We start from the raw sequence: 64162 nt of genomic DNA on the forward strand, positions 1-64162 counted from the left end.
AGGCTAGAATCGCTAAACACCAATTGATGGGCTCAGCGCCCCATTGTTGATAACTAAGGCCACTGCTTCAAATTGTCATTGTAGAGGGAAACAAAATCCCAATTACAAGGTAAAGCTTCTATAAGTTTAGCTGATGTTGACAGACTGTGGAAGTAAGGAAGTGTTTCTGTGGATGAATTGCAAATGAAGGCAGCTGCACCCTGAGAAAAACTGAAACATTTTACCCTAAAAAAAGAGAAAGGAATGTGTCTTCCGGAAATAGTGTAGCTATTTGAGCATTGTGACCCGGAACATGATAGCTCCACCACAGCACCAACTAGCGAGTGCCAAGTAAAAGTAAAATCTAAGGAGACTGGGTGGCCAGGAGGAGGGCATAGAAGCTCCAGGATGTCACCAGAGATGACAAAGGGAGGTGGAAATCATAGTTTTAGCTCCATTTTATAGTTGTAGGTAGAAGCGAATATTGCCACCCTCTCTGTGCTCTGTTGCCTTCACAAAAAAGAAAGATTGTTCAGAGGAAATTATGAGAAAATTCACTGAGTTTGTTGAAAATGTGTAGCTACTGAGGGTGCAAGTAACTAGGATTGTAGTGGGCATGTTTCCTTCACAGGATGCTTTACAAAATCTTGGGCGTCTGATATGAACATTTCTGTACAACTTAGTATATGTCCAGTCCTTCAAGTGCCTAGCCAAGGACAATGCAGTGTATTCAATTATGAGTGAGGTTTAAGAAAACAAAAAGGAAAAGACACGCAGTTTCAACACAAAGAAGCTATTTAAATCATGTGAAACAGAGCACCAGAACTTACCAACAAATGAAAAATGTGAATTATTTACCATTAAATTAAAATAATGTATGGAGGGGCTGGGTGCGGTGGCTCACGCCTGTAATCCCAGCATTTTGGGAGGCCAAGGCAGGTGGATCACCTGAGGTCAGGAGTTTGAGACCAGCCTTACCAACATGGTGAAACCCGTCTCTACTGAAAATACAAAAATTAGCTGGGCACGGTGCTGCATGCCTGTAATCCCGACTACTCAGGAGGCTGAGCCAGGAGAAACCCTTGAACCCAGGAGACAGAGATTGCAGTGAGCCAAAATTGTGCCATTGCACTCCAGCCTGGGCAGCAAGAGTGAAACTTCATCTCAAAATAAATAAAATAAAATATTGCAGGGAGCAAACAAAAAATGTGACCAAACACCATAAATTCAGAAAATTTATGGAAGCAATTGACACATTTGGAAAAATCACAGTTGGCAAAGTCATATAAACAGGTCTCATTTCCAGCAGATAATTAACAGTATAAAAGTAAACAGTAAGGGAGAGAATATTACTAACTAAAAATTTGATTGGTGGATAATAATAATAATAACATTAATATTATTTTTGAAACCGAGTCTTGCTGTGTTGCCCAGGCTGGAGTAGAGTGGCATAATCACAGCTCACTGCAGCTGTAGCTGGGACTACAGGTGCATGCCACCACACCCAGCAAAAAAAAAATTTTTTTTTTTTGATAGTAACAGGTTCTCGCTATGTTGCCCAGGCTGGTCTCAAACTCCTGACCTCGAGTGATCCTCCCACCTTGACCTCCCAAAGTGCTGGGATTACAGGCATGAGCTACTATGCCTGATCAGATAATATTATTAATGAAAAATTTCTCATAGCAGGGAACTAGTATATACCATATGAAGAAATACAGGGAATAGGGTATTATATAAAGTGATAATTATGAAGATATTTTCTAGACCAGAAATATAAACCTTTCTGAATTTTATAAGAACATCACAGAAAGTACAAAATAAGAAAAACAAATGACTTAGTGAAAGATTTTAAAAAACTGTAAAAATAGAAAATAAATCAAAATGATACAATCAGCCTAAGAAGCAACATATTGGGCACATCAGTCAATGCAAATGGGCTGACTCACTTTTTAAAAGAGTGTTAAATTAGATGAAAAAGCATATCCCAATTCCACGCTATCTATAAAAGACGTACCTAAAATGTGTGATTCAGAAAGGTTGAAAAATAAGAGAATTAGCATAGATATTCCAGGAAAATACAAACAAAAATCAAGGTCACAAACTCGATATGAGATGTGATGAAATTCAGATGAAATGTATTACATAGGAACCAAAAAAAAGCAATTTATGATACTCCAAGGAGTATAATTCACAATTTAGATATAACAGTTATGAATACCTAAGTACCAATAATATTCATAAAGCTGAAATTACAGGCATTACAAGAAGGTAAGGAAGAAATAACACTACTCATAGCAGACTTCAATTCACTTCTTTCAGCCCATGGCAGATCATGTAGAAAAAAATAAATGTAAGTATACAGAATATTTCTGTAAACTCTGTAATCTGAAGACATAAGTCTTTCTTCAAATGTTCATGAAATGGCAATAAAAATAACCACTTATTAGACCACAAAAAAATCCAGTAAGTCCCAAAATGTAGGAAAAAAGACAAATATGATTTTCTGATCACAATATCAATAAACTAGTAATGAGTAGGAAAACCAGACATTTAAAAATACTCTTTTAACTAGACATTTTTAAAGCTCTCTTAAATCATTCTCCATTAAAAAAGAAATAGAATCCATAATTGCAGAATTCTGAGAAACCAACAAAATGAGAATGCTACTTATTGGAGTCTACAGGATTGAACTGAAGCAGAATCCAGAATAAAATTCTAACTTTAATAATAATATAAATCTAAACAAGGGAAAGAAAGAAAGTACTCAAATGTTTAAGAGACAGCGAGAAAAGGAAAGCAAAAACAAAAAACAAAACAAAACAATAACAACAACCAAAAAAAGAAAAAAAAACAGAACGTGACAAGCCCTAAGGATTAAAAATAGAAACTAAAGTTTTTTTTTTGACTAGGGCAGTAATAAAGAAGTAAATGAATTTCAAAGTAGAAAAACTCTAAAACTAATAATACATAAAACCAGAAGTTGATCCTTTTAGATAAACCAACAAAATAGACAAACCATTAACTAACCCCCCAAAAAAGAGGAAGGAATAAAAGAAGAAAGGGGAAAATAATAAACAAATCAGAAAACATGATGTCAAAACCTGAAAATAATGCACAAAAGAGAAAAGTCAGACACACTTCTCACTTATAAATACTGACTTTAAATTTTGAAAATAAGAACCTACTAGAAAAATCTAGTACCACATTAAAAGAGTAACATAACACAACTGGTTGGGCTTTATTTCAGCATTGAAGGTTGAATGTTAGAAATATTTTAATGTAATACACTAATTTATCATATATTTACCTTAATGAATTCTGAAAATGATTTTGAAATAACCAGTATTTCTTATTTTAAAAATAATAAAACATAAATAGATATTTTCTTTTTTTTTTTTTTTTGAGTCAGAGTGTTGCTCTGTCGCCCAGGCTGGAGTGCACTGGTGCAATCTCTGCTCACTGCAAGTTCTGCCTCCCAGGTTCATGCCATTCTCCTGCCTCAGCCTCCCAAGTAGCTGGGACTACAAGCGCCTGCCACCACACCTGGCTAATTTTTTGTGTTTTTAGTAGAGACGAGGTTTCACCATGTTAGCCAGGATGGTCTCGATCTCCTGACCTCATGATCCACCTGCCTCAGCCTCCCAAAGTGCTGGGATTACAGGCGTGAGCCACCACGCCTGGCCGTAGATATTTTCTTAATATGATAAAGGATATTTCTATCTTAGCTTAAACAATAGCACCAGGATTTCTGGAGACACACTAGTGATATCCTAACCAATTTCAGAATAAATCATGGATGCCCAAACTTACCACTGTTATTACTGGAAATCTTAGTGCATTTAGACAAGAGAAAGAAATCAGATATATATACATTGTAAAGATGATGTATTAGTCCCTTTTGTACTGTTAGAACAGAATACCACAGATTAGATAGCTTATAAACAATAAAAAATTATTTTTCACGGTTCTTGAGGCTGGAAAGTCCAAGATCAAGAGAACTGCATTGGTGGGGGCCTTCTTGCTGTGTCATCCCATAGCAAAAGGTAAAAGGACAAAGGAGGGCAAAAGAGAGTGCAAGAAAAGGTTGAACTCATCCTTTTATAAGGAACCCAACCTATAGTAATGAACCCACTCCTGTGACAACATCATTAATTCATTCATAAGGGCAGTGCTCCATGACCCAAACACCTCCCATTAGGCCTCACTGCCCAACACTGCCACATTAGGGATCAAGGTTCCAATGCATGAACTGTGGGGGACACATTCAAGCTATAGCAGATGGTAAAAATATGACAGTTGGAAGATGATATAATTATATCCCAAGAGAATCAATTTTTAAGCTATTAGAAACAAGGAAATTCAGGAAATAATAATGTAAACAATTACTATACAAAGAGGGAGGCTGGGCACGGTGGCTCACATCTGTAATCCCAGCACTTTGGGAGGCTGAGCAGGCAGATCACTTAAGATTGGGAGTTCGAGACCAGCCTGGCCAATATGGTGAAGCCCTGTCTCTACTAAAAATACAAAAATTAGCCAGGTGTGGTGGCAGGTGCCTGTAGTCACAGCTACTTGGGAGACTGAGGCAGGAGAATAGGTTGAACCTGGGAAGCAGAGGTTGCAGTGAGCCAAGATTGCGCCATTGCACTCCAGCCTAGTCATCACAGTGAGACTCTGTCTCAAAAACAAAAAAAAGCAGGGAGACATTTTTGGTGATGCAGGTATGAAGAGGATGACAATTCTTTCCACAGACAATGACGAAAACAGAGCAAAGTTATTAAAAGGCAACAATTTGCAAGCCCTGAAAAATGACCAAAGATAGACAAAGGCTTGAGAAGAGTTTACAATAACTGAAATAAAAGACCACCATGTGAGCTCAATGGCAGAATGTAGAAGACAGAAAAATCAGCCAGTGAACTTGAAGATAGAGCTATAGAAGTTATTCAACTAAAAAATAAAGAATAAAATATTGAAAAAAATGAGCAATGCCAAGAGACCCGAGGAGCAATATCAAGCAGTCCAACATACCCGTAAACTGGAATCACAGAGAGGAAAGAGAAAGAGAGAGAGAATATTTGAAGAAATAATAATAAAAAGAGATCTCAAATTTGATTCATAAAAATCAACAAAACTCAATCAAAACACATTTGGATACATCATATCTAAGCTACAAAAAGTCAGAAATAAAGAAAAAATGTTGAAAGCAACAAAATAAAAATTACATGGAATGGAGAAAGGAAATGACGACTGACTTCCCATCAGACAATGGATGCCAGAAGACACTGGTGTTTATGTTCAAACTACTGAAAGAAAAAACATGTCAAAAAAGAATTTTAGGCCAGGCACAGTGGTTCACACCTGTAACCCTAGCATTTTGAGAGGCCAAGGTGGGAGGATCACTGGAGCTCAGGAGTTTGAGACCTGGGTAGGCAACATGGTGAAACCCTGTCTCTACAAAAAATACAAAAATTAGCCAGGTGTGGTGGTGCACACCTGCAGTCCCAGCTACTTCAGAGACTGAGGTGAGAGGATTGCTTGAACCCAGGAGGTTGAGGCTGTAGTGAGCCATGGTCATACCACTGCATTCAAGCCTGGGCAACAGAGTGAGACCCTGTCTCAAAAGAATTTTAAATCCTAGAAGACTATACCTCAAGTATATAGGTAAATTAAGGACATTTTCAGATAAAATAAAACAGAAATTGTGGTATAAGAGACTTGTACAATTGATAATTGAACAACACAGGGGTTGGGGACACCAACCCCTGCCCCACAGCAGTTGAAAATAAGTGTATAACTTTTGACTCCCTAGAAACTTAACTCCTAATAGCTTGCTTTTGACTGGAAACCCTACTGATAACATAAACGATTGATGAACACATATATTATACATTGTATGTGTTATATACTGTATTCTTACAATAAAGTAAGCGAGGGAAAATGTTATTAAGAAAATCATAAAGAAGAGAAAATGTATTTACTATTCACTGAGTAGACATGGATCATCATAAAGGTCTTCATCTTCATTGTCTTCACCTCGAATAGTCTGAGGAGGAGAAGGAGGGGCTGGTCTTGCTGTCTCAGGAGTGGGAGAGGTGGAAGAAAATCTACATATAAGTGGGTCTCCACAGTTCAAGGCCGTGTTGTTCAAGGATCAACTGTACTATTACAAATTCCAAAGGAAGTCCTCAGGCTAAAGGAGAATGATACCAGGTGGTAACTCAGATATATAGGAAGAAATGAAGAGCACCAAAAATGTAGGTAAATGAAGAGCACCAAAAATGTAGGTAAATGTGTGTAGGTAAGACTTTACACACATACACACAACTAGATAAAACGTAAATTAGAACACTGTGTTGTCAGGTTAATAAACTGTACAGGAGTAATATGTGTGACAACAGTAGCACAAAGGCTTGGTAGTAAATAGAACTACACTGTTGCAAGATTCCTGTGTATTAACAGAAGTAATTCCACATTCACTTTAAGTAAAGTCTGATCAGTTAAAGATGCATATTGTAATCCTAGGACAACTGCCAAAAAACTAATGAAAAGAAATTAACTAAAAATCCAATAGGTTAATTAAATAGTACACTAAAATATATCTGTTTAACACATGAAAGGCAGGAAAAAAGAACTAAAGTGTTTTTTTTTTGGAGACACAGTCTCGCTCTGTTGCCCAGGCTGGAGGGCAGTGGTGTGATCTTGGCTCACTGCAACCTCTGTCTCCCAGGTTCAAGCAATTCTGCTGCTTCAGCCTCCTGAGTAGCTGGGACTACAGGTGTGCACCACCACACCCAGCTAATTTTTGTATTTTTAGTGGAGATGGGGTTTTACCATGTTGGTCAGGCTGGTCTTGAACTCCTGACCTCAAGTGATCCACCTGCCTCGGCCTCCCAAAGTGTTGGGATTACAGGTGTGAGCCATTGCACCTGGCTAGAGTGATTTTTTTTTTAAGATATGACAAATAATGAACGAAGAGTAAAAAGTCTGACTTAACAGAAATCAAATCAATAATTTAATATAAATGGACTAAACGCTTCAACCAAAAGACAGAGATTGGCAGCTGAAATACAAGAGCAAGACCCACCTATGTGTTGTCTACAAAATATGCTGTTTAAATGCAAAGATGCAAATGAGTTGAAAGTAAAAGAATTGAGAAAGACATACCATGGACACATAAGAAAGCATGAGAAAGCTGGAGTAGCTACATGATCACAGACACAAAGATTTTATGAAAGAAGTAGTGCTAGAGATAAATGGCAACTTCATAATAATACAAACCGAAAGTAACTACAAGGAAAGAAATAATAAGGATATCAGTGAAAATCAATGAACTAGAAAATGGACAAACTGAAGAGAAAATCAGTGAAATAAAAAACTTGCCCTCTGAAAATATCAACTAATTTGATAAATCTGTAGCTGAACTGGTCAATTAAAAATGCACAAATTATCAATATCAGAAATGGAAGAGAATTATCAATATGGTTCTTGTAGTCATTAAAATAATAATAAAAAAATTGTGAACATTATGACAAAAAATTTGAGGATTTAGATGAAATAGATGTCAAAAACAGACTCAAGAAAAACAGAAGACCTAAAATGTCCTATAACATATAAAAATTATTTTTTAATTAAAAACCTTCCTACAGAGATAACACCAGTCCCAGATGACTTCATGGTGAATTCTATCAAACATTTAAGTTTTGTTTTTTTTTCTTTTTTAAATTTAAGATGGAGTCTCATTCCATCTGGGTGACAACCCAGGCTGGAGTGCAGTGGCGCGATCTCAGCTCACTGCAACCTCCGCCTCCCAGGTTCACGGAATTCTCCTGCCTCAGCCTCCCAAGTAGCTGGGATTACAGGCACACACCACCACGCCTGGCTAATTTTTTTTTGTATTTTTAGTAGAGACGGGGTTTCACTATATTGGCCAGACTGGTCTCAAACTCCTGACCTCGTGATCCTCCCGCCTCAGCCTCCCAAAGTGCCAGGATTACAGGCGTGAGCCACCACGCCTGGCCCAAATATTTAAGTTTTAACATTAAGTTAAAATCTCTCCCAAACTATGTCAGGAAAAAGGAGTTGGAATACTGCTCTATTCATATTATTAGGCCTGCATTACCCTCATTTAATACCTGACAAAGACATAACAAGAAAACCATAGACCAATATACCTCATGGACATACATGCAAAAATGTTTAAGAAAATATTAGGAAATCTAGTAATATAATAAAAGAATCATGTATCATGATCAAATGGTGTTTATGTAAGAAATGCAATATTGCTTTAATGTATGAAAACCAATTAACGTAATTCACCATATGAATAGAATAGAGGAGAAAAAACGTGATCGTCTCGACAGATGCAGAATAAACTATTTGACAAACTTCAACACCTATTCATGATAAAACTTTGAGGAAGTTCAGAATAGAATGAAATTTCTGCAACCTGATAAAAGACATCTATAAAAAACTCAGAGCTAACATCGTACTAAATTGTGAAAAACCAAGTGCTTTCAACCTTAGAACAGAAACAAGACAAAGATATTCACTCTTATAAAGATAGTTCAATAAGACAAAAAAAAAAGCATAGAGTTTGTAAAAGAAGAAATAAAACTGTCTTTATTTGCAGTCAATATAAGTACATATATAAAACAATCCTAAGGGAATATACAAAGTCTACTGAAACTAATAAGTGATCAAAGCAAGATCACAGGATAAAAGATCAATATGCAATCATCACTTTTGTTTCTATATATAAACAGCAAGCAATTAAAAAGGACATTTAAAATACAAATATGTTCACAATAACATAACAAAATTATGAATAAATTCAGCAAAAGGTGTGGAAGATCTATACCCTGATAAATAATGCTGTTAAAATAAATTAAAGAAAGCCTAAATAAATGGAAAGATAGGTAATGTTCATGAACTGGAAGACTCAATATTGTTATGGTATCAATAGATTCAGTGTAATTTTAATCGGAATTACAGCAAGCATTTTCTTTTAGAAATTGACAAGTGGATTATAAAATTGATATAAAGATGAGATGCATCTAAAGTAGCTGAACAATTTTAAAAAGAAGAGAAAAGTTGGCCAGGCACAGTGGCTCACTCCTATAATCCCAGCACTTTGGGAGGCTGAAGCAGACGGATCATGAGGTCAGGAGTTCGAGACCAGCCTGGCCAATATGGTGAAACCCCGTCTCTACTAATAATACAAAAAAAATAGCTGGGTGTAGTGGTGCACACCTGTAGTCCCAGCTACTTGGGAGGCTGAGGCGGGAGAATCGCTTGAACCAGGAAGGTGGAGATTGCAGTGAGCTGAGTTCGCACCACTGCACTCCAACTTGGGTGACACAGCGAGACTCCGTCTCAAAAAAAAAAAAAAAAAAAAAAATAAATAAATAAATAAATAAAAGAAGAGAAAAGTCAAAGGACTTAAACTACCTGATATGAAGACTGACTATAACACTGCAGTAACCAAGAGAGTGTGGTATGGGGATAAGGAAAGGCACACCAACCCCTGGGACAGAGTCCAGTCCAGAAGTAGACTGACGTATGTATAGTCAACTGATCTTTATCAAAGTGCCAAACTAATTAAGTAATGAAAGGATGGTGTTTTCAATAAACAGCACTAGAATAGTTTCCATATTGTTGGGGGAAAGGGTCTGGACCCTTTTCTTTTATTGTATACCAAAATTAACTCAAAATGGGTCATAGACCTACATTTAAGAGCTAAAATCTTAAAACTTCAAGCAGGAGAAAAATAGAAGGATTGATTTGTGATATTAGGTTAGACAAAAGAAAAATATTAGCAAATTAAATTTCATTAAAATGAAAAATATTTGTTCTTCAAAGGACCCACTTCAGAAAACAAAATTGGAAAAAAAAATTTGTAAAACACGTATCCAACAAAGGCCGTGTGTCCTGCATATATAAAAAACTTACTAATAAGAAGACAAACAATTCAATCAAAAAATGGACAAAAGATTTAAACAGACACTTCACAAAAGAATATATGTAAATAGCCAATAAGTCATTTAAAAGATGCTCAACATCACTGTCAAACAAACCAAAGAAATGCAAATTAAAACAACAAGGAGAGACCAGTATACAAGGAGAGACACTGGGATGGCAGAAATTTGAAAAGCCTGACAACACCAAGCACTGATTGGTATCTACATGAAGGTGGAATAATTGGAACACTCATAATTGCCAGTGGTTAGTTACACTGTTTTCCATATCCATTTTGAAAAAGAAGTTGCAAGTTTCTTATCACATGAAACACACACCACATGTGACTCAGCAATTCCACTTCTAGTTATATAACCAAGAATACATACATACATATATATATATCTCCACGCAAAGACATTGGAGGCCAAAGTTCATAGCAACATTATTCTTCATGGCTCCAAGCTGGAAATAACCCAAATATTTATAAACTAGTGAAAAGATGAACCAGTTGTTGTGTATCTGGACAATGGAATACCGCTCAGCAAAAAGACGGAATGAACTGTTGATACCTGCAACACGGATGAAACTAAAATATCACACAAAGTGAAAGAAGCCAGACATGGAAGACAACATATTATTCCATTTACACAAAATTCTGGAAAAGGCAAAATTATCGTGAAAAAAAGATCAGTTGTCTTAGGCCTGAGTTGGAGAGAAAAGATCGGGTATAGGGGAGCACAGAGGAATTTTGATGTTGGTAGGACCTTGCATATTTGTATGTATTTGCCAAACTTATTGTACTATACTCTTTTTCTTTTCCTTTTTTTTTTTTTTTTTTTTTGAGACGGAATCTCGCTCTGTCCCCCAGGCTGGAATGCAGTGACGCAGTCTCGGCTCACTGCAAGCTCCGCCTCCCGGGTTCACGCCATTCTCCTGCCTCAGCCACCCGAGTAGCTGGGACTACAGGCGCCCACCACCACGCCCAGCTAATTTTTTGTATTTTTAGTAGAGACGGGGTTTCACCGTGTTAGCCAGGATGGTTTCGAGCTCCTGACCTTGTGATCTGCCCGCCTCGGCCTTTCAAAGTGCTGGGATTACAGGCATGAGCCACCGTGCCAGGCCAATTGTACTATACTCTTAAAATCTGTGAATTTAATTGAATGAAAGTTGTGCCTCAAAAATGCAAAAAAAAAAAAAAAAGTAAAAATCAGTACCTTACAAATATAAAAAATAACTGCCAGTAGAAGTTTCAGTGGGAGAAAGGACACAGCGTTCGGTGTCCTCTGTTTGCCTCCAGATTCACTCTCATCGTACTCCCTCCTGCTCTCCCCCCAGCAAGGCTTGACAGTGTTGGTTTTATCAACGGACTCTCTTGCCCTCTTGCCTCTGGTTGCCTTTGGCCACTGGGAATTTTTAGCAGGAGATCTAAGGAATGGAGGAGAGTTGGGGAGCATACTTATTTCCTCTTTTACTCCTATTCTGTCTGGAGGGATCACAGTGGGCTAGGACAAGGTTATAGCTCCTATGAGATGGCCTCTCCAATAAGAGTGCTGTCTCTGGATTTCAGCAACTACTCCTTCAAACCCTTCATGCCTATGTGTGAAAATGAGGGACCTAGGACCTCTATTACTAGCCCAAAGGTACCACTCTGTCCCTTTGGTTTTTCTGTACTTTGTTCACAATGCTAATATCCCCTGTATCTCCTCTAGTTAACCAATTTAAATAGAGTCATTTGTTTCCTATTGGAACTCCTACTGATACAGAGCCCACTTACCACAATAGCAGCAACAAAAAAATTCATTGGAATTGGTAAGTGAGAAATCACAGGAGCTATATAAAGAACATCAAAATCAACATAAAAAGACATAAACAAATGCAAAGACATTCATATACTTGTACAGGAAGTTTCAACATCCCAAAGATGGCAATTCTTCCTTAGCTCATTCACAAATCAAATACCAACAGATATTTTATTGTTTTGTTGCTGCTGTTGTTCTTGCATTATTAAACAAACCAGTTTTAACATTCACGTTGAAAATGAAACAAACAAGAATAGTTAGAAAAACTCTGAAAAAGAAGAGTAAATATTAAAACAAAATTGCAATAATTTTGAATTGAAGGAAAGACATGTTATCAAACAAAAAGCCTGGAAATATATCCAAATACTCACAAAAGTTTTCAACAAAAATTACATCTGAAATCAGTGGGGGGAAAGATAGACTAATAAATGGTTTAGGGACAACAGGTAGCATTCTAGAAATAAAAATACAATTGAATGTGTATCTTATTCAACAGGAAAATGTCAAAACAAATCAAAGATTTAAATGTCAAAAATGGAATCAAAAGTATTAGAAGTAAACACCAGATAATTTTTTGTAATTTTAGAATGGTGTCTTTGTTTTGTGCTGTTATAACAGAATGCCTGGGACTGAGTAATTTATAATAGACAGAAATGTATTTGGCTCATGCTTCTGAAAGCTGAGAAGTCTGGGATCAGGGAGCTGCATCTGGCTAGGGCCTTCTTACTGTGTCATCCCATGGTGGAAGGACAGAAGGGCCCAAGAGCACACATGAGACAGCAAGAGGAGAAGGAGGCTGAACTCATCTATTTATCAAGAATTCAATCCCCAAAACAGCATTAATTCATTCATGAGGGCAGAGTCATCATGGCCTAATCACCTCTTAAAGGTCCCACCTCTCAACACCATTGCATTGGGGATTAAGTTTCCAACACATAAACTTGGAGGGATACATTCAAACTATAGCAAGCAGTAAAAGCCTTTCTAATTACAGTTGTTCTTCTGTATACTTGGGGGATTTATTCCAAGACCTCCCTCAGATATCAAAGCCCATGAATGCTCAAGTCTGTTATATAAAATGGTGTATTATTTGCATATAACCTATGCACATTCTCCTGTATACTTTAAATCATCCTTATGCTTATAAGGATTACTTATAACACCTAATACAATGTAAATACTATGTAAATAGTGGTCATATTTTTAAAAATTTGTATTATATTTATTATTGTATTGTTATTTTTTATTCTTTTTTTCTTAACATTTTCAATCCATGGTTTGGGTGCAGAACTCACAGATACTGACAGCCAACTGCATAACACAAAATCCAGAAGTTATTACAAAAATTTAAAACCTATCTGACAAAAATAACATTATAAATAACGTCAAAAGATGAACTGTGAATAAAATAATGTGCTCCCAGAAATCCATAAGAAAAAAACCAACAATCCAATAGAAAAATGACCAGAACAGACAATTAGCAGAAAAAGAAATACAAAAGACTTTAAGCGTAAGAAAAGATGCTCAACTTTTCTCATAATAAGAGAAAAGCAAATTAAAACAACACTGAGAAATTACTACTCACTTCTCAAGTAGGAAAACTGAAAAATATGATAAAGTATTTCTGGCAAGGCTGCGGGAAAATAGGTTCTAGCATACACAGCTCTTAGAAGTGTAAATTAGTACCAGCTCTAAGGAGGGCTGTTGACAACATTTATTAGAATTTCAAATGTGTTTACTTTTTGATCTAGCTTTCTATTCCTAGATATTTACTCTGCAGAAATATTTGCACAGTTGCAAAACTACATCTATACAAGCTGTGAGAATTGCAGATACCAGGATGAAATCACTCTTGTCAGACCCTGACAAACTAGGGCTGGGAATGCAGAAAGGAGGGGGTTCATGCTAGCATGTCTGAGATAAGAACTGTTTCAAAGGACTTTCTAAAAATCTGACAAGAAATCCTTTCACATCCTTTGCACATCTTCTGCCTTGCAAAGCTTGCACATTTCACCCGTATACATGTATTTCTATGACAAGATGCATCACCAGATATTCTTTAGGACTGCAACAATCCATATAAGATGCTCTGAAAAGAACACTTGCCCAGTAACAGCATCTCCATCAATAAACTGATGACAGTTCTGACTTTGAGCCACTGGAGCCAATGAATTCTGCTTCTAAATAGCTTATGTTGAACCTCTCTTTTTGCCAGTAAAAGCTTTCCTTTACCCTTCTCTCACTTGTGGTTTGCCATTCCATGAATCCCAGATTATAATTCCCTTTTTCCATTCCAGAATAAATTCAATATATTTCGGGATAGTTTTCTCTAATGTCTTTTCTTTGGGTTGACGTAATCTGGTGTCAGAAGTGGGATGAAACAATTACCTTTGGAAGGGATCAGCGACCTTTGGGACAAGGCGAGGTACACACAATTGGGCCTTTTGTGCACTCCACCTCCACAGATTGCCTTTTTATTTTTCCTATCCAGATACAGCTTCTCTCAGGTCAAGCTCCCTTCCTTTGGTAGCAGTTGTCTGTTGACCTTATTCAGGATCTGGTTGGGTTAAGGGACCTTAGTAAAGGCTCCTGCTTCTGGGAATATTAAAGACTTTTTGTCTTTTCTGCCAAATCTTTTCTGGTACAAAGACAGTTTGTCTTTCTGGTTCTGGTAATGCACTTTTGGTTTCTGAGTATTTGCATACATTTACAGTTTTGTTTGCTGCTTGATTTTTTCCTTCTGTTTCCAAACATCTTTTGAGAACAAAATTTACTTTCTAAAAAGGTGGGTACAGTTGACCCTTTAAAAGCCATTAGGGCATTTGCCACCATTCTGCCAGGGATAGCAGTCTCCAAAGAGAAGTCTCTCGCGTCAGGATAAACCGGGACACAGACAGAGAAGATTACCACTAGGGGGCCTGCCAGTTTCAAGAAAAGATGTGTGCATCTAGAGAAAACTTGGTCACAGGTGGGGCGATTAGTGTACAGGCTCCAGCCATGTCAAACAAAACCCTGGGCCAGGCACACTAAAACAAACCCCTAAAATTCCCCGACAGGGCTTACAGATTTTTCTTTTGTTCTCAAGAGATTAATAAGAAGCAGAATGGGGTCCCAAAATTCCAAAGGAGACAATAACGGTTCCCCTTCTGAGAACGCTGCAGGCCATATGTCAAAAAATTATCCTCCCAATGGAAAGAGTACACCAAAACTAATTTGGAGCTTCAGTAACCATCATGAGGGTCTTTTGAGTTCCTCCAAACTTGTCTTTCTTAGGACAAAATTAGAAGACTCTGGTCCTAAAATTAAACAATCCAAATGGGAGGCCTACTTCAACTGGCACCTAAAAGGTTCTAAGCACATTCAGGATTCTAACATTGCCTCCCTGCAAGACACTGTCCCCAAATTAACTGAGAAAAACAGTTAGGGAAAGATGACAAAGCCTTGGAGGCCCAGACTTTTTCCTCCCTGAAGGGGACCTCCCTTCTCTCTCCTCTGTCCCCTCTCTCCATCCTCCTTTGGCTGAAATGCCTTTCCCTCTATTCCTCAGCTCCTACTACCCTGAACCTGATCCTGTTAAAACCTGTCCTTCTAAAGCTAAGCTCACTAATGATTCCTCTAACCCCCACGTTTCTCACGTTCCTTGGTGCAAGGCTGAACTACAAGTCGCTGCAAAGAATCCCCAAAGTCTCTGAGGACCCTCACCAGCTTGCTGATGAATTCAACGTGGTAATTCAAGTGGATTAACCAGGAATTGTCATCTAGGCCAGAGGTTCACATGCCTGTTGGTGAAGGTCAGGCCCAATGCTGGATGGCCTAGGCTCGTTGACATGGCCCTGAGAAGGATTTAGATAAATATACATCCGAAGACTGTGAAAAAACCCAAAGCATGGCAAAAAAAGAATCTCCACAAGGCTATTCTGGAGGCTTTTCCTAAAACCTTAGGCTGAAATAAAATCCAGGCCTGTACCCAAGATCATAATGAGCCAGTTTATAATTACTATAGTCAGCCTTAGGTTGCATTTTTTAAAAATTCTGAATTACCTGTAGATGTAGATTCTACTCAAGTAGTCTTTCATTTTGTGTTGTGAAGGCCTTTTCTTAAGAACTTCCCCAGCTTGTTGAAAAAGCCCATGTAGGACTGGGCACAGTGGCTCATGCCTGTAATTCCAGCACTTTGAGAGGCTAAGATGAGAGGATTGCTTAAGACCAGGATTTGAAACCAGCCTGGGCAACATAGTGAGACCCCATCTCTACAAAAAAAATTTTTAAATTAGCTGGATATGGTGGTGCACACCTGTAGTCCCAGCTACTCGGGAGGCTGAAGTTGGAGGGTCACTGGAGCCTGGGAGTTGGAGGCTCCGGTAAGCTGTGATCAGGCCACTGTAATCCAGCCTGAGCAACAGAGTGAGACCCTGTCACACACACAAAAAAAGGGGAAAGAGCCCACATAAAATAGAAAACTATGCTCACTTCTGGTAGAGCTAATTTGACAAATCAGCTTGCCCACACACTTCAGGACGTTAATAAAAACAAAACCAATAAAGTTCTTTTGTTTTAAAACTTTTATTTTAGGTTCAGGGTACATGTGCAGGTTTGTTATATAGTAAACTCATGTCACAGGGGTTGGTTGTACAGATTATTTTGTCACCAGGTACTAAGCCTAGTACCCAATAGTTATTTTTTCTGATCCTCTCCCTCTGCCACCCTCCAGCCTCAAGAAGGATCCAGTATCTGTCACTCCCCTCTTGTGTCCATGTGTTCTCATCATTTATCTCCCACTTACAAGTGAGAACATGTGGTATTTGGTTTTCTGTTCCTGCTTTAGTTTGCTAAGGATGATGGCATCCAGCTCCATCCATGTTCCTGCAGAAGATATGATCTTGTTCTTTTTTATGGTTACATGATATTTCGTGGTGTATGTGTGCTGCAGTTTCTTTATCCAGTCTGCCATTGATGGACATTTAGCTTGATTCCATGTCTTTGCTATTGTGAATAGTGCTACAGTGAACATATGCATGCATGTGTCTTTATGGTAGAATGACTTATATTCCTTTGGGTATATACCCAGTAATGGGATAGCTGGGTTGAATGGTAGTTCTGTTTTTAGCTCTTTGAGGAATCTTCACACTGCTTTCCACAATGGTTGGACTAATTTACACTCCCACCAACAGTGTATAAGCATTCCCTTTTCTCCACAACCTTGCCAGCACCTGTTATTTTTTGACTTTTTAGTAATAGCCATTCTGACTGGTGTGAGATGATATCTCACTGTGGTTTTGATTTGCATTTCTTTAATGATCAAAATGACTAAAATTCCTAATCTCCAATTACAACAGGTAGAGGCTCCCAGACGTAACACTAGGTGGAGACCCCCTGAGCTGGGCCATTTCTGTAAGAAGCCAGGCCACTGGAAAGAGATGGGTGCAAAAGAAAAATGGAATCTCTTTCTCAACTCCTCCTCCTCCACCACCTACACTTAGGGACCGCTCTCAATGAAGGGGCTTCAAGAACTCATAGGGACTTTTTCCAGTTCTTACTTCTTCATCTGCGTGAAATGATCCTTCAAGGTGGGAGTGAGATACAGGACTAACACTATCAGTCCTTCACCCCACCAGCCTCAGTCAGCTCTTGCCTGGGAGTAATAGGAAGACAAACGGTGGGGCTTTCCCAGGAGGCTTTACCTGCTTTGTTTAGCAGCCCATTCCAGTCTGCCTTGGCCCTCTCCAGGACACCTATCCCTCTCCAGGACACCCATCCCATTTTGCTTGTTCATTCTGCCCCTGTCCACCTCTTTAGATGTGATTTTCTGAAAAGATCACCACACTATTTTTTTTTTCCTGAAAGGGGAAAACTGTTTTAGAATTTGACACACCAAACTGTACTGACTCAGCCTGGCAGTCTTCTGCCTCCCTGACTTCTCTCACGTGTTATATTGTTCAGAAAACAAAACTAATGTCACCCCTTCACTGCTGGACCAAATACCTGGCTCTTTATGGGCAAAATAACTGACGTTGGCACAATTCATAGTGCCCTTCCTCTGAAAATCCAGATTGATCCATCCAAACCCCTGCCTAACATTAAACAATATCCACTCAACCAGATGGTTCCAAACCTATTATAGAATAATCCAAAAAAGGGCTCGTTTTTCTATGAACTGGTCCTGGTAATACCCCAATTCTACCTAATAAAAAATTCTACCTAATAAAAAAACAAAACAACTGTGGGTAGAGGTTTGCTGAGGGCCTCTGAGGAACAAACCCATTGTTGTTCCAAGGCATACAGTGGTTTCAGCCACCACACTGTACTAAACCCAGCACTCACTGACAGCAGAACTTTCACCATCGTTGATCCGTGAAGTGCATGTGCAGTGTTATGCTGGATCTGGCCAGCTGAGAGCTTTTTCCTTTTACCTGGGAAGGCCAACAATTCACCAGGACAGGAAGGCCCCAGGATTTTACTGAAAGCCCTTCCTATTTTTCTCAAATATGAAAGGCGGACTTGGAGGATGTGGGTTTTCCCCAAGGCTCGACTTTACCACCATATGCAGATGACGTCCTTCTTTGCTCGCCTTCAGAGGTAGCCTGTGAGAAAGACTGCACATCTGTCAAAGCATCTGGCTGCCAAAGGACAAAAAGCCTCTCAAGAAACCTGAAGCTTGGCCAGGTGTGGTGGCTCATGCCTGCAACCCGAGCACTTTGGGAGGCCAAGGTGGGAGGACTGCTTGAGGCCAGAAGTTCAAAAACAGCCTGGTTAACATAGCGAGAGCCTGTCTCTATAATTTAACAATTTAAAAATTAGCCAGGTGTGGTGGTGCACTTGTAGTCCCAGCTACTTGAGAGGCCAAGGTAGGAGAATCACTTGAGCCCAGGGGGCTGAGGCTGCAGTGAGCAGTGATTGAACCTCTGCCCTCCAGCCTGGGTGACAGAGGGAGACCCTTTCTTAAAACAAACAAAAACTGCAGTTAGTAAAAACTTGGGTGAAATATTTGGGCTGTTCAATTTCAGAGAATGGATTTTAGATTCATTTAGATCCTGAGTTCAAGATGTTTTGCAATTTCCTCAGCAAAAGCCAAATGCCAACTCTGTGGTTTCTTGGACTTGCTGGTTACTGTCGTAGCTGAGTCCCTGGCTTTTCTTTCCTGGTCCAATTGCTGTATGCTTTACATAAGTTACCAAACCTGCCCCCATTACTGGGACAGGATCTGAAGAGCAAGTTTCCAACAAACTAAAGGAGAAGTTGGCAAATCTTCCAGCTCTGGTTCATCCTAATTAGAAATTCCCCTTTTCCCTCTTTGTGTATGAAAAGGAAGGCAGCGCTTTGGGGATCTTAAGCCACAAGCATGGAGGCCAATGCCACCTTCTGGGACACTGTAGTCAACACCTCGATCCCGTTGCCGGTGGAGTCCCTTCTGTCTGAGAGCAGTCCCCGCTGCAGCGCTGTTAGTCAAGGCAACTGAGGGATAGCTGTGGGACCCCCAAGTGTATGTGAGCCTCGAGCTGTGGATACTCTCACACCTGCACCAGGCCTGGCAGCTTCCTGCCTACTCCCTCACTCCCTGCGGCCTCTGCGGCTCCTGCTCCTCCCACTCTCGCACCTGTAGTAACCTTACTCATGCAACTCTCCTGCCCTCTCCTTCAGGCCAGACTCTGCACACCTGCCTGACTCTGAGACCTCTTATCCCCTTGGTAGGGTCTGCAAGAGGCTCCCCTGGACAATGCTGAGCTGTCCTGGTTTACAGATGGCTCACATTTAAAGATCAGCTCTGGTTGGTATTACGCAGGCCATGCAATCACTACTGCCTTTGAAGTCATGGAAGTGGCTGGTTTGTCTGTAGCCACTTCAGCCTGGCAGGCAAAGCTCTTTGACCTCCCCAAGGCTGTCTCCTTGCTGAGGAAAGACTGCTAAGGCTTGTACAGACAGCAGGGATGCTCTTGGAGTTGCTTGTGATTTTAGAATGTTCTGGAAGCAAGGAGACTTCCTCGCTTCCAACAGAGACAAAATAAAGAATGGGTCTTATGTACAAAAATTATTAAATACAACACAGCTACCTGCTGCCCTAGCCATTATCAAAGCTCCGGGCCATTCAAAATTAGACTCTGGGCCAGGTGCGGTGACTCATGCCTGTAATTCCAGCACTTTAGGAGGCCGAGGCTGGGTGGATCACCTGAGGTCAGGAGTTTGAGACCAGCCTGGCCAACATGGTGAAACCCCATCTCTACTAAAAAATACAAAAATTAGCTGGGCGTGGTGGCGGATGCCTGTAATCCCAGGTACTCAGGAGGCTGAGGCAGCAGAATCACTTGAACCTGGGAGGCAGAGGTTGCAGTGAGCTGAGATCATGCCACTGTACTCCAGCTTGGGTGACTGAGGGAGATTTGGTCTCAAAACAAAACAAAACAATACAAAACTACACTCGGTGGGAATAATGGACACTGGAGACTACAAAAGGTGGAAGGGTGGGAGGGAGGTAAAGGTTGAAAAATTACCTATTGGGTACAATGTTCGCCATTCTGGTGTTGGGTACACTTAAAGGTCTGGACTTTACCACTACACAATATGTGCATGTAAGAAACCTGCACTTGTACCTCCTGAATATGTTGAAATAAAAATTAATTTTTTAAAAAAGAAACTAGGCTCCTTGGAAGCTAGAGGAAATCACATTGCTGGTCACCCAGCAAAGGATGCTGCCCTTAAAGGGCGTATTGACAAATCTCCGTCATGGCCCAGCTGAAAAGGTTCCTGAAAGATAATCTCAAAACAATTACTAAAGATGCACAGAATCAGGCACCAGAGGCCAAAAAATAAAACTGGGAAAATAATGTCTGCTGGTTCAATGATCAAGAGGAACTCTGGTTTTAGGCAAATGAAAATCCTGTCCCACACAACACTCGATGAGATTTCCATTATTAACTACTGTACATGATTTAAGTCATTGGCTACAGAAAGATGATGATCTTTATGAGACAATACTGGTAGAGTAATATCAATGAAGTGGCCAAGGCCAAGTGCAGTGGCTCACACTTGTAATGCCAACACTTTGGGAGGCTGAGGCGGGCAGATCACCTGAGGTCAGGAGTTTGAGACCAGCTGGCCAACATGGCGAAACCCCGTCTCTACTAAAAATACAAAAATTAGCTGGGCATGGTGGGTGCCTGTGATCCCAGCTACTCAGGAGGCTGAGGCAGGAGAATCGCTTGAACCCAGGAGGTGGAGGTTGCAGTGAGCTGAGATCATGACATTGCACTTCAGCCTGGGCAACAGAGTGAAACAAACAAACAAACAAAAAAATGAAGTGGCCAAAAATGCTTAGTTGGCCTGCCCCACTCATCCCAAGCTCAATCTTGGAAAGCCAGTGCACACAACCCCTGCCATTTTCACCACCCTCAGAGCTCCACAGAGCTCCACAGCCACCAAGGAACTGTAACTGTATCCCCTGTTCAAAAATTTAAAAACATAAAAATACATGAAAAGCAAGAAAAAATACATGTTTAAAACAAAAACCCAGAGTGGTGAATATTAGTGTGTTACCTGAGAAATACTCCCTATCTTAGAATGAGTTCCTCACGCCCATTAACACCCATGTTGTAAGGTGAACATTTGCTAGCCTCATCCAGACAGAATGGACCAAGAGCAGGCGTGTGTCTTTGTTGGCCAGCTTGGTTAATGAGATGAGATTAGACATGCTCCTTCTTCACCTCTTCACCAGACTCACAGACTCTGACCAGTGAAAATGGTCTTAATTATGATTTTCTTTCTATTCATTGTCTTTTGGGTTCCTACCTATGCTGATTTTCACAGTCTTGAAAGTGTGTATTTTTTTAAAAACATTTTTTTAATTTCCAACTTTTATTTCAAGTTCAGGGGTACATGTGCAGGATGTGCAGGCTTGTTACATAGGTAAACGTGTGTCATAGTAGTTTGCTGCAAAGATCATCCCATCACCCAGGTATTAAGCCAGCATCCATTAGCAATTCTTCCTGATGCTCTCCCTCCTCCCCCTGCACCCTCCAGCAGACTCCAGTGTGCGTTGTTCTCCCCCTGCATGTTCATGTGTTCTCGTCATTTAGCTACCACTTACAAGTGAGAGCATGTGGTATTTGGTTTTCTGTTCCTGCGTTAGTTTGCTAAGGATAATGGTCTCCACCTTCATCCATGTCCCCATAAAGAACATGATCTCGTTTCTTTCTATGGCTGTATAGTATTCCATGGTATATATGTATCACATTTTCTTTATCCAGTCTATCATTGATGGGGATTTATGTTGATTCCATGTCTTTGCTATTGTGAACAGTGCTGCAATGAACATATGCATGCATGTATCTTTTAATAGAATGATTATATTCCTTTGGGTATATACCCAGTAATGGGATTGCTGGGTCAAATGGTATTTCTGCCTCCAGATCTTTGAGGAATCACCACACTGTCTTCCACAATGGTTGAACTAATTTACACTCCCACCAACAGTGTAAAAGTGTTTGTTTTGCTCCACAACCTCACCAGCATCTGTTGTTTTTTGATTTTTAGTAATAGTCAGTCTGACTGATGTGAGATGGTACCTCATTCTGGTTTTGATTTGCGTTTCTATAGTGATCAGTGATGTTGAGCTTTTTTTCATGTTCATTGGTCACATGTATGTCTTCTTTTGAGAAGTGTCTATTCATGTTCTTTGCCCAAAAGTGTGTATTTTTGTACTTCTCTATTTGGACAAGTACAAAAGTGTCACTTTGTATGTTTCTATTTGGACAATATGTGTAGGTGCAACATTTACAACCCCACTGTACAATCTGACACCATTGTCCACAATAATATGTCAACAGGGTAGCCTGACAGCCCATATTTGAGGCTTTCCACTTTTAATTCTTTTTTAAACATAAGAATCGACTTTATTCTGCCTTATTTGTGCATAAGACTACCTTCAGTATTATCTGACGACAAACCAAAGACTAGATGTTTTCTACAGATAACCAACTCTCCAGAAGAGAAGCAGTCAAACTTATAATTGCTAAAAATCATGAAATGAAAAGGAAGCTCCACAAAAGGGAAGAGGGAAAGTGTAGGAATTAGACATGGGGATTTCCATTCCCTGTTACTCTGGAAACCATGGTGACTGAGAGCTGTGATTAAACCATATAATATGCCGATATAAACTTAGAAGATTCTGGGAAAGAATAAATTTCTCTGGCCAGGTGTGGTGGCTCATGCCTGCAATCCCAGCACTTCGGGAAGCCGAGGTGGGTGGATTGCTTGAGCTCAGGAGTTGGAGAGCTCAGGAGTTCCAGACCAGCCTGGGCAATACGGCAAAACCCCATCTCTACCAAAAATACAAAAATTAGCTGGGTGTGGTGGCATGTGCCTCTAGTCCCAGCTACTTGGGAGGCTGAGGTGGGAGGATCTCTTACGCCTGGGAGGTGAAGGCTGCAGTGAGCTGCGGCCACTGCACTCCAGCCTGGGCAACAGAGTGAGGCCCTGTCTTCAAAATAAAAAAATAATAATAAAAAATAAATCCCTTCTATCTATTCAGTTCCTTTTCCTTCCAGACAAAATTTTTCCACACAAATCAATTTGTTTGCTAACTGCATCAGGATTTTCTCTAAACCGTAATACAAGCAGCAGATTAGTTGTCCAGTGGAAATAACCTTCTCCTGTATGGTCTAGGCTTGTTTTAAATGCTCTACCATCACTGGGCTTGGGATTGCAATCCTCAAAACTTCTGGGAAATCTGAAAATGAAGTTACAAATTAAATCATAGGTCTCCAAGAAGCCTGGAATTTTGATACATTCATCCCGGTTTTCTTCCACCCAAGTGTATATTCCGTGGGCTGCATCTGTCGGGAATCTGCTTTCCTGCCCATGAACACACCGAAATGGTTCTGCAAAGATGCCTCTCTCTGGAAGAGTATTTTGCTTTTGTTAATGAGGCAGAAAATCGATCTCATATTGTTGAGTAATCACACCCTTCCTAGCACTTGGTTTTTACAAGACCACATTGTTGAAATTATGGACGTGCTCCTAAAAAGCTGTGTATCAACTTCATTTTTAAACTTTTAATTGAATATTATATTAGTGGCAACCACTATTTAAAGAAACCCTCTACTCTAGGCTAGGCGCGGCGGCTCACGCCTGTAATCCCAGAGCTTTGGGAGGCGGAGGTGTGCGGATCACCTGAGGTCAGGAATTCTAGACCAGCCTAGCCAACAAGGCGAAACCCCGTTTCTACTAAAAACAATACAAAAATTAGCCAGGCGTGGTAGTGCCTGCCTGTAATCCCAGCTATTCGGGAGGCTGAGGCGCCAGAATCCCTTGAACCCGGGAGGTAGAGGTTATGGTGAACCAAGATCGCACCACTGCACTACAGCCTGGGTGACAGAACGAGACTCTATCTAAACAAACAAACAAACAAACAAAAAACCCTAAAAGAAATTATTTGTAACATGAACAGAATGAACAGATCCTCCCCCCAACTGATATTTTTTGTGGGACTGGACCTTTCTTAAAGGATTTTCTTAAATAGAATTATTTCAGATCATCACTTACTTAGATGTGTAGCTATATTAGGTCACAAGATTGTGTACTTATAATCATAAAACGTATACTTAATAATGAATCCCAACCTGACCTCAAAAGACTATATCATATAATACTATATTAACATTACATATTTATTGGTCGGGCACGGTGGCTCACGCCTGTAATCCCAGCACTTTGGGAGGCCAAGGTGGGTGGATCACGAGGTCAGGAGTTCAAGATCAGCCTGGCCAAGATGGTGAAACCCCGTCTCTACTAAAAATACAAAAAATTAGCCAGGCTTGGTGGTGGGTGCCTGTAATCCCAGCTACTTGAGAAGCTGAGGCAGGAGAATCGCTTGAACCTGGGAGGTGGAGGTTGCAGTGAGCCGAGATCGCACCACTGCACTCCAGCCTGGGCAACAGAGCAAAACTCCGTCTCAAAAATAAATAAATAAAATAAAAATAAATAAATGAAAAATAAAATTACATATTTATTATGTTTTATATTGTTATATAATATAAAAAGTCGGTTTTTCGGGGGGTTTTGTTTGTTTGTTTGTTTGAGATAGTCTCGCTCTGTCACCCAGACTAGAGGGCAGTGGCGCGATCTCTGCTCACTGCAACCTCCACCTCCCGGGTTCAAGCGATTCTCGTGCCTAGGCCTCCCGAGTAGCTGGGATTACAGGTGAGCACATCAAGCCCAGCTAATTTTTTGTAATTTTAGTAGAGACGAGGTAAAAAGTAGAAAATATTTTATAAAAATATATTTGTGTAAAGTAGAACATATATAAAAACATAGTAAAGGAGAAAGGAGAAAAAAATTCATTTATTTTTTTCCTAGGCATTTTAAATTTGGATTATAAAAATCATCTTAGAAAAATCATTAATGCTCTTTTACAAAATAACCCGGTGAAGCAGCTGAGCCCGAGCCGCCCGCCAGCGGCCCCGCAGCAGCTCCAAGAAGGAACTAAGACACCAAGGCCTTCCTGCTGCCCGGACCCGACACCGCTACCCTGGCTCCCCGCCGGCAGCCGGCAGCCAGCGGCAGCGGATCGACCCCGTTCTGCGGCCGTTGAGTAGTTTTCGATTTCGGTTGATTTTTGTCCCTCTGCGCTTGCCCCCGCTCCCCTCCCTCCGGCTACGGCCCCCGGCCCCGGCACGCGCTCTACTCCTGTAACGGAAAGGTCGCGGCTTGTGTCCCTGCGGGCAGCCGTGCCGAGAATGAACCCCAGCACCCCCAGCTACCCAACGGCCTCGCTGTACGTGGGGGACCTCCACCCCGACGTGACTGAGGCGATGCTCTACGAGAAGTTCAGCCCGGCCGGGCCCATCCTCTCCATCCGGGTCTGCAGGGACTTGATCACCCGCGGCTCCTCCAACTACGCGTATGTGAACTTCCAGCATCCGAAGGACGCGGAGCATGCTCTGGACACCATGAATTTTGATGTTATAAAGGGCAAGCCACTACGCATCATGTGGTCTCAGCGTGATCCATCACTTCGAAAAAGTGGAATGGGCAACATATTCGTTAAAAATCTGGATAAATCCATTAATAATAAAGCACTGTATGATACAGTTTCTGCTTTTGGTAACATCCTTTCGTGTAACGTGGTTTGTGATGAAAATGGTTCCAAGGGTTATGGATTTGTACACTTTGAGACACACGAAGCAGCTGAAAGAGCTATTGAAAAAATGAACGGAATGCTCCTAAATGGTCGCAAAGTATTTGTTGGACAATTTAAGTCTCGTAAAGAACGAGAAGCTGAACTTGGAGCTAGGGCAAAAGAGTTCCCCAATGTTTACATCAAGAATTTTGGAGAAGACATGGATGATGAGCGCCTTAAGGATCTCTTTGGCAAGTTCGGGCCCGCCTTAAGTGTGAAAGTAATGACCGATGAAAGTGGAAAATCCAAAGGATTTGGATTTGTAAGCTTTGAAAGGCATGAAGATGCACAGAAAGCTGTAGATGAGATGAATGGAAAGGAGCTCAATGGAAAACAAATTTACGTTGGTCGAGCTCAGAAAAAAGTGGAACGGCAGACGGAACTTAAGCGCACATTTGAACAGATGAAGCAAGATAGGATCACCAGATACCAGGTTGTTAATCTTTATGTGAAAAATCTTGATGATGATATTGATGATGAACGTCTCCGGAAAGCGTTTTCTCCATTTGGTACAATCACTAGTGCAAAGGTTATGATGGAAGGTGGTCGCAGCAAAGGGTTTGGTTTTGTATGTTTCTCCTCCCCAGAAGAAGCCACTAAAGCAGTTACAGAAATGAACGGTAGAATTGTGGCCACAAAGCCATTGTATGTAGCTTTAGCTCAGCGCAAAGAAGAGCGCCAGGCTTACCTCACTAACGAGTATATGCAGAGAATGGCAAGTGTACGAGCTGTGCCCAACCAGCGAGCACCTCCTTCAGGTTACTTCATGACAGCTGTCCCACAGACTCAGAACCATGCTGCATACTATCCTCCTAGCCAAATTACTCAACTAAGACCAAGTCCTCGCTGGACTGCTCAGGGTGCCAGACCTCATCCATTCCAAAATAAGCCCAGTGCTATCCGCCCAGGTGCTCCTAGAGTACCATTTAGTACTATGAGGCCAGCTTCTTCACAGATTCCACGAGTCATGTCAACGCAGCGTGTTGCTAACACATCAACACAGACAGTGGGTCCACGTCCTGCAGCTGCTGCTGCTGCTGCTGCTGCAGCTACCCCTGCTGTGCGCACGGTTGCACGGTATAAATATGCTGCGGGAGTTCGCAATCCTCAGCAACATCTTAATGCACAGCCACAAGTTACAATGCAACAGCCTGCTGTTCATGTACAAGGTCAGGAAACTTTGACTGCCTCCAGGTTGGCATCTGCCCCTCCTCAAAAGCAAAAGCAAATGTTAGGTGAACGGCTCTTTCCTCTTATTCAAGCCATGCACCCTACTCTTGCTGGGAAAATCACTGGCATGTTGTTGGAGATTGATAATTCAGAACTTCTTTATATGCTCGAGTCTCCAGAGTCACTCCGTTCTAAGGTTGATGAAGCTGTAGCTGTACTACAAGCCCACCAAGCTAAAGAGGCTACCCAGAAAGCAGTTAACAGTGCTACCGGTGTTCCAACTGTTTAAAATTGATCAGAGACCATGAAAAGAAATTTGTGCTTCACCGAAGAAAAATATCTAAACATCGAGAAACTATGGGAAAAAAAAATTGCAAAATCTAAAATAAAAAATGCAAAATCTAAAATAAAAAATGGAAAGGAAACTTTGAATCTTATGTACCGAGCAAATGCAAGGTCTAGCAAATATAATGCTAGTCCTAGATTACTTATTGATTTAAAAACAAAAAAAAAGATTACTTAATTGATTTAAAAACAAAAAAATAGTAAAATATAAAAACAAGTTAATGTTTTGTAGACCCTGGGAAAAGAATTTTCAGCAAAGTACAAAAATTTAAAGCATTCCTTTAATTTTTTAATTCTTTACCGTGGAATAGCTCAAAATGTCCATTCTGTTTTAAGTAACAGAATTGATAACTGAGCAAGGAAACATGGTTTGGATTATAAAATTCTTGCTTTAATAAAAATTTCTTAAACAGTGAAAAAAAGAAAAATCATCAATTTTACTAATAGTCTTTCTTTACATTTTCTATTATTCTATCTCCCACTATATTTCAAATATGAAAATCACTTTTTCACCAAAATTTTAGGTCTTTACATAATAGTGTTTATTTTTAATATTCATAAATGAAAATATGCAATGACAATAGTAGTTATAAATTCAGTAACATTTGTTCAAAATTGTAAGACAATTATTAATTTATACTGCATTATTTTTAAATAAAAAATAAATACATAGTTTTAAAAATCTAATTGAACAGGAGGCTAAACATGGTTCTGATCACAGAGATAATCACTTTTAATCATTTGGTTTTAGTGTTTCTGGCAGTTGATTTTCTTCAATAATAATTGTACGTAGTTATTTCTTGGTTTATCAATTTTGTAATTTAACTATTGACTTCCTGCTGTAACAAATAAGGATATGTTTCATCTACCTCTGCCCACCATCCCTCCTCCTCCTCCCAATATAATTTATCACTACTTGTAGCTCCTTTATTGGTAATATTAATTAATATAAATATTTATAATTAATGTTACACCTAGTGAATTGTATAAAAGGACAGCCCATTTGAGCATTCTCCTTTAAGATGAGTAGAGGCTGTGACATTGCACTACATAGAAATATAATTATACCATATTACTTTGCAATAAACTATGTATTATAGAGAGATGGTCACTATATAATGTGGGTATAGCTATACACACACATACACACAAACATATAAATAATGTGTGTGCATATATATAATATACACACATGTATGTTATACACACACACATATGTGTATATATATACATATATTATATATATATAAAAAATACATGCTGTTTATTCATCCCCATTTTGGGGGCCTGTAGGTAAATTATGGAGAAATCCCTTATGGTTAAAGTTAAATGATTTTCATAACTCATAAAATTAGAATGTTCATATTTGAAAAAAATATAAAGATGTTTTGAGGTATATTATTTACTCACTGACAATGTCTGATGTATACGTGGTCCATACAGCAGGGCTTCAGTCCTCAGATGTTGCCAGTTTCCAGGTTGTTAAATACAAGTTTGCTGAAGGTCTTGTCATAAGTACCCCAATAGTTTAAATAGTGTCTTCTTCTTTTTTGTTTTATTTACTTTATTTAGAGACAGGTCTCACTGTCACCCACACTGGAGTGCAGAGGTGCGATCTTGGCTCACTGCAATCTCTGCCTCCTGGGCTCAAGCAATTCTCCCACCTCAGCCTCACAAGTAGCTGGGACTACAGGCGTGCGTCAACACACCAGGCTAATTTTTTGTATTTTTTGTAGAGACAGGGTTTTGCCATGTTGCCCAGGCTGGTTTCGAACTCCTGAGCTCGAGGGATCCACCCACCTTTGCCTTCCAAAGTGCTGGGATTACAGGTGTGAGCCACCACGCCCGGCCTTCTTTTTTAAAATGGGTTATTCTCAGTTTAGCAATCTTTCTTTTTTTTTTTTTTTTTGAGACGGAGTCTCTCCCTGTCGCCCAGGCTGGAGTGTGGTGGCGCGATCTCGTCTCTCTGCAAGCTCCGCCTCCTGGGCTCAAGCCATTCTCCTGTCTCAGCCTCCCAAGTAGCTAGGACTACAGGCGCCTGCCGCTACACCTGGCTAATTTTTTTTTTTTTTGTATTTTTTTTTGTATTTTTAGTAGAGATGGGTTTGCACCGTGTTAGCCAGGATGGTCTTGAACTCCTGACCTTGTGACCTGCCCGCCTTGGCCTCCCAAAGTGCTGGGATTACAGGCGTGAGCCACCATGCCTGGCCAGCAATCTTACAATTTAACTTTCTATTGACTTCCTGCCAAATTAGATTATAAGCTTCCTAAATACAGAAACTGGGTTTGCATAGCAGACAATTAAATGCTTGTTGATTGGTCAACATCATATGTCCTGAGGAATTTCATATACTTAACAATCAAGTGCTTAAATTCTCATAACATTTCTCAGAATAGCTGAGGGAATATTGGTGTGAGTGTGCAGTGCTATTCTAGATGATGTGGGACAAACAGAAAGAAATGATCTCCAGTCCACACTCTTGAGAAGTGCCCCCTATCCTGGAGGACACACACGTCCACAAGTAGCTCCCGGCCATATGGAGGGATGAGCAAAGTATAGGGGGAAGCACAATGTACCCCAGCAGAGAGATCTGGGAAGACCTTGTGCATAAGATGGCTTGTGAGCCGAGCTTTCAAAGATGAGTGGGATTTTGAGGATAGTCAAGGAGAGAAGAGGAGTCCGAGGCCAAGGGAATTTGACTAAAGGCAGATGTTTCACCAGATTTGACAATGCGTTCCATGGAGTAGTGTTGTCTCTGAGAAGCAGCTGCTTGTTTAGAGGCTGTGTGTCCCAGCTCCTTTCTGCATCAGGACAGGGCATGTCACTAGCCCTTACCCAGGGGATGTTAGTGGGAGTGATGCATGTCTTTCAAGGCAAGGCAGTTAAGAAACTGATGGGCTCTCCGATGTCACTTTCCCCATCCACTGGGTGAAGAACATTGCAATTCCTTGAGAGAGGAGCCACAGGACAGAGGGAGTGTGTGTGTGTGTGTGTGTGTGTGTGTGTACGTATATATATATACACACACACACATATATATATAGAGAGAGAGAGAGACGGTCTTGTTTTGTCTTCCATAATGGAGTGCAGAGGTGGGATCATAGCTCACTGTAGTCTTGAACTCCTAGGCTCAAGCAATCTTCCCACCTCAGCCTCCCAAGTAGCTAGGAGTAAAAGCACACACCACCATGCCTGGCTAATTTATTTTATTTAGTTAGTTTGTAGAGACAGGAGCCTTGCTATGTTGCCTAGGCTGTTCTTGAACTCCTGGCCTTAAGCAATCCTTCTGCCTCAAGCCTCCCAAAGCACTAGGATTACAGGTGTGAGTCATCACACCCAGCCTAGGTATATTTTATTTTACATAAAATTACAATGTTTTATATAAAATATGTACATTACTGTATTTGACTTGAATGTTATTACAGTCCATTATTCAAACTTGAATTAAGTCCAACTGCCTGATCAGTGATACATTAAAATATCATAATATTTACTTATCCAGCAATCTCAACTCTTTTAGTCCCTTCAGGCTGTTATAATAAAATACCATAAACTGCGTGGCTTGTAAACAACAGAAATTTATTTCTCACTGTTCTGGAGATCGGGAAGTCCAAGATCAAGGTGCCAGCAGATTCAGTATCTGGTGCCTGGTAAGGATCTGCTTTCTGGTTCATAGAGTCTGTCTTTTCACTGTATCCCCACATAGGAGGAATCAGCCCTACTGGGCCTCTTCTATAAGGGTATTAATCTTTTCCCTGAGGGTTTCACTCTCATGACCTGATGACTACCCAAAAACGCCACCTCTTATCATCGTATTGGGGGTTAGGACTCAGCATAAGAGCTTCTAGGGAACATAAAGATTCAGTCCGCTGCATCGACTACCTAATACAGAATGGAAAACATATACGCAAACAGGGCCTTTAGCCAGCCGCAATTAGTAATACAAAGAGCACACATTTTCTTCTTCCTGGAACATCCAAAATGCCCTCACTCACAAACAAGCTACTCTTATTTTATATAACTTTAAATGTGTATATATATATGTTAATATATATAAATCTAACACTGATAGTTATTTCCTTCTTACTAGAAAATCAAATTGAGAGAGAACAGAAATAAATGCACTAAAAGCAGCAAGAAGTAATACTTGGTACTCAAATATCAAGAAACAGGAAAAAAGTAATATAAGTACTCAACAATAATAGCATCAGCAGGCCAGGCAAGATGGCTCACACCAGTAATCCTAGCACTTTGAGAGGTTGAGGCAGGCAGATCCCTTGAGCCCAGGAGTTCGAGATCAGCCTGGCCAACATGGTGAAACCCTGTCTCTACCAAAAAATATATATATACAAAAATGGAACAAATGTCAGTGACAATGGTAACTGTGAGTCCACAGGAGAAAGCAGGATTCTCCTCAGTTTATTGTCACTAAAAAGGCATGTAAGCAGGCAAAACCATGTAGACATATCCTTCCCCAAAGAAAAGTTTTAAAGAAGAGTTTTCTCCTTAAGACGATAATAAACTTTCTTGGCCGGGCGCGGTGGCTCACGCCTGTAATCCCCGCACTCTAGAAGGCCGAGGCGGGCAGATCACCTGAGGTCAGAAGTTCAAGACCAGCCTGGCCATGGGGAAACCCTGTCTCTACTAAAAATTAAAAAAATGAGCCAGGTGCGGTGGTGCGCACCTGTAATCCCAGCTACTCAGGAGGCTGAGGCAGGAGAATCGCTTGAACCCGAGAGGCGGAGGTTGCAGTCAGCCGAGATCGCACCATTGCACTCCAGCCTGGGCAACAAGAGCAAAACTCTATCTCAAAAAAAAAAAAAAAAAGATGATAATAAAGTTTTTTTATGTGGAAACCTTCTTTTCCTAGGAATGCTGTCAACATGAAACATTACTGGGGTTTACTCCAGAAATGCAAAGTTAGTTAACATTTAAAAATCAATCAATGTAATTTATCATATTAATCGAATAAAAGAGAAAACCCATATGGTCATCTCAGTAATATTAAAAAACTTTTATAAAATTTGAGGTCTAGTCATAAAATGCAAAAGCTCAGTAAACTAGGAATAGATAAGCTCAGTAAACTAGGAATAAAGTATATTTACAAAACATCTAGAATAACATCATGTTGTTCTAATGGTGAAATATTGAATGTGTTCCCTGTCAAGGAATAAGAAAAGAAAATCCATGATCAACATTTCTATTCAACATTGGACTAAAAAACCTAACCAGTACAATAGGCAAGAAAGACAAATTAAAGCATAAAGATAGGAAAGAAAAAGTAAGCTGTCATTATTCATAAATGACATGAGTGCATACATAGAAAAGCCCAAAGAATCTATTAATAAATTGAAAGGATGAGTAAACTTAATAGGTCACTGGATTCAAGGTCAATATACTGGAAATCAATTGTATTTCTACATACTCACACAAACCAATTTAAATATAAAATTTAAAAACCAATATCAATACAATCCCCTTGGAAAATAGTTTAGCACTTTCTTAAAAAGTTAAACCTATACCTACCAGAAGATCCAGGTATTTTGCTCTTGGTATTTTACCCAAGAGAAAAAAAAAACATATGTTTATATAAAGATTTGTACAAATGTTCACAGCAGCTTCATTTGTAATATCCCCAAACTGAAAACAACCCAAGGGCCCATCGAAAGGCTAAACAAATGGTGATATAGTTATACAATAGAACACTACCAGGCTATGGAAAGACTGAACTAGTGATATGTACAAAAACACAGAGAAATCTCAGAATAATTATGCTGAGTGGGAAAAAAAACCAAGCCAAAGAAAAGAATACATAAAAATTCTAGAAAAGTTCAAACTGATCTATAATGTTAGAAAGGAGATCAGTGGTTGCTGAGGGTGGGAAGGTCAGGTCAGCCAGAGAGCAGCCACAAGGGAGGATTCCACAGGGGCAGGAGAAAACTTTTGAAAGTGATATGTTTGTTTGTTTATTTATTTATTTTGAGACAGAGTCTCACTCTGTCGCCCAGGCTGGAATGCAGTGGTGTAATCTCAGCTCACTGCAACCTCCACCTCCTGGGTTCAAGCGATTCTCCTGCCTCAGCCTCCTGAGTGGCTGGGACTACAGGTGCCCGCCACCACGCCTGGTTAATTTTTGTATTTTTAGTAGAGATGGGATTTCATCATGTTGGCCAAGCTGGTCTCGAACTGACCTCAGGTGATCTGCCCACCTCGGCCTCTCAAAACGATATGTTTGTTATCTTAATTGTGGTGATGGTTTGATGGTGTGTACATTTGTCAAAACCTATCAAATTTTACACTTAAATAAGTGCAATATATAACATATCAATAAAGCTCTTTAATTTTTTAAAATAAAGAAATGAATGGATTGTGCAGAAAAAAATATAGTTTCTGACAGCATAAACAACCCCCATTTCATCAAGTATCTAGGAATGCATCTAACAAGAGATGTGCAAAATTGCTACATTGTAAGTTACAAAACACTGTAGCAAGAAATCTGAACCTAAATAAATGGAGGGATATGCCATGCTCGTGGACTGGAAAACTCACTATGACAAGATGGCAGTTCCTTTCAAATTTTTCTACAGATTCAATGAAATCCCAAATAAAATCTCAGCAGTATTTTCAATGAACAAACCGAATGTAAAATTTATCTGAAAATACAAAGAACCGGCTTGGCACAGTGGCTCATGCCTGTAATCCCAGCATTTTGGAAGGCCGAGGCAGGCAGATCACCTGAGGTCAGGAGTTTGAGACCAGCCTGGTCAACCTGGTGAAACCCTGTCTCTACTAAAAATACAAAAATTTGCCAGGCGTGGTAGTGGGTGCCTGTAATCCCAGCTACACAGGAGGCTGAGGCAGGAGAATCGCTTGAACGCGGGAGGTGGAGGTTGCAGTGAGCAGAGATGGTGCCACTGTACTCCAGCCTGGGCAGCATAGCAAGAATCCATCTCAAAAAAAAAGAAAAGAAAAATACAAAGAACCTAAAATAGCCAAACAATCTTGAAAAAAAAAACAAAGTTGGAGAGTGACACTGCTAGATATCAAGATTTACTGTGAAGCTACAGCAATAATTAAGACTATGGTATTTGCGCAAGGATAAACAAATAGAATAATAAGCAAATTAGAGTATCCGGAACAGACACACATAGAGTCACTTGATTTACAATAAAGTAAGACACTGGCTCAATTGGACATCCAATGACCTTGACCTCCACCTCACAGCATACACAAAACATAATCTGAGATAGACCATTGACTCAAAAGTGTAAGATAAGACAATAAACTTCTAGAAAAAATATAGAATACTTTAAAAGCCACGTGTAGGCACACATTTTTTAAACAGGACACAAAAGCAGTAGCCATAATAGAAAAGATTGATAAATTGGTCTTTATTAAAATTAAGAACTTTTGTTCAATAAAAGACAACATGGAAAGTAAAAAAGCAAGCCACGGACTGGGAGAAGACATTTGCCATCCCCACGTCTGGCAAAGGACTCATTCTGAATATTCAAAGAACTCCGACAAAACACCACCACCCAGTGCAACTTGAATTTATCTATTATTTTTTACTAAATGAGAAAAAGACTCAAATGGACAATGAACAAATTAAAATACCCAAATAGCCAGTAAGTATTTAAAAAGATGTTCAGCAGGATTCACTACCTGTACAGTACAAATTAAAACCACAATGAGGCCGGGCCCGGTCACTCACACCTGTAATCCCGGCTTTTTGGGAGGCAAGGCAGGTGGGTCACTTGAGGTCAGGAGTTCAAGACCAGCCTGGCCAACATGGCAAAACCCCGTCTCTACTAAAAATAGAAAAATTAGCCAGGTGTGGTACCGGGTGCCTGTAATCCCAGCTACTCGGGAGGCTGAGGCAGGAGAATCACTTGAACCTGGGAGGTGGAGGTTGCAATGAGCAGAGATCATGCTACTGCACTCCGGCTTGGGTGACAGAGTGAGACTCCATCTCAAAAAAAAAAAGAAAAGAAAAAGAAAAAAACACAACAAAACAGTGAGCTATTACTACACGGCCACCAGGATGGCTAAAATTAAGACTAACAATACCAAGTGATGGAGAGGACATGAAACAACCGAAACTTGCATATATTGCCCGTGGGATGTAAATGGTTCCTTTGGAAAACTGGCATTCTACAAAAATGGAATGTACATACATCCTAAGATTTTCACTCATAGGTATATATTCAACAGAAATGAGGCCTTAACAGAAAAACATGTACAAGAATGCTCACAGCACCTTTATTCATAATACCCCCAAACTAGAAAATCTAAATGTCTATGAACTAAAGAACAGAAAAATGGATACATATGGAAATATTAAAGAAAGGAGCACTACACTGCAACGAGAAAGAGCAAACTACTGAAGAACGTGCTGCATGGATGACTCGCAGACATTATGATAAACAAAAGGAAAGGGACCTGACAGGGCACATGCTGACTGACCCATTTTATATGAAGATCAACGACAGACAACGCTAATCATGATGGTAGAAAAAGAACAGGTGCTCGACTTTGCCGGTGGTGGGGGCATTGACTGGAAAGAGGCAAGAAGGAACCATTTGGGGTGCTGGTAACTTTCTATACCTTCACCTGGGTGGTTGGTAAATGAGTTTATTCATGTGCGAAAACTCACCAACCTGCACAGTTATAGATGAACTTTTAAAAATTAAAGAAGGTGGAAGAGAAGCTGAAGCAACACATTCCCCTGAGAGATGCTAAACAAAGTTCCTGCCCTAGTGTCAGAATGGTATTGAGGTAAACACAGGAAACTTTCTTAGTAAGGAGAAAGTCACACTCCGTAGACAGCATTCCTAATTAATTGCCTCCATGGGTGAGGACACACTGCTAATTAAGCTTTTGATTGAAATTTTCAGAAAACTCAACTCAAACTGGTTGAAAGAAATGTATGACTACGCTAAAGGGAAGTCTAGAGATTCGTGGTTGGTTGACCCAACTGCTCAGTCCCAGCTCTGACAGCTCCGCTGTCTGTCTCACTCCTCTACTGTACACAGTGTGGGTTTCAGCTTCAGCTGGATCCCTTTGTTGGAGGACCAGGGAGACCACTGCAGTCCAGGCTACATCCGTCTTCATTTTTGCCTGGAGAATTAGATCTCCCCGGAGAGTGAGGAAGGATGTCCCCAGAACCTCTAGCAAACCACTTCTTATGTGTCATTGGCCCAAATTTAGTCACAGTTTTGTCTAAATCTATCACTGGCAGTGAGAACACAAAGATTGGTTTAGTCTAATGAGGGCGACCCTAGGGCTGATAATAGGGTGCATACTGGAACAAAATCAGGGTTCTGTTTAGAACGAGGAAGCGGGGGCTGGGAAATTGATGCTGGGTTGGCAACTAACAATATCCAACACAATTTCCTCAAGAAGATTGAAAGCACCTGGGTGGCAGGGACTGTGTTTTAGACCTCTCCCTTATCTTCACAACCTGTTACTGTCTGGGGGCTATGAGATTAGGGGGTCCCGCTAGGGACTGGGGAATGTGTAGGACCCCAGAGTCACATACATTAGAGGAATAGTGGCTGATGCCACTAAGTGGTTAACCACTCAAAAATGTGGCTAAGCTTCTCAAGGACCCTCAATGTTTAGAAAACTTTGGAAGAGATGAACTCCTACTTGGTAGAAACTTTTGTGGCCACTACCTGTCTATATTAAGCCTGTACAGACAATGAGCTAGAACAAAAGTCATGGCCAATCAAGGAGCACACGGCCAACTGCAAGGGACAGTCAAGGGAGAAGGCAGCTGTCTTTTGTTCCCTCTCTTCTCCCTCCCCTCACAGCAAAGAACATGGAACAGGGTAGAAGGAGAAAACATAAGTCTAGTAGGGGTATTGGAGTAGAGATAGGAATTGAACATGAGGTTGAAGCTTAGAAATGAACAAATCGATTGATTACATAGGTGTATACATTTTTATAACAGCTCTATTGAGATATAATCACATACTGTGCCATAAACTTCACTCTTTTCAAAAAGTATACAATTCAGTAATTTGTAATCTATTCCAAGAGTTGCGCAACCACCATCACAATCTAATTCCTGAACCCTTTTGTCACTGCAGAAAGAAATCCCATACTCATTAGCTGCCACTCCTCCCCTGCCCCTCAGGCCCTGGCAATCACTCATCTACTTTCTGTCTCTATAGATTTGCCTATTCTAGACCATTTGTAAATGGAATCAAAATATGAGGCCTTTGTTTGTTTGCTTGGGTTTTTAATTTTTTTATTTTTGTGGGTACGTAGTAGGTGTATATATGTATGGGGTACATAAGATATTTTGATACAGAAGTAAATGCATAATAATTACATCAGAGTAAATGGGGTATCCATCACCTCAAGCATTTATCTTTTCTGTTTTACAAACAATCCCATTGTACTCTTTTAGTTATTTTTAAATATACAATAAATTACTGCTGACTGTAGTTACCCTGTTATGCTGTCAAATACTAGGTTTTATTGATTCTACCTTATTATAAGTTTTGTACCGATTAACAATCACCACTCCCCCCTCCACTACCCTTCCCAGCCTCTGCTATCCATCATTCTACTCTCTATCTCCATGAGTTCAATTGTTTTAATTTTTAGCTCCCACAAATAAATGAGAACATGTGAAGTTTGTCTTTCTGTGCCTGGCTTATTTCACTTAACATAATGACCTCCAGTTCCATCCATGTTTTTGCAAATGACAAAATCTCATTCTTTTTTATGGCTGAATAGCACTCCATTGTGTATATATACCACATTTTCTTTATCCTTTTGTCTGTTGATGGACACTTAGGTTGCTTCCAAATCTTGGCTACTGTGAATAGTGCTGCAGTAAACATGGGAGTGCAGGTACTTCTTCAATATACTAATCTTTTGGGTATATACCCAGCAATGGGATTGCTGGATCATAAGTTGGCCCTATTTTTAGTTTTTTAAGAAACCTCCATATTGTTCTCCATAGTGGCTGTACTAATTTACATTCCCACGAACAGTGTATGAAGATTCCCTTTACTCCACATACTTGCAAGCATTTGTTACTGCCTGTCTTTTGGATAAAAGCCGTTTTACCTGGGGTGAGATGATATATCATTGCAGTTTTCACCTGCATTTCTCTGATGATCAGTGATGTTGTGTACCTTTTCGTATACCTATTTGCCATTTGTATGTCTGTTTTGAGAAATGCTTATTCAGATCTTTTGCCCATTTAAAAAATCAGATTATGACTTTTTTTCATATAGAGTTGTTTGAACTCCTTACATAGTCTGGTTATGAATCACTTATCAGATGGATAGTTTGCAAATATTTTCTCCCATTCTGTGGGTTTTCTCTTCACTTTGTTGAGGCCTTTTGTGATGCGCCTCTTTCACCTAGCATGATGTTTTCAAGATTTATGCATGTTGTAGCAAGAATCAGTACTTCAGTCCTCCTTATGCTGAAGAATGTTCCATTGTGTAGATACACCGCATTTTAAAAACCCATTCATCAGTTGATGAACAATTGGGTTGTTTCCACTTTTTGACTATCTGGAACAATGCTGCTATGAACATTTATATACTGGTTATTGTATAGATATATGTTTTCAGTGCTCTAGGAGTAGAATGGCTGGGTTATATGGTAACTATATGTTTAGCTATTTGAGGAACTGACAAATGGCTGCACCATTTGAAAATTCCACTAGCAATGTACAGGGACTGTAGTTTCTCCATATTCTCATCAACACTTGTTATTGTCTCTTTTTTATATTAATTACTCCAGTGTGTGAGAAGTGGTGCTTCGTTACGATTTTGATTTGGATTTCCTTAATGACTTAATGATGTTGAGTATCTTTTCATGTATTTATTGTTCATTCATACAATTTTTTAGAAATATCTACTCAAATTTTATTGTTGAGTTGTAAAAGAGTCTATATATTTTGGCACAAATCTCTTATCAGATATAATTTGCTAATATTTTTACCATTTTATTTATTATCTTTTCACCTTTTTGATGGTATTCTTTAAAGCACAAACATTTTTGCTTTTGATGAAACCCAATTCATCTATTTTTCTCTTTTGAAGTTTGTGCTTTTTTGTGTCATATATAAGAAATCATTGCCTAATTCAAGGTAGATATTATTTTACTTTGAATTAGGCAATGGTTTCTTAGATATGGCACAAAAAAGCAAAAAAGTTTTCTTGTAAGAGTTTTCTTCTAAGACTTCTAGTTCTTACATGTAGGTCTATGACCCATTTTGAGTTGGTTTTTGTATATGGTGTGAGATAAAGATCAAACTTTATTTTTTTGTGTGTGTGGATATCCAGTTGTCCCACTACCATTTGTTGAAAAGACTATTCTTTCCACATTGACTGATGTTGGCAACCTTGTCAAAAATCAACTGATCATAAATGTAAGGCTTCATTTCCAGACTCTGAATTCACTTCCATTAATCTATGTCTATCCTCATGTCAACCCTGTAGTACCTTGATTTCTGGAGCTTTGACATATATTTTAAAATTGGGAGGTAAATGTCCTCCATCTTTATTCTTCTTTTTCAAGATTGTTTGGCTATTGTTAGTTTTATAAATTTCCATATGAATTTTAGAACAGCTTGTCAAGCTCTGCAAAAGAAAGGCAGCCTGGATTTTAACAGAGGTCATATTAAATCTGTGGATCAATTTGGGGAGTATTACTATCTTAACAATATGAAGTCTTCCAATCCATGAACATGAATGTATTTCCTTTTATTTATGTCTTTATATTCTTTCAACAAGGTTTTATAGTTTTCAATATATACCTCAATTAAAAAATGAATGTCTTTCTTTAAAAAAATGAACAGGAGTAGTTATTTTTAGAATGAGAATGTTCTAATAACTGAAAATACTAAGGTTTATATGATTGGACTGATATGTCATTAAGCAAGATTCCTCTCTGAGAGAATGGAGTGGTGGTGTTTAACAGAGTGCAGCTAATGGTTGTTAATGGGAAAATAAAGCCCTTCAATATTGATGCTCTGAAGAGTTAAGATGACTCACTAAAAGTAACTATGGTGATAGAGAATAGAATAGGCTATAACTTGCATTACACTGACATTTACTTTGTCAGAGCAATCTTACAAATGAAAAGGCATTTGTTTTTCTTTAAAAAAAATACTGTGCTTTTGTCAAATGTTTATTGAATTTGCATCTGTCATAATCAATGAGCACCTGTCTTAGGATCCTGGTGCTCAGCACTGCTCCCTGTCTGGTTCACATCTGCAGGCACCTGAGAATGACTAGAGCTCCTCTGCTCTCTCGTTAGCCCCATCCCAAAGGCTGAGCCTCTACTGTTTGGGAACTATCAAGAGAAGACACAGCTATCAAGCCAGGAGGTAAGTCTCTGTTTGTGCAGAGCTTCTTGTGAAACTGTAGCAACCACTAGCAAGTTTTCCCAACTACAAAGACAGGTGGGCCCATCCCTTGCAGGAGAAAAACACATTCTACTTCTAGAGAGAAGAGATTTTGTACCTGAACTTAAGGGAAAACAGACCAGAAAAGATGCAATGGGCTACCCGAGCCAAGTTCATTTTCTTACTAACAGGATGATTCATCTTCAAAGGTCTCAGCCGACCCTAGTCTAAGAAAACCCTGAGTGAAACTAGCCAACAATCTGCTTATCATAATCTCTTCATATGAGCTGTTATCATGCAAATAATCTAGATGTTCCTGAGATGACTACAAATAATCACCCTTCAAGTACATGTTGTAAAAAATGGTATTAACATTCGCTGAGTGACTGTGCCCCATGCGTTGATCTGGTGCTTTTATATGTAATTCTCGGTTTAATGAAATTTGATAAATATGATTTAAAAATCACTACCTTCCAAATCAATTCAACAAGCTTGTGTTCACTAAACAGACAAGTAAAACATCATCCGTGTGTGTATATATATATATCCATATATATTTTTTCTTAATATTTTCAGAACCACTATTTTTTTCTTAATATTGTTTTGATCATTCTCTTTCCAAAAATTTGATCTTTCTCTTTCCAAAATTACTATAAGACCAGCAAAAAAAAAAAAAAAAAAAAAAAAAAAAAAAAGCATCAGAGTTCTTTCTATCTTTCTGATTTTCCCACTGAAGGGTGAGAGAAAAGAAAGGTCCTATCTGTCATCTAAAATCTATTAGTAAGTACTTTAGCTAAGTCTGGAAACTAAGATGTCACATGTCAATTACACAGGAATGAGCTGACATTTGCTTCCTGCCAGGAGCAACACACTGATTCAGAGAACTGCTACTCTGAACATAGTTACAGAAAATAAAATATTTACCTTTGCAGGGATCTGGGACTTATGAAGCTAGTATTAAAAAGCTGTATGTTACAAATGAGGACTTAGATTTCAGAGAGTCCGTGGAAGTCCCAGGCTTTTTCAGTGTGGGATCTCATTAGCCAGCCTGTGTGAATGTGCTGAAACAAAGAGAGGATGCTTTCCCTTACTTCTGGCAGAGTTAGACAGAAGTAATGAAGGAGGTGGTGATACATCATTAATTCTCTCCAAATACCTCCAGAATAAGACTGAAATGTTAATACTGAAAGGGTTCGTAGATGCCATGTCTCTCCAGTTCTTATTTTACAAACAAGAAACTGAGGAAAGGCAGACTGTGACTTTGGTGAGAGCTTCTAGTCCCTTTGTCATCCCTCCTGTATGCCATTTGGAGATGCTGTCTGCCTAGAGTAGTTTTGCTGGTGGGGCTGTGATTTAGATTCTCTGCAGCCGAGTCAAAGCAAATGTAAAAATGACAGAGGATTATTGAGAGTAAGAGTGTATCCCACTCTCAGAGAACAGCTGATCCTTTCCACCATGGCCTCTAAGGAATTTCAGGTAATCCAGATGAACTGGCATTCATCCCAAGTGCAGTTTCCATCACTCAGGACAATCTGCTAACATAAGGGGCCCTGTGCTTCAGAATTAGCTTCAGGCTTTGCCAGCTAGAAACAGCCAGCCATAGACTGGCTTGTTTTTAAAAATATCACTTGGCTACGATACAGACCTCTAATATAACAGTTGTCTGCAGTCTTAATATAAAATGAAATTAAGTTGAAAGAACTTTCCAACTATGTGAGATCTGTGATCCATATTTATATATCAGATGTTTATAGTATATATAATTTATTCTTAAAGTATAAACAATATATTAAACTATAAATATATATATTTACATACACAGACATTCTAATACAGGCATTTATTTAATAAGCTTTGCATTTTTGTATAGTAATTACTATACGAAATATACTTCTCATTAATATAAATAGACTTCAGTCTATTTATATTAATGAGAAGAGCATATGCAATCCTACTGAATGACATCTTTCTAGGAGTAAAATTAACTCTTAAACTATCACTAAAACAACTGAGTTAAAGCTTCCCCCGTCTAAGAAAAAGACAAGTGTTGGCCAGGCGCAGGGACTCACGCCTGTAATCCCAGCACTTTGGGAGGCCAAGGCAGGCAGATCACAAGGTCAGGAGTTCGAGACCATCCTGGGCAACATGGTGAAACCGTATCTCTACTAAAAATACAAAAATTAGCCGGGCATGGTGTCGCGCACCTGTAATCCCAGCTAGTTGGGAGGCTGAGGCAGGAGAATTGCTTGAACTCGGGAGGCCGAGGTTTCAGTGAGCTGAGATCATGCCACTGCACACCAGCCTGGGTGACAGAGCGAGGCTCTGCAAAACAACAACAACAACAACAACAACAACAAAAAAAAAACAAGTGTCCTTTCTGAGACAAAATATTAAGAACTTTTCCTCTTTACTGAGAGTCTACAGTAGACATGAGAAAACCCAAATTGCAGTTTCACAGCTCTTGTAGCAAAAGCAAGTTTTCAAGCAGCAGATCTTATTCATTATTGAAGCAAAGATTTCCAACAGCATATGCAAGATGTATTTTCTGGAAAATGGGACATAACACCCAGCACTTGAATTAGAGACCACAGGAAAAGTGTTTTTTTTCTGTTTCTCCACCATACGATTCAATCATATTGAACAAAAGACTCATCCTGTTGTTACTGTTCTACATACAGTGAATATTTTTACTGGTAGTGCAAAGTAATGCAGGCTCCAGTAAGAGGAATTAGTCCCGCCAAAGCCTGACTCCTGGGTGACAGTGTCCCACTGCTGCCATCTTCTGGAGAGTCCAGGCTCAGCAGCAGTGAGCAGATGGTTTTAAAATTCAGATCACCTCCAGCTGATTCACCTCACTGACTGACAAAGCCAGCCCTGCTGCATTTGCGGGTGTGGATGTGGTTACAGGAGGAAAAGGCTTCCTGAAATGGGCTGAAATAATGAAGGCTTGATCTAGGAGGCAAAGCATCCTTCCTGATCTGTATTATAAGTGACTACAATAGCTAATGAGTGGAACCCTTCTTAGATATCAAAACCCTAACTTGTCTCCCTCTTTCCTTCCGCCATTGAAAACAGAAATAGGTGCGGAGCCCACAGTATCCTCTCCTGGGGCCCCAGGCCTGCCTCTGCATGTTTTCAAGCACAGTGGCGAAGCACGAGGCCACCCGCCCACCCGCAGCTAGAGGGAGCCGGCTGGGGCCCCAGGACCCCAGCCAGGATGGCGTCTGATCACCAGAGGGCTGGGTGTCTTCCCTGTCCAGTCTCATGATGTCAGGGTGCTTGATAGGGTTGTTGTCCAAAAATAAACTAATAATAATCAGCGCTGCTTCCTCTTCCTCCCTCTGTGCAGTTTCAGAGCCCACTTCCTGAGAGCTCACTGGACAAAGGCTCCATGCCCTCTCCAAGGGTTGGCCCTGGTCAGCCCTCTCTTCTGTTTGGGCTCTCTCAACTCAGTAACCCCACAGGAGGTGGTGTCCTCAGAGGCCCAGGGAGTGGTCCCAACCCACTTTGTAAACCTTGGGCAGTTGCTGAAGGCAGATCTTCCGCCAAAGGTAAATACTGGGTGGAATTCCCAATACAGGAGGTCGCCTGGGTGCAAACTTGCCCTGGAAATACATGGAAATGCTCCCTGATCTATCAAGTCACACTTCTCAAGATTCAGAAAGCTTCAGTGACCCAGAGGAATACCAAGGGGGAAATGGTGAGATGGCGGGGCTGTCTGCTGTCCTCCTGCACCTCCTCACAGTCTAGTCTCATCTTCTAAGCACCCACCACAGGTACGCGCATGTGCGCGCGCACACACACACACGAACTCAGAGACACTCCCCCAACACACACACACACACGAACTCAGAGACACCCCCCAACACACACACACACACACACACACACTGCCCTCTCTTCTGCCTTGCAGTCAAATATGTGAATCCTTGGATGACACAGAAAGGATTTATTTAACAGGAGACTGAACATTTTGAACATGGAAATGTGAATATCTGTGAACACTGAATAGGCTAGATTAGTAAGAGCAGAGACTGGAAGAAAGGCCAGGTGGGTGTCTTCTCCTGTCTTTTCCTTCTAATTAGCATTCAGTCAGACTGTATAGAGGACCTGCTACATCCTGGGGATGATTCACACATTGTCCCTGCCTCCCAGTTACTCCTCCTCTGATGAGGGTTTGCAAACGAACTTTCTTCCATCATTTCTCCCCCAAAACATGTATCAATTGATATCGTTACTTGCCAAACATAAAATAACATAAGGACATGAATTCTAGAGGAATTTTGTTTTGAGAAATGAAAATATAGATTTCAGAGGCCACTGGGAAAGGAAGATTTACAGCACCAAATAACTGACAAAAATGTTAACTTGCCAGAGAAGAAAGACTCAAAAATGTTCCATTGACATAAACCTAGATAACTAGGAGAATGATGGTGCCTGTGTAGGGGAGTGAAAATAATTTTCTCCTCCACCCTTCATAGGTTTCTTGCTAGGTCTCCCTGTTAGGGGCGTTCGAACCAGAGTGACTCCATCTTGAGTGAGGGCTAGGAAAAATGAGGCTGGGACCTGCTGGGCTGCATTCCCAGAAAGTTAGGTATTCTTAGCCTCTAGGTGTTTACCGTTAAGGGAACAGGTTGATAATGTTTACTAAACAGACCCAGACTTGGGAGTGTCCTGATATCCCAGTATCTTGAGAACAGAAGCATTCTTAATTTTGTTTTAAAGATAACATCAATTCTTGCAAAATAATTAAGAAAATTAACCCTTTATCATAAACCCTTGTAGCAGAGTACATCTCCCCACAATCTTTTTTTTAATCCTATATATAAACAGGATTTATCCTGCATATACCTAGGGAGGACATGTTTCCCCTCTTACTTTCGAGAACGCCCGCTCTGTCTATGAGTAGCTATTCTTTCACCGCTTTACTTCCTTAATAAACTTACTTTTGCTTTGCACTGTGGACTCGCCCTGAATTCTTTCTTGCGGGAGATCCAAGAACCCTCTTTTGGTGTCCGGATTGGGACTCCTTTCCGGTAACATCACTATGTTGCCCAGGCTGGTCTTGAACTCCTGGCCTCAAACCATCCTATAGATTCGACCTCCGAAAGTGCTGGGGTTACAGGCCTGAGCCACTGTGCCCAGCTGGAACAATCTTTATGAAGGTGAATTAAAGCTGTGAGACATGAGACCAGAAAAGATGCACCAGGAGTAATGGATTTTGGTGGAGAATGAGCCACAGAAACGCGATCATGAGGCAAATGGTGGGGCCTAACCCTGCCTTCTCAGTCCTCGGGATGGGAGACCTGGCTAGAGAAGAGAAGGCTGGTGTGAAAACGCCGGGAGGGTGAGTTTTGGTAAAAATGGGGGCGTCTTCAGTTTCACTTGGCACCAAAAGGAAAATTCAATGCACATTCTTTCCTGGATGTCCAAAAGCCTAATGAGGTTTTGCTTTCTTTGTCTTCTCTTTCCGGAGCCCTCATCGAGCCTCATTCTCAGCCACATCGTAAGGATTTAGAGGCCCTAAGCACTGACGACGCTGTGGTGCCACAAAAATAGACAAGCAGGGCATGTGCGCTGAAGCTGGAAGAGGCTTCTTCTATATTTTCATTGCAAAATCAGAACTTTGGTGAGTTTTTAAAAAATGTTTTAAAATGTTTGCGCCCCTGTTTTGCTGATGCCCCTGGGAATCCCAGCACGGCCTTTTCACCGACTGCTGCTTCTCGGTCTTCATGAGAGCCCAGAGCTCTGTGCTCGGCTCTTTCCTGTCCTCCCGGGCTGGCCTTGTGCTTTCGTGACTGGGTCAGGCTCCTGGGCTCTGTGTCTGATGCAATCAGTGCCACCTGAATGCCTGGGCGGCCTCAGCATACGGGACTAGACCGGGCGGGGCCCTCGCGTGTGACACCATGGCTGTTTCAGATCCACCGCAAACCCCCGGCCCCAGTGCTGCCCCCGGTCCCCTCACACTCTGGAAAGATTTGCCGGAGCCACTCTGTCCTTTTCTTTAGTGCAGCTGCTGGCTGATAAACCTGCTCCTGCTCTCTCTAAGGCAAGGCCAAGCACAGCTCCTGTCCCCCAAGGGCATGTGCCTTTGCACTGCCCGAGGCTGCTCCTTGGTCCCAAGTCCACAGTACTTTGCTTCTCAGGACAGTTTTCCATTCTCAGGTAAGCACTCAGAGGAGCTCTCCCAGTGGCACAGTTCCAGGTCCACCTGAATCCTTTCAGGAGGGACCTCGTCCCTCTGAATGCTGGTGATCACATTTCAACACAATTTATGAAGTGCACCTCGTAGGAAAAACTTAGAAAGCCTTTCCAGATCCACCAGGTATAGGCACCCTTCTTTCTTTGCTTCAAAGAAACAAAGATGGCATTTAAGCATGACATTTAAACTCTTTGGGGTCTACTCTAGAGAATTCCTCATTGTTCTGGGTCATCACCCAGGTATCCAGGAGATACACATATTGTTAAACTTCTGTTTGTTTTTCTCTTGTTAATTTGCCTTTTGTTACAGAGAGACTCCCAGCTAGGAACCCATGAAGTTGGAGGTTTATGGGAATGTCTAGATATATTTATAAATCATAAAATTGTTATTTTGCTACTCAACTTGTTCAGGAGAAGCAACAGTGTTGCAGAAAGAGGCCCAGAGTGGGGACAGCAATCCCAATTCTGCAACCAATGGGCTCTGTCACTGTGGGGCCTTTCCATGCCTCTGCCTCCTCATCTGAAAATGAGCGGGTTGGATAGATTTTTCACTACTGTTCCTTTAAGTTCTATCATGCGGAGGTTTTTTACATTGCTACCTTCTTATGTGACATAGTTTTGCAATTAAGAACTCCCAAGTTCCTCTTTGCAGTTGGTATTTGAGATGTTAAGAATGGAAACGCTGATCCCCTCAGACCCGCTTTGCAGATAACCCTGCATTTTACCGAGATGTCAAAGCAGGAAGTGCTTGGCTGGAACATCTGCCGACAGCCTCATCTCTTTCTGCAAGATCATGATGTTCTGCATGCTCCTGTGGCCTCTTATTTCACGTTGGTAAGAATTTTATGTTTATTTATTAACCTAAGGTAATGTGGTAAATTCCATGGTGGCTCACCTAACTTCTGAGCAAGCTTTTGTTTTATTTTTATTTTTTTCCATGTTTCCTCCTGGCAAGCTCTCCCTGCAAATTTTGAAACAACTTTAAAGATGAATAAAAAGCAGCTCAGCAAGTGAATCCCAGATCCCGGTAAGAGAGTGTCTCCCCCAACTCACATAGTGAGTGCGCATCATTCCCAGAACCACCGTGAGAGTGAGCCTGGTAGCGGGTAGCACCCTGCCTGTGACGAAGCCAGCACACTATGACGAGCAGCAGCTTCTAGACCCATGGACCACGGGCACTGCCAACGCTCTCCCTCCGGGGACTCCTCCTGCCTCCCATACAGGGCCAAATTCCGACGCCCACGAGCTCGCTCAGAATTGGCTCAGGCTGCAATCACTTCTCTTCTCCTACCTCCACACCATTCCCTGATGGTGGACAGTTTCTCCTTTGAGAACCACACCTGCCTTTTCAGACAAAAGGAGACAGCACCCACCCTCCTGCTGAGGGCTGCTCCCCTGGGGCCTTCTCAGCACACCTCTCTCTCTCTAGGTCAAAAAACAAACTTCACATGCTGAATTTTTACCTTTTTTAAAGTGACTCCGAATTTTGGCACCAGCAATTAATTCAACACTTGAATAAGATTTGAAAACCTCACAACAAATCACAAATATATTATGGGTCCTGTTGAAGGTGGTATTGTGGTTAATGTATTTCTCCTTCTGTCTCTCTCTGTGTGTGTGTGTGTGTGTGTGTGTGTGTGTGTTCCTTTGTGTGTCTGGCTGGCTGTCTCTTCTGAGACAGGATCTTGCTCTGTCACCCAGGCTGGAGAACAGTGGTGCAATCACAGCTCACTGTGCCCTTGAACTCCTGGGCTCAAGCAATCCTCCCACCTCAGCCTCCCAAAGTGCTGGAATTACAGGTGTGCACCACCTTTCCCAGGACCTTTCTATCTTTCTTTTCATATTCATGTATTCATCCAACAAATATTTACTGAATCATTACTGTGTGTTACACACTGAGATTTCAAAGCCAGAGAAGAGTTGATTTTGGTGGGAGAAATAGGAATATAAATAAATTACACCACAAACAAAGTATTGGCTGTGCCCCTGGCACTCTCAGGCAAAAATACAAAAATTCTTACTGACAAGAAATAAGAGGCCATAGTCCCAGGGCACTGGCTTAGTGTACTCCTCCCCATACTCTACAATTATAAAGGAATTATTGTCCCATTTTACAGAGGAGCAAGCTGAGGCTCAATGGGTCTAATTCACACAGTGAATTCTTCCTCCTGAAAGAAGAAAGTGGTAAAGTTGGTCTTGTCCTTTTGGCTGCAGCTAACACCCTGTCTCTCCTGACTCTCTAAAATGGGAAAGGGTTGCTTGACCCTTGAAGCCTTGTCCCAGGGTTCCTGTGGCATGCTCCTAATGACCTCATGACAGCTGAATCTCCTGATCCTGCCCAGGGTCAACACAGGGAAAGGAGAGAAACCTAGGGTGTCTAGGCTGCAACTCAGGCACCTGTGGCTCCTGCACCAAGCATGTGAATCATCCCTTGGGCAATGGTTTCCTAAGAAAATCTGCCCTGTTCATGCATTATTTAAAAAGCAAAGGAAGAAAACAAAGAAACCCCTTAAAGCTCTTGTAATAAATTCACCATTCCCTTATTCTGTGAACTTTCATTTATTGAACACAGGCTTTGGGAATAGAGGGATCAATAAAACTCAGCTGAAATCCAAGGCAGAGCAAGATGTCTGAATAGAACCATGCAGTGATCATGCCCCCACCCTCCCCTGCAGGACATTGAATTGAGTGCAAACACACACAAGAAAACACCTTCACAAGAGCTAAAATATCAGGTAAGCGATCACAGGACCCGGTTTTAGCATAGTAACAAGAAAAGAGGCATTGAAGGAGTAGGAAGGACAATCCCGCATTGCCTGCACTGTTCCTCCCGCAGGACCCAGGCAGCTCAATATGGAGAGACAATCTTTGTGCTTGGGAAAGGGAGAGGGAGGTGAGTGCGGCACTTTGCTTCAGAGCTCACTGCCGGCCCCACCACGGTGGAACACAGCACTGGGCAGACTTCTATGCCCTTGATTCCAGGCCAGTGCTCACAAATGGAGCATTTAGATTGGCCCCAGACCACAGAGGAATCCACCACCCCAGTGGGAGGAACCCAATTTCCAGCCTGTTTCATCACTGGCCAGTTAAAGTGGCTGCTAGGCCTTAGTGACCATGGTCCTTTGGTAAGCCCTAGTGCTGAACTAGTCTGAGAGGTCGTGGGCTTGGGGTGCAACCCAGCCTGACACCAGCTGCAGCAGCCATGGGAGTGCTCACATCACACCACTCTCAACTCCAAGCAGAACAGTGTGGAAAGAGACTTCTGCTCAGAAGAAGGAGAGAGAAGGTTACAGAAGATTTTGCCTTGGAACTTACTACCAGCCCTGCCACAATAAAAGACAGCACTGGGGAAAACCCTGAAGCCCCCAGTTTTAAGCTGTTCCTCCTGGGCAATGTGTCTAAAGCCTCACTGGGCCAGGAGGGAATCTGCTACAACAGCGAGCCAGACTTCTGTCCTGGCCAACTTCACTACTGGCTGACTAAAGTTGCCTTGCGCCTTGAATAAACATTAGCGGAAGTCAGGCAGTAGCTCTCTCAGGCCTTGACAAGCCCTGATACTGCACTGGTCTGGGAGGTCATGGGCTTCAAGTGTGATTCAGCATGGTGCCAGCTGCAGTGAACATGGGAGTGCTCTTGTCATCCCACCCCCAACTCCAGACTTACAGAATGGGGAGAGAATCCTTCTGCTTGGGAGAAAGAGAGGGAAGTGAATGAGGGACTTTGCCTGGAAAGCCAGGGATTTCTCCCTAATCTTACCCAGGTATATCAGAGCTAGGTGTTTAGCAGTCTGCAAGAAAAATTACAACATACCTGAGCTTGGGGTGTCTTCTTGGATTAAATAAGGCACCAGTGACCAACCTTGCAGAGATGAAGATGTGTGACCTCTCAGGGAATTCAAAACAGTTTTTATGAGGAAGCTCAATGAATTTCAAATAACACAGAGAAGCAATCAAAAAATGTATGAGTATTTAACAAAGAGATTGAAATAATTTTTAAAAATCAAACAGAAGCCCTGGAGCTGAGAAATTCAATTGATGAGTTGAAAAGTGCAATAGCGTCTTAACAGTAAAACTGATCAAAAAGAAGAAAAAAATCCATGAGCTCAAAGATAGGCTATTTGAAAATACACAGTCAGAGGAGGGAAAAGGGAACTGATTTTTAAAAGAAACAGAACACTTACAAGATCTAGAGAACAATCTCAAAAGAGCAAATCTAAGAGTCATTGGCCCTTAAAGAGGGGTAGAAATTTGATTTAAAGAAATAACAACAGAGAACTTTCCAAACCTAGACAAACATATGAATATCCAGGTACAAGAAGGTCAAAGGTTACCAAGCAGGTTTAACCAAAATAAGACTACCCCAAAGCATATAATAATCAAACTCCCAACAGTCAAAGACAAAGAGAGGATCCTAAAAGCAACAAGGGAAAAGAAGCAAATAACTTCTAAAGGAGCTCCAGTACATCTGGCCACAGACTTCGCAATGAGAGCATTACAGGCCAGAAGGAAGGGAGATAACATATTCAAAGGGCTGAAGGAAAAAACTGCCAACCAAGAACTGTAACCAGCAAAGCTATCCTTCAAACATAAAGCAGTTAAAGACTTTCCTGGACAACAAAAGCTAATGGAATTCATCACCACCAGACATGTCTTACAAGAATGCTAAGGAAGTTCTTCAATCTGAAAGAAAAGGGTACTAATTTGCAACAGACAGACATGTATAAAACTCACTGGTAAAAGTAAGTACACAGACAAATTCAGAATACTCTAATACTGTGATTGTAATAAAGAAATTAATATCTTTAGTATAAAAACTAAAAAAAATCCATTAAACTAATGGTAACTACCACAATGTGTTGAGAATTAGGCAAAATAAAAAGATGTAAATTAAGACAATAAAAGCTTAAATGTAGGAGGAAAGATGGAGTTAAAGTGCAGAGTTTTTCAGTTTTTCCTTACTTGTTAGTTTCTTTTCTCTTCTTTGCAGTCAAAGTTAAGTTGTCATCAGTTCAAAATAACTTGTTATAACTATAAGATGTTTTGAGTAAGCTTCATGGTAATCACAAAGCAAAACCTATAATAGTACGATAAAAATAAAAGGCAAAGAATTAAAACATACTACCAGAAAAAAAATCACTCTCCACAAAGGAAGATATTTAGAATGGAAGGAAAAAAGAGATATTATAAAACAGTCAGAGAATAAATAACAAAAAGGCAGTAATAAATTTTTATAAATAATAACATTAAATGTAAATAAACTAAATTCTCCAATTAAAAGACACTGAGTGGCTGAATTTTTTTTAAAACTCAACTATATGCTGCCTACAAGAAATGCACTTCACCTATAAAGACACACATAGACTGACAGTGAAGAGATGGGAAAAGATATTTCCTGTAAATAGAAACCACAGAAAAGAAGGAGTAGCTACGCTTTTATCAGATAAAATAGACTTCAAGTCAAAAACTATAAAAAGAGACAAAAAAGTTAACTATGCAATAACAAAAGGGTTAATTCAGCAAGATGATATGACAATTATAAATATTTATGCACCCAACACTGGGTCTCCAAAATATGTAATGCAAATATTAATAGATCTAAAAGAAAGACAGACCTCAATACAGTAAGAGTTGGATACTTCAACATGCCACTTTAGATCATTCAGACAGAAAATCAACAAAGAAAAATTAGAATTAACTGACGCTCTAAACCAATGGACCTGACATTTACAGAATATTTCATCCAACTTCTGCAAAATACACATTCTTCTCATCACATGGAATATTCTCCAGGATGGACCATATGTTAGGCCACAAAACAAGTTCTCAACAAATTCAAAAAAATCAAAATCATATCAAGTATCTTTTTGACCACAATGGAATAAAACTAAAAATTAATAACAAGACAAACTTTGGAAATTTTACAAATACATGGAAATTGGCTGGGCACAGTGGCTCATGTCTGTAATCCCAGTTCTTTGTGAGGCTGAGGCAAAAGAGTTGCTTGAGCTAAGGAGTTTCAGACCAGCCTGAGCAACATGACAAAACCCCCTCTCTACAAAAAAATACAAAAATTAGCTGGATATGGTGACTCCTGCCTGTAGTCCCAGCTACACGGGAGGCTGAGGTAGGAGGGTCGCTTGAGCCTAGGAGGACAAAGCTGCAGTGAGCCATGATCACACCATCACACTCTAGCCTGGATGACAGAGTGAGGCCCTGTGTCAATAAATGAATGAATGAATGAATGAATGAATAAATAAATAAATAAATAAATGGAAATTAAACAATATGCTCTTGAATGACTTAATTGAATTTCTTCAATTAAGAAATCAAGAAGAAAATGTTAAGATTTCTTAAAACAAATGAAAGTGGAATTACAACATACCAAAACCTATGAGATACAGCAAAAGCGATATTAAAAGAGAAGTTTATAGCAATAAATGCCTATATCAAAAAAGTAGAAAGACTTCAAATAAACCTAATGATGCACCTCAAGGAATTAGGAAAGCAAGAACAAACCAAACATAAAATTAGAAAGAAAAAATAAAGATTAGAGCATAAATAAATGAACTTGAGACTAAAAAATACAAAAGATCAAGAAAACAAAAACCTGGATTTTTGTAAAAACAAAAATCAATAAATGTTTAGCTATACTAAGAAAAGAAGAGACAAAATCCAAATAAATAAGGTCAGAGACAAACAAGGAGTCATTACAACAGGTACCACAGAAATACAAATACTTACTAGAGACTCTTATGAACAACTTTATACCAAAAAATTGAAAAACCTAGAAAAAATGGATAAATTTCTAGACACACACAGCCTACCAAGATTGAACCATGAAGAAATAGAAACTTCAACAGAACAATAATGAGTAATGAGAGTTGAAGCTGTAACAAATAGTCTCCCATCAAAGCCCAGGACCTGATGTCTTCATTGCTAAATTCTACCAAACATTCAAAGAAGAATTAATGCCAATTCTACTCAAACCATTCCTAAAATTGTAGAGGAGGGAATACCTCTGAACTCATTCAATGAAGCCAACATTACTAATACCAAAACCAGACAAGAACACAAAAACAACAACAACAAAAAACTACGGGCCAATATCACTGATGAACATAGAAGCAAAAATCCTCAACAAAATACTAGCAAACAAAATTCAACAACACACTAAAAAGATTATTCACCAGAATCAAGTGGGATTCATCTCAGGAATGCAAGGATGATTCAACATATACAAATCAATCAATGTGATACAATACAGTAATAGAATCAAGGACAAAACATATGATTATTTTAATAGGTACTGGAAAAGCATTTGATAAAATTCAACTTACTTCATGATAAAAATCCTCAACAAACTGGATATAGAAGGAACATATCTCAAAACAATAAAGGCCATACGTGACAAACACACAGCTAACATCATAGTAAACAGGGAATAATTAAAAATTTTCCTCTAAGATCTAGAACAAGACAAGAATGCTTATTTTCACCACTTTTTTTCAACATAGTACTGAAATTCCTAGCCAGAACAATTAGGCAAGAGAAAGAAATAAAAGTCGTCCAAATTGGAAAGGAACAAGTCAAATTGTTCTTGTTTGCTGATGACATGATTTTATATTTAGAAAACCCTAAAGACTCTACCAAAAAACTGTTAGAACTGACAAAAAAATTCAATAAAGTTGCAGCATTCTAAATCAACATGTAAAAACCAGTAGCATGTCGATATGCCAATAGCACACAGCCTGAAAAATAAATCAAGAAAGCAATCCCATTTATAATAGCTACAAAAAATTAAAATACCTAAGAATAAGTAGTGAAATTTCCAAAGAAATTTCAATTTTAATTCTAGAGATATTTCCCAAGAAGTATAATATCTCTACAATTAGAACTGTGAAACACTGGTGAAAGAAGTTGAAGAGGACACACATAAAAAGGAAAGATATCTCATGTTCATGGATTGGAAGAACCAATATTGTTAAAATGTCCATGCTACCCAAAGCGATCTACAGATTCAATACAATCTCCATGAAAGTAGCAATAATTGGCCAGGCGCAGTGGCTTATGCCTGTAATCCCAGCACTTTGGGAGGCCAAGGGAGGCAGATCACCTGAGGTCAGGAGTTCGAGACCAGCCTGGCCAACATGGTGAAACCGTGTCTCTACTAAAAATACAAAAAGTGGCCAGGCGTGGTGGCACATGCCTGTAGTCCCAGCTACTCAGGAGGCAGGAGAATCACTTGAACCCAGGAGGCGGAGGTTGCAGTGAGCTGAGATGGTGCTGCTGCACTCCAGCCTAGGTGACAAAGCAAGACTCTCTCTCAAAAAAACAAAAAACAAAACAAAAAATCCAAGAGCATTCTTCACAGAAATAGAAAAAAAAAAGCTAGAATTAATATGGAACCACAAAAGACTCCAAACAGCCAAAGCAAAAAGAACAAAGCTGGTGGCATCACAATATCTGACTTCAAATTGTACTACTAAGCTACAGTAACCAAAACAGCATGGTACTGGCATAAAAACAAACACCTAGACTAATGGAACAGGATAGAGAACCCAGAAATAAGTCCTTGTATTTACAGCCCACTCATTTTTGACAAAGATGCCAAGAATGTACATTAGGGAAAGGACAATCTTAGTAATAAATAGTACTGGGAAAACTGGATATTGATATCCATATGCAGAAAAATGAAACTAGACCCCTATCTCTTGCCATATACAAAAATCAAATCAAAATGAATTAAAGACTTAAATGTAAGACTTAAAATTATGAAACTACTACAGGAAAACATTGGGGAAACATGCCAGGACACTGGTCTGGGCAAAGATTTTTTTAGTAAGACCTCAAAAGCACAGGCAACAAAAGCAAAATAGACAAATGGAATTAAGCTAAAAAGCTTCTGCACACCAAAGGAAACAATCAATAGAGTGAAAAGACAACCCACAGAATGGGAGAAAATATTTCCAAACTATCCATCTGACAGAATATATGAGGAAATCAGGCAACTCAACAGAAAATAAAAACCCAAATAATACAATGAAAAGAGGCAAATGATCTAAATAGACATTTCTCAAAAGAAAATATGCAAATGACCAACAGGTATATGAAAATATGCTCAACATCACTATTCATAAGGGATATGTAAATCAAAACCACAATGAGATACCATCTCACCCCAGTAAAAACGGCTGTAATCAAAAAGACAAAAAATAACAGATACTGGCAAACAAGCCAAGGAAGGCGAACTCTCATGCAATGTTGGTGGAAATGTAAATTAGTACAGCCATTGTGGAAAACAGTACGGAGTTTTCTTAAAAAACTAAAAATAGAACTACCCTATAATCCAGCAATCCCACTTCTGGGTATTTATCCAAAAGAAAGGAAATCCACATATCGAAGAGATATCTGCCTTCCCATGTTTATGGCAGCACCATTCACAATAGTCAAAACACAGACTCAACCCAATGTTCATAAACAGGTGAATGGAAAAGGAAAATGTGGTATCTATACACACAATGGAATATTATTCTGCCAAGAAAAGAATGAAATCCTGTCATTTGCAGCAACATGGATGGAACTGGAGGACATTATGTGAAGTGAAATAAGCCAGGCACAGAAAGACAAATATCATATGTTCTGACTTGTGGGGGCTAAAAAAACAGCTAATCTCATGGAGGTAGAGAATAGAATGACAGTTACCAGAAGGTGGGAAGGGGAGGGGAGTGGGGGGATGAAGAGAGGTTGGTGTATGGATACAAATATATAGTTAGATACAAGAAGTAAGTTTTAATGTTTGATAGCACAGTTAGGTGAATATAGTAAACAATAATTTATTGTATATTTTTAACCAGCTAGAAAATAATATTCGGAATGTTCCCAACAGAAAGCAATGATAAATGTTTGAGTTGAAGGCTATCTCAATTTCCTTGATTTGATCATTATATATTGTATGAACATACATATTTTGATACATAGTGTATCAAGATATTACATGGGCTCCATAAATATGTAAAATCATTATGTATCAATAAGGAAAATAAATAAAATAATAATAAAAGTTAAGTCTGAACATGTTTCTTCAGAAAAACAAATTTAAAACTTGGCCACCATTAGATAGAAGACAGTTGCAATCACCTGTGAAGATACCGTCAAAGCCCAGTCAGACTCCTGGAACTCAGTTCACACGGTAGATGTCCCTTGTTCTGCATCCGAAGGTGAGAGCCTGGCCTACTCTCTAAGCCCCGAGGTGTTCTTCCAGGGAACTGTTTAGGATTGGAGTTCTTTGACAGCACCCCTGAATCCTCCATATCTTTCAAAGCCTTGGTCCCAGCATTCCTGGCTGACCAAGGAAACAGCCCCTTGAATCCTCCATGTCACCAGCACCCATCTGAGGCAGCCCTCAGAAGATGTCTTCAGAAGGTGGGGAGGCGGCCAGGCATGGTGGCTCATGCCTGTAATCCCAGCACTTTGGGAGGCCTAGGCGGGCGGATCATGAGGTCAGGAGTTTGAAACCAGCCTGACCAACATGGCAAAACCCCATCTCTACTAAAAATACAAAAATTAGCCGGGCGTGGTGGTGTGCGCCTGTAATCTCAGCTACTTGGGAGGCTGAGGCAGGAGCATTGCTTGAACCCGGGAGGCAGAGGTTGTGGTGAGCTGAGATCATGCCATTGCACTCCAGCCTGGGCAATAAGAGCGAAACTCTGTCTCAAAAAAAAAAAAGAAAGTGGGGAGGCAAGGGGCCAGAAGTCCTCTGAAGGTACCTGCCATCTAAAAGCACTGTCATCACGCCAGCCAATGCATATCAAGAATACTATCTCAGAGATAATATTCTTTTTTTTTTTTTTTTTTTTTGAGATAGTCTCACTCTGTCTCCCAGGCTGGAGTGCAGTGGCTCACTTGGCTCACTGCAAGCTCTGCCATCGGGGTTCACGCCATTCTCCTGACTCAGCCTCCCAAGTAGCTGGGACTACAGGTGCCTGCCACCATGCCCGACTAATTTTTTTTTTTTTTTGTATTTTTAGTAGAGACGGGGTTTCACCGTGTTAGCTAGGATGGTCTTGACCTCCTGACCTCATGATCCGCCCACCTCAGCCTCCCAAAGTGCTGGGATTATAGGCGTGAGCCACCGCGCCCGGCCAGAGAGAATATTTTCAAGATTATCAAGAAGATAAGCAGGAGAGAGAACAGGACCTATGCTCCCTGGGTCCTGGGTCAACTTTCCCCAATTCCCTGAGCTGAAAAATAAAGGTGATGGTCAGGCAGGGGTTGGCAAGGAAGAGAAAGAGGAAGAAAGACCAGCAGGATCAGAGAAGTGCACCTGGAATCCTGTTTCCACACTACTATGGGTGACTGCAGACTATTCTGCATTTGTGGAGTTGAGGCAATGTCTGGTTTTATTAATATTTTCATGGAAGGGATTGTAATCAAAACACAGGCACTGCTTGCACACTGTAGATTCTGAATAAGTATCTGTGAATAAAAGATTAAATGAGCATGTATCACAGATTAAAAGCATTGGCAAATTAACCAAGTAGAATTTACATGCTCGGGGTCCAAGAGGTTGGAGAGATGATTTGTAATCTAGTTCAGGAAGGCTTCCTGGAAGACAAACGGCAGCTGAATAATGGCAGGACAGGCATTTCCAGGTCACACGAATAGCATGTGCAGGGCTGTGAGCCGCTGTGAGGGCTAGTTTATACCTTGGTGAGAAGTTTGCTATAATGAGACATAAAATATGAGATGGAGAGAAGTGGAAAGTGATATTTAAAAGGTTAAGATTTTAGTGAGAAATGTGGACTTGTTCTATAAAAGCTAGACATCAACTACAGTTTTTAAAGAAAATGGTGCAATTAGGATTTATTTTTAGAAAAACTGTTTGGATAGCAATGTAAAGGAGCAGAAATTCGAGAAATTTCTACAGCAGAAATTCTAGAAATTCTGGTGGTGATGAGTCTAGCTAAAAGGCTACTGTCCTTGTGAGAGGTGGTCAGGTAATTACATGGAATAAAAAGTTGGGGTTGGCCAGGTGGCATGGTGGCTCACATCTGTAATCCCAGCACTTTGGGAGGCTGAAGTGGGGAGATCACGAGGTCAGGAGTTCGAGACCAGCCTGGCCAACATGGTGAAACCCTGTCTCTGCTAAAAATACAAAAATTAGCCAGGCATGGTGGCACACACCTGTAATCCCAGCTACTCAGGAGGCAGAGGCAGAAGAATCACTTGAACCAGGGAGGTGGAGGTTGCTGTGAGCCAAGATCGCACCACTGCACCCCAGCCTTGGCAACAGAGAGAGACTCTGTCTCAAAAAAAAAAAAAAGTTGGGGTCAATTTGGGGAACAAATCTGAGATACACAGGCACTACTGACATAATAATTTGGAACAAGTTGGATAAGGGAAGAGAGAAGGCTAGGCTGCTGCTTCCTAAGTCACCTATTAGAAATCCAGGGATCTATGGGGCTTGCATTATGATACTTCCTCCACAAAAACATGGAACGTCCCCAGTGAGATGGACCTTCATCCCAACTTATAATAAGTACACAGGTTTCATAAGGACAACAAGAGTTTCACCACAAACTCATAGCTTAACATCTATGTTAGGCCAGGCCCTTTCACTCTGAGGTGAAAGACAACAGGTGAGCAGGTTCTGAGGCATCAAATGACAAAGTCCACAAGGAGCATCCCGAATAAACAGATTTGTCTTAGGAGATACTCACCTTTTACATATGAGTAAAAAAATCATCTGAATCCTGCTCCCCAAAGAAAATGAGAGAATTTAGGCCAGGTGTGGTGTCTCACGCCTATAATCCCAACAGTTCGGGAGGCCAAGGCTGGAGGATCACTTCAGATAAGGAGTTTCAGACCAGCCTGGGCAACATGGCAAGACCCCATCTCTACAGAAAATACAAAAGTTAGCCAGGCGTAGTGGTGCACATCTGTAATCCCAGCCACTCAGGAGGCTGAGGCATTCGAGGTTGCAGTGAGCTATGATCTTGACACTGCACTCCAGTCTGGGTGAAAGCACAAGACCCTGTCTCAAAAAAGAAAGAAAGAAAAGAAAGAAAGAGAGAAAGAGTGAAACAGAGAGAGAGGGAGGGAGGGAGGAAGGAAGGAAGGAAGGACGGAAAAAAAAGAAAAGAAAAGGATAGAATCTGAGTTCCTGATAAGCATCTTAGAAACTCTGTGGTACAGACTTGTTGGTGATGGGTAACCATGTCAACTTAGTGGGACAGGGTTTTCGTGGGAAGGACACTAGAATAGAAGAGCTGAATTCCAGTCTTAGCTCCACACGTGAGTGTGAGTAAGTGTGAGAGTGAGTGGGGTAGGGTGTGAATCTGGGCAATTTCTTTAATCTCTAGGGCCCATATTCTCAAACTTGAATGCCTTTATAAGTCTCCTGAGGAGTTTGTTAAAAATGCAAGTTTCTTTGTGGTGATTATTTCACCACGTAGATGTATATCAAAACATTACATTGTGTACCTTAAGTTATACTTTTTATTTGTTAATTATACCTCACTAGAGATAAAAATAAAGAGTAAGATTTTTTAAAAAGCAAATTTCTGAGCTTCATCCTGGAAGTTCTTATTTCCTGTTCCAGGAGCAGAGATCAGAAACCCAGTTTTTAAATAAATGCTTCTGATGTGGATGATCTATGTATTATAATGTGAGAAAAACTTTGATTTCTCATGAGTTAACTTAGAATAATTTTTTTCCTGTGTTTCTCCTGAGGTCACAGTGAGCAGAAAAAAAGACAATCTATATAAAATAGTGTTGTAAACTTAAGATACTATACAACTGCAGAATGTTCTGTGAATAAGACTTCTATTATTCCCCATAAAACCTTTTGTATCCCCCACTAAAATAGTCCAGATTCTTTGCTAGGTATGTAGTATATTGGGCACAGAGTCTTTTATGATTTCTGGGTCACACTCTGCATTCTAACCTTCACCATCTTTATGTGTTTTTTTCCTCTCCATTTTCCCCCCAAAGTCCAAGGCCTCCTCGAGTTTTGGGTTTTATACGATCTTTGTCAGTCAGTCTCAATCCAGTTGCATTTCATTTGCAACAGATTCTCTTCGAGCCCCTGCACTGTCAATCTTGTCACGAAAATCACTCACAGATGCAGAGCTGTCAGTAGCATAGGTTTGTGACAGATTTGGGACATCATAGCCATACTGAGTCCTGTGAGACTTTACCCAGGCCCTGGGACTTGGTCCAACTTTTGTTGGTGATGCTTTTATTCCTGGCTTCACTGCTCCTGCACTCCCTGTCCAAAGCTGTCTCTGACCCTTTGTTGATACCCTCCCTTAACAGTCCCTCAATACATGACAAAGGACTACACCTACACGCTGGTCTTTCAGAGGCACCAGCCCCAAGGGCTGGCTGGGGAGTGGGGTTTATACAGACCTCAGTTCTGTCCTTCCCAAACTCCCCAACACCCAACACACACACATCATCTGTGCTTTATTGAATTCTCATCCTTTCCTCTTGTTCTAACTCAAATAAGCTGTACTGTTCCTTCTGTTCTGGCCTGTCAGCCAGTGAGCAGGATGAAATGAATGTGAATCAATGAATAAATAAGTGATACAGATAAAAGAGAGTCAGTGGTGTGATAGCTAACTCTTGGGGCTGTGTGGGCCAGGTTAAGGACAGAGCAAAACTCCACTGAGGGTGGCCTCTAAGGGTGGCCAAATACAAAGTATAAATGGCACCAGGGACTACTTACATGGCAACTTGGAAAGACTGTGTAACTCTATCATGCTTCCAGCTATTGTCATTTTTCCAACTTTAGGTTATTCTTTCTTTTAAGAATAATTTCTTCTGCTACTCTGCAGCTGGGATGCTTATAAGCCAGTTAATTGGTGCCAACATAAAGAAAGGCCCTTTGGTTCCATTTTCCCAGGTTTTGGGGGACATCTGAGCCAAGAGAACTGTGGCATCCTCATACATTAATGAGCTATCTGTGACTTGGGCATTTTGGAACAAAAGTGTGGTGTGGAATGTGGCCAAATCACTCACACAGTGTGTAAATGCATTCACTTCCTCCTCATATATTATAGACTACATGCAGGGGTCTAGCAGAGAGGGGTGGCAGGAGTCCAACAGTGAACAAGACATCCTGGCCTTTCCGAGATCATTTTCTCAAAAGAAAGACAGAGGAGTCAACAGGCAAGTAAAATAGGCTGCAACAGAAGGTTCTGTTTGTTGTGTTTATTCTGGGGAAAAACTGCTCCCCTCACAGTGTATCTATAGTGTTGTGAAATTAGAAAACAATTTTGAAAACTCTGTTCATATTAGATGCTTACCAGAACACTCCCATGGGAGGAGGTGTGTTCCTGAGTCATAGAGAAGCTGAGCAGACAGATGGAGCTGATACCACGAGCCAGAATATTTTGTAGGTGCAGGGTCCATCTTTCATCACTGCCATGCGAGTGAGCTGTGAAGTGGGAGGGGACCGTATATGGACTGGACCTCAGGTGCTAAAGGAGAATGAAGACTCTAGAAGCAATATTTGGTGTAAAACTTACTTTGGAAGAAGATGTCGAGGCAGCAGATTCTTCGGCTCCTGGTTCCTCAAAGTTGGCAAGAACTAGGTGCTTGTTAGAAGTGTTGAATCTCAGGTTACACCCCAGATTTCCAGAATTAGAATATGCATTCAGTAAAATCTCCAGATGGTTCATAAGCACATAACAGTTTCAGAAGTGCTGATCTACAACTGGAAAGAAGGTACACCTTACAGCCTGTCTCAGAAGTCTAGACCTGGAAAAAAGATACAGCCTAGGATGGAGACAAGAGTCGGAGGAGACAGAGTAGGCACAATGCAAAGAAGCTCAAGAGGGTGCTGCTACAGAGGACTGCCCAGGGAATGAGCACATCTTGTACTGAATAAACTGCTCACTGCTTTTTCTGGGACCTCTCCTTACAACCTGAAATCATCTGCCTTAATAAAACCAATAGTAGCTAAGACTTTGATGGTGCCAGACACTCTTCCAAGCACTTTACCTGTATCAACTCATTCAATCTTCACAACCCATAAGGGGGTTACGAATAGTCTCTTCATTCCACAGATGAGAAAATCGATGCACTGACGTGAAGTGGCTTCCCCTAAAAGCCCACACAGCTAGCAAGTACCAGACCAGGATTCAAACCCAGGCAGTGCCATCCTTTATCACCATGCTCTTGTGCCTTGCAGGATCTTAAACTGTTTGTATTTGCATTTAGTTCTTTTTGTTTTCCTTGGTGCTATGGTTTGAATATGTTCCCCAGGAAAGCATGTGTTAGAAGCTTAATCTCCAGTGCAACAGTGTTGGGAGGTGGGGCCTAATGGGAGGTGTTTAGGGTGTAAGGGCTACACTCTCATGGATGGATTCATGCCAATTACAGTGGGACTTGAGGCTACAAGTTCAGTCTCTCACTTGCTCTCTTGTCATGCAATTCCTTCTGCCATGTTACAAAGATGCAAAGAAGGCCCTCACCAGATGCTGAGCAGATGTCAGCACCATGCCCTTGGACTTCCCAGTCTCCAGAATCATAAGCCAAATGTCTTAGTCCATTTTGTGTTGCTATAACAAAATAACAGAGTCTGGATAATTTCTAAACAAAAGAGGTTCATTTCTTATAGATCTGGAGGCTGGGAAGTCCAAGTTCAAGTGTCTCACATCTGGCAAGAGCCCTCATGCTATGTGTCAACCCATGGTGGAAGGCGAGAGGGTAAGTGAAGGCAAAAGACAGAGGAGAGGAGGTCAAACTTACCCTTTTTTCAGAAGCTCACTCCCACAATAACAACATTAATCCATTCATGAAGGTGGAGCCTTCATTACCTAATCACCTCTTAGAGGTCTCACCTCTCAACACTGTTGCACTGGGGATTAAGTTTCCAACACATCAACTTTAAGGGATGCATTAAAACCACAGCACAAAATAAATTTCTCACTCCAGCCTGGGGGACAGAGCAAGACCCTGTCTTAAATAATAATAATAATAATAATAATAATAATTTTAAAATTAATTAATTAATTTCTTTTTTATATAAATTACCCAGTCCCTGCAGCACAAAGGAACTAAGATGCTTAGAGTGTCAGCTTTGGTTTGTTTATTTGATTTTATTATCCTAACTCTACAGTCCTAAAGAGAAATAAGAGGCCGAGACAGGTGTGT

At 40.4% G+C, this 64162-nt stretch overlaps 1 protein-coding gene and 1 long non-coding RNA gene across 3 annotated transcripts; both read left to right on the forward strand.

Annotated features, from left to right (window-relative positions):
* Nucleotides 1-24869: 24869 nt before the first annotated feature.
* Nucleotides 24870-27500, forward strand: PABPC3 (poly(A) binding protein cytoplasmic 3). 2 transcript variants are annotated; one of them, XM_054665118.1, is made up of 2 exons: nt 24870-24926; nt 25083-27500. In XM_054665118.1, exon 2 carries the CDS (start codon nt 25463-25465, stop codon nt 27362-27364), a length of 1902 nt encoding a protein of 633 aa, XP_054521093.1. In that variant the 5' UTR covers nt 24870-24926; nt 25083-25462; the 3' UTR covers nt 27365-27500. The 2 variants fall into 2 exon arrangements, with proteins under 2 accessions (XP_054521093.1, XP_001154541.2); XM_001154541.7 differs by having other exon boundaries at nt 24894-24926; nt 25157-27500.
* Nucleotides 27501-45435: 17935 nt separating this feature from the next.
* Nucleotides 45436-48572, forward strand: LOC134808113 (uncharacterized). The gene is made up of 2 exons (XR_010150397.1): nt 45436-47837; nt 47959-48572. It is a non-coding gene; the product is annotated as an uncharacterized LOC134808113 (long non-coding RNA).
* Nucleotides 48573-64162: the final 15590 nt, after the last annotated feature.

Source organism: Pan troglodytes, chromosome 14 (assembly GCF_028858775.2).
Source record: "Pan troglodytes isolate AG18354 chromosome 14, NHGRI_mPanTro3-v2.0_pri, whole genome shotgun sequence".
Lineage (NCBI taxonomy): Eukaryota > Metazoa > Chordata > Mammalia > Primates > Hominidae > Pan > Pan troglodytes.

What these genes read in the sequence shown, in the direction of transcription:
- PABPC3 (XM_054665118.1), top strand. Translation starts at nt 25,463, where the DNA reads ATGAACCCCAGCACCCCCAGCTACCCAACGGCCTCGCTGTACGTGGGG.